This window comes from Gouania willdenowi, chromosome 13 (genome assembly GCF_900634775.1).
Source record: "Gouania willdenowi chromosome 13, fGouWil2.1, whole genome shotgun sequence".
NCBI lineage: Eukaryota > Metazoa > Chordata > Actinopteri > Blenniiformes > Gobiesocidae > Gouania > Gouania willdenowi.
The window spans coordinates 2,864,129-2,935,108 of record NC_041056.1 but is presented as its reverse complement, the minus strand read 5'-3'; the positions used below and the strand labels follow the sequence as shown (position 1 = coordinate 2,935,108).

General features: G+C 42.0%; 5 protein-coding genes and 1 pseudogene across 6 annotated transcripts in view; 5 read left to right on the top strand and 1 right to left on the bottom strand.

The window, feature by feature from the left end:
• The window catches only part of exoc3l2b (exocyst complex component 3-like 2b), a 17,946-nt gene extending 16,977 nt beyond the window's left edge, over positions 1–969 (top strand). For both annotated transcript variants that reach the window (XM_028465128.1, XM_028465127.1), the window contains exon 15: positions 86–969. In XM_028465128.1, coding sequence (XP_028320929.1) covers positions 86–374 — 289 coding nt within the window. In that variant the 3' untranslated portion in view covers positions 375–969. The remainder of the gene's footprint in view (positions 1–85) is intronic.
• A 291-nt stretch (positions 970–1,260) lies between these two features.
• col4a4 (collagen, type IV, alpha 4) lies at positions 1,261–23,178 on the bottom strand. The gene is made up of 47 exons (XM_028465039.1): positions 23,068–23,178; positions 21,073–21,195; positions 20,666–20,708; positions 19,396–19,467; positions 17,671–17,805; positions 17,449–17,493; positions 17,233–17,349; positions 16,774–16,842; positions 16,317–16,352; positions 15,210–15,272; positions 15,052–15,087; positions 14,840–14,881; positions 14,677–14,757; positions 14,004–14,048; positions 13,823–13,885; positions 13,681–13,725; positions 13,554–13,607; positions 13,421–13,481; positions 13,244–13,348; positions 12,436–12,591; positions 12,276–12,365; positions 11,765–11,925; positions 11,619–11,691; positions 10,933–11,039; positions 10,669–10,852; positions 10,483–10,551; positions 10,296–10,403; positions 10,152–10,220; positions 9,819–9,968; positions 9,551–9,712; positions 9,312–9,479; positions 9,105–9,248; positions 8,928–9,035; positions 8,681–8,859; positions 8,491–8,554; positions 8,340–8,414; positions 8,135–8,242; positions 7,806–7,913; positions 4,161–4,232; positions 3,958–4,086; positions 3,779–3,886; positions 3,556–3,711; positions 3,167–3,415; positions 2,835–2,951; positions 2,581–2,769; positions 2,220–2,503; positions 1,261–2,137 (listed from the first exon to the last, which is right to left on the bottom strand). The coding sequence occupies exons 2-47, from the start codon at positions 21,111–21,113 to the stop codon at positions 1,901–1,903; spliced, it is 4,977 nt and encodes a 1,658-aa protein (XP_028320840.1). The 5' UTR covers positions 21,114–21,195; positions 23,068–23,178; the 3' UTR covers positions 1,261–1,900.
• A 4,903-nt stretch (positions 23,179–28,081) lies between these two features.
• On the top strand, positions 28,082–54,794 carry col4a3 (collagen, type IV, alpha 3). The gene is made up of 52 exons (XM_028464812.1): positions 28,082–28,213; positions 30,341–30,397; positions 32,800–32,889; positions 32,952–32,996; positions 33,596–33,640; positions 33,728–33,790; positions 34,012–34,065; positions 34,139–34,165; positions 34,501–34,575; positions 34,728–34,790; positions 34,945–34,980; positions 36,696–36,743; positions 36,837–36,911; positions 37,706–37,750; positions 37,827–37,889; positions 37,982–38,026; positions 39,645–39,698; positions 39,773–39,814; positions 40,105–40,186; positions 40,373–40,408; positions 40,504–40,668; positions 40,914–41,006; positions 41,082–41,177; positions 41,559–41,629; positions 41,881–42,069; positions 42,206–42,374; positions 42,636–42,728; positions 42,854–42,958; positions 43,031–43,125; positions 43,479–43,629; positions 43,864–43,977; positions 44,103–44,270; positions 44,348–44,437; positions 44,523–44,657; positions 44,872–44,970; positions 45,055–45,144; positions 45,354–45,493; positions 45,564–45,690; positions 46,133–46,213; positions 46,281–46,382; positions 49,322–49,369; positions 49,443–49,628; positions 49,692–49,822; positions 51,584–51,656; positions 51,724–51,795; positions 52,056–52,181; positions 52,356–52,454; positions 52,727–52,939; positions 53,035–53,209; positions 53,362–53,476; positions 53,551–53,723; positions 53,961–54,794. The coding sequence occupies exons 1-52, from the start codon at positions 28,145–28,147 to the stop codon at positions 54,040–54,042; spliced, it is 4,980 nt and encodes a 1,659-aa protein (XP_028320613.1). The 5' UTR covers positions 28,082–28,144; the 3' UTR covers positions 54,043–54,794.
• Positions 33,031–33,150, top strand: LOC114475102 (uncharacterized; annotated as a pseudogene).
• A 2,448-nt stretch (positions 54,795–57,242) lies between the features above and the next one.
• Positions 57,243–59,891, top strand: sst1.2 (somatostatin 1, tandem duplicate 2). Its single transcript, XM_028465302.1, has 3 exons — positions 57,243–57,549; positions 57,884–58,092; positions 59,788–59,891. Exons 1-2 carry the CDS (start codon positions 57,355–57,357, stop codon positions 58,085–58,087), a joined length of 399 nt encoding a protein of 132 aa, XP_028321103.1. The 5' UTR covers positions 57,243–57,354; the 3' UTR covers positions 58,088–58,092; positions 59,788–59,891.
• Positions 59,892–63,949: 4,058 nt separating this feature from the next.
• Positions 63,950–66,344, top strand: sst1.1 (somatostatin 1, tandem duplicate 1). The gene is made up of 2 exons (XM_028465197.1): positions 63,950–64,145; positions 66,068–66,344. The coding sequence occupies exons 1-2, from the start codon at positions 63,999–64,001 to the stop codon at positions 66,278–66,280; spliced, it is 360 nt and encodes a 119-aa protein (XP_028320998.1). The 5' UTR covers positions 63,950–63,998; the 3' UTR covers positions 66,281–66,344.
• The last annotated feature ends 4,636 nt before the right edge of the window (positions 66,345–70,980 follow it).

The window sequence follows — 70,980 nt, the reverse complement described above, 5'->3', positions numbered from 1 at the left end:
GTAGCTGCACACGCTGAGCAGGGTCAAAGTGTAAAGGGGCGGGGCTACATTCAGTGCTCAGTATGATTGGTCCTGTGTCCTACAGGAAGAAACACGTCTCTGCGCTCCTCAACATGCGGGGCATGCGACGCCAGGCGGAGCGTCAGGAGATCCTCAACGTGGTGGAGGACATTGAGAGCGGCGATGGCATCCCGGCTCCAACTCGGGACCGCGCACTGTTTTCAGACGTCCCCGTGGTGTCCGAGGTCCACTGTTTGAACCTCGGTCTGAGCCGCGTGTCTCTCGCCGCCTCCGCCTGCTTCTCCTCGCTTCGAGCGCCGCGACGAAAGAAAACACGGAGAGCGAGAGGCGAGCTCGCCGAGGACGTTCTGTGATCATCACAGTATCCGTTACTATAGGAACTAAAATGACTTCACAGGTATTCTGTCACATTTCATGAGATAAAGTCAGAGTTTCAGATTAACGTAAAATTATACTTTTTTTTGGTTGAAATCTGAGAAAATAAGTCTGAATTCAAAGGATTAAGTCTGATTTATGAGATTAAAGTAACCCTTCTGACAGGTGACGTCACTATTCAAACCAAAATCCTCAGATTAGGTCAGAATTTTCACAATAAAAGTCATATTTCTAAGAATAAAGCTGAAAGTATTAAGGAGAAAAGTATTTAATCTAAATTTATGAGAGAAACTTAAACATCTGGGATTAAAAGTCTAAATTTTTGACTTATTTTCTCAGATTAAAGAGATTAAAGTGAAATGTGTGAGATAACTCTGGACTAAATCTGAGTTCTTCTTAAAGTTTGTTGGTTTTCTGATTCTGACTTTGTGTAAAAACTGAACTTTAACATGAACTGGTTCACCTTCCTGTCTAAACCAGTTTAAACTTTAGGTTCAAACAGAGTTTTAATTGTTGCACAAAGAGAAAATCAAAGGTACTGTTTCTTTCTTTCAAAATAAAAGCTGAAATCTTTCTCTGCGTTTTCTTTAGCATAACGTGATGTGTTCGAGGACCTTTTTCTGATGTTGTGTGAGGCTCTTTCTTCTGCAGATGCTCTGTTTCACCTTCAAAATAAAACGTGACAATCTGTTCCTAGAGTCAGATTATTTTATAATTATGTTATTAAATAAAGTCAGAATTTTAGAAAATACTGAAAACTTGTTTTATCAAATAAAAGCACATTAGATGAAGGTTCTATGCAGTTTATTAAAGGTCTTTCAGAGTAAATTGTTAGTGAGTGATTATAATACACGCTGACTCCACCCACAGCTGGTCTGACTTTTATTTTGATGGGTTTGTAGGCGGGGCTTTCCAAAAAAAGCAGCAATGTTAATTCACAAAAACTAAAAACCAACTAAATAAATACCTTTACAGAGAAATATTGACTATTTACACATCAGTGGGAATCCAGAACCAGGACTAGAACCAAGACCAGAAACCTCCTCAAAGTCAGAGTTCTGGTTTAAATTCTTTAAACGAACTGGAAGTATTTATTTATTTTTTATTTTACAAAAACATTATAAACAAGGTTTAATAAAAACATTTGTTTTAAGAAAAAAATCACTTTGGAAATATTTTCACAGCTTAACAAAATATTTCTACAAATACAGACCTCTGAGATTAAAGTCAGGATTAAAACAGATTGGGATTTAAAGTTAAAAAACAAAACAAAAAAACAGACAAAATTAAAGCCAGAATGATCGAAACGAGTCAGGATTTGTGATCAAAGTCAGGATTTGATAATTCAGTTTTTTTTGTTTTTTTTTAAGTTAAAGTCTGGATTATTTAAGTCAAGATTTAGATGAAGGAAGTCGATCCTTAATAAGAAAGTTTTTGAATCTGAGATATTTTTGTCGACAAACAGCCAATCACAGCGGGTGTTGAGTCCGAGGACCGGGGTCTGTCACTCCCTCATGCACACGCTGCAGCGGCCCACATTGTCTGCCCCCTGGTCTAGCTTTAGCGTGGCGGCGCCGTGGGCCCCGCCCGCTGTCAGCCAGAAGCTGTAGATGTTGGAGAAGTAGTGGCAGCTGCCGCGCGCACCCTGACACTCCATGAAGGGCTGAGCGCGGAAACGCAGCAGGCAGCTCCCTGACGACGTCAGTGATTGGCCACCGCCCTCGTCCCCGGTGCCGGTGTGCTGGGTTGGTCACAAAGAAACATTGGCTACCTATAAAGTGACATCATCATAAAAAGGTTAGTGGGTGAACTCTGGTTCTCACCATGAGGAAGGAGAACCCGGTCCACAGACTCTTCCAGCGGGGTGGGCATGCCGGGTGTCCGGAGCCTTGGCTGTGCAGAGCGATGGCGCTCGACCTGGCCTCACACACAACGCACCGGCTGATGTGTTCTATTATTGTGGGACCAAGAACCGGCACCGTGGGAACCGGTGCATCCGTGGAGAGCCAATAGGACTTGTCGTTGCGTCCGGCGTACGAGCAGCTTTTGGAGTTACAGGAAGAGAACGGCATTGTGGAGAAGACCCGCAGGCAGGAACCGGCCTGACCTGGAATGGAGCAGAACCAACCTGTCAGCAGAACCCTTTAAGGTCCACACAGTCGGACTCCGGGAGGCGGTACTCACCGAGGTCCTGAGTATGAGCTTTCTCCTGACCCTCCAGGTACAGCAGACTGAACCCCTCCCACAGAAGTCTCATGTTGCTCGGGCAGGACGGGATCCTCGAGGACTGGCTGTGCATCACCAGCAAGAAACCAGGGTTCCTGCACTGAGTCGGTCCTGGAGGTCCAACGTCACCGACGGGACCGCGGTCGCCTGGACACAAAAGCCTCAGCTTTACAATCGTCGCTCGTTTTGGACTTCAGCGCGCAGGAACCCACCTTTCATCCCGGTGTCTCCTCTCTGTCCTGGTAATCCCGGTTCTCCTTGCTCTCCATCTGGACCTGAGGGTCCCGTTAGGCCGATGGCTCCGGGCGGTCCGGGGTTGCCTTTCTGACCTGAAACACAGAAGTGAAACCAACAGGATGTTCCCTTTAGTGGTTTGGTTTAAAACTAAGGGGCCGCTCTGATGTCCGTGTGTGGGCGGTGCCATCTAGTGGCTAAATTGTGAAATGACCCCTGAGGGACCTACAGTACTTACAGTAGGAAAGTGTTTGTAACTGCATTGCATCACATCTCTGGATATATTCATTTAGAAAACCACACTTCTCACCTCGAGGTCCGGTCATACCAGGTTCTCCTGGAGTACCAGGTTCTCCATTGATCCCTTTGCAGCCCGCTGACCCCTGTAGTCCCAGAGGAAGGGGAGCATACGCAGGACACGGAGAGACGCGCCCCATCTCCCCTTTAGGACCGGTCAGTCCGGTACGTCCTTTGGGTCCTTGGAGTCCGTCCGGTCCAGGCTGACCTGGAGGACCTCGATCACCAGGAAGCCCCATCAGACCAGGTTTACCATGAAGACCTGGAACCACCCACAGTGACATGTTACTCACAGGACTGGAGAGATCCAGGACCAACTGTTGAGTTCCCCAAATTTTTGGTTAATTTTTAATTTATCTGGATTATCTTGGTCGGTGGTGGCATAATGGTTAAGGACCTGACCTGTCTCTCCAGGGTTTCCAGGGTAGCCTCTCAGTCCTCTGAGCCCTTCTGGACCAATCATCCCCTTTGGTCCCGGACAGCCTTGGTCCCCGTTGTCTCCGATGTCTCCACAAATAGGAGGGTTTAGACCTGGCTCTCCGGTCACTCCAGCACATCCTGAAACAGAGACTCCACTTCAGAGCATGTCCAGTGTTGGAGGTGTGAGATCCTGCCACACACTCACCTGGCTCTCCTTCCAGGCCGGTATTACCAGGATCTCCAGGAGGCCCGGGAATTGGGTTTTCACATTCTGGTCCGGGATCCCCTGCAGGTCCAGGGTAACCCGGTGGGCCTGAAGCAGCAGAGACACTGAATGACCATCCAGACACTAAAGTATTTCACATCACCGCTGTTCTCACAAACCTTTGGATCCTGAAACACCGGGGGGTCCTTTGGGTCCAGGCTGGGATAAACCATGGGGTCCTGAAGGACCAGGAGGACCTTTATCACCTGGTAGACCTTTACAGCCCGGAGGACCCGGCAGAGCCAAGCCTGAGCAGACAAACACTGGATCTTAATCCCTATCCTGAGTCGGTTCAAGGTAAGTCACCGTTCATGTGGTTCACCTCGAGTTCCCACATCTCCTTTCACTCCCTTCAGTCCGTCCAGTCCATGAAGTCCAAGAGGCCCAGGAGGTCCTGCAGTAACACAGGGCGAATACAACTACACACATTGTAGAAGGAGGAATAGAATAAAACCACTGAGCTCTCAGCTGCTACAAGTACAGGTACAGCTACTTGTACTGGTAAAGGTCTTGGTTCTTGTATTGGTACTGCTACTTATATCAGAACCATTTTTATGAAGTAGTCAGTGGTCAATCCATGCTTCACTAAAATCCTCCTGGATTACGGACACGCATCATAGCCTTGGTGTAGGAGGACACAGGTTTGGACTTTTTTGGAGACGTCTCCAAAGTTTGTGTTAGTGTTATGCTGCGTTCACACCGGACGCGGCACAGAATGTTTGCGCAACCAGATTACATACAAAGTCAATGGGATAGACGCTGTAAGAGGCAAATTCTTCTCCTGTCGGTCGGTGCAGTTTGATTCACGCGACAAGAGCGTTAACCGCGGCATGAACACGGAGGGCAAAGTTAAATTACAAGGATGTCTTGACAACAGACAACAGATTGGTCTGTGTTCCATTCTGAAAATTTGGATGAGTATTGTGATACAGTCACTGGGTACATAGAATTTTGTATTGATAGGAATAGGAATGGGATCCACACAAGGTTCCTGCTGCTTAACAGAAGGTTTTCCTTGCCGCCATGATGAATTCATGTTGGGTGTGGGATACATATGTATGTGTATATATGTATATATGCATGTGTGTATCCATAAGATGAAGAGTACGTCCTTAAGACTGCTCTACTGTAAAGTGTCTTGAGATACCATTGGTTATGATTTGGCGCTATACAAATAAAAGATTGATTGATTGGTTGATTGATTGATTGACTGCTGTGTCCCAAAGAAAGTTATAAAACGGCATGCTAGTTAAAAGCCGTGGTATAATGCGAACGTGAATAAGAAAATTCAACAGCGGGCTGAGGAAATAAATCTGGTAACGCTGCAGCTTATAAACTGTCCAGATATTCACTGGAATGGTCCATTAAAGCAGCTAAATGAGCCGAGCCTATGGAGCCAAGATAGGGGGACATTTTATGGAGGGAGACCCTCGACGTATGTGGCAGGGGTTAAACTCCATCACGACTTGGAAACCTAAAAGAGGATCCATTATAAATTTTGCCCCATCTCTGCCAAATTAACTTAATGAGTTTTATTGTCGCTTTGAAACTGTAAATGTTGAACCTGTTGCTTTTCCTGCTTGTAATGAGCAGTGTGGCTTCACCATCCTGATTTCCAGAGGGTCCTCTCCAGAACTAAAGCTAGGAAAGCTCCTGGACCGGACCCCGTGTCCTTAAACTGTGCTCTGAGCTACTTGCCCCTGTTCTGACAGATCTTTTCAGCATGTCACTCAAGAAGTGCATTGTTCCACTTAGCTTCAAAAGATCAATTATAATTCCAGTCCCCATGAAGACACCTGTAACTATAGGCCAGTGGCCCTCATATCTGTCTTGATAAAAACCTTTGAGCGATTGGTGCTGGATTATATCAGAGAACATATCCCTGTGTCTGTGGACCCACTCCATATTGCATACAGGAAAATCAGAAGTGTTGAGGACGCCATTTCCTTTGCTTTGTCTACAAACATCTTGATAATAAGAAATCATACGCTGGAATGCTATTCATAGACTACAGTTCAGCTTTTAACTCAATGGTCCCAACAAAGCTTATTCATAAACTCAAATACTTTGGACTTGATGATGCTATTTGTAAATGGATTTTTAATTTTTTAACTTGTTATTGACTTTTGTCATTGAATTAGAGCTCTAATATCAGTAATATTGCTAAGAAAGACTTCACCCAAAATGCTAAGATTTTTTTAAACTTCTACTATTGCGTAATTGAGAGTGCTTTAACCACTTGTATTACTGTGTGGTTTCATAATCTCACTCTGAAAGAAAAAAAATGCTTTAAACAAAGTGGTTGGCTCAGCCAGCAGGACCATTGGCTCCTGGAGGCCACACATAAAGCCAGACTCTTAAATTGAGCTATAAAAATAGTGAATGATGCCTCAGGCCACCCTGCCAAGTCTATCTTTGAAATGCTTCCTTCAGGGAAAAGGTATCGCTCTATCAAATGTTCTACATGCTCACCATTTGAGAAGTTTTTTTCCCACAAGCTGTGATGACTAAACGAGGCATTTTCATTTTGTATGGACTTTTTATTGTACAGAATTGACCCACTAGTATTTTATGTGGTTTTATGTGACTCTTTATTGTACAGTATTTGACATTATAGTATTTTTAGTGGCATTGACTGATTGATTGATTTGTGGTTGTTTGTTTTTTTATTGTGAATTGTCTTTTTAAATGTTGACTGCACTTTGAGCTCCTTGTTCATTTTTTTCCAATGTGGTTTTCATACTGCAAATGGCTAATAAACTGAACTGAACTAAACGTTCCCGATTTTCCATGACATTCGTCATTCGCCTGAGTTGAAAATATTGACCTCTAGCAAATGTTTCAGGTTACACGCAGTTGAGACAGACAATCAGTCGTTTTTTGACAATGACCTCAGGACGTCAACACGGACACCGTTCTTTCACCCATTTCAGCATGGAGGAGAAAATAATGGTGGCGGTGTGTGACCACACGGAGCTCTAAAACACAGCCAGTTTTTTTTTTTTACCTTTACCAGACCAGGAGGAATTTGTTGCAGCTCCTGAAGAAAGAGTTGGATGTGTCGCTGGTTAACCTGGTGAATCAGGCACGCCGGCGTCAACCATTTTGACGGCACTCCAGCTTCCACAGAAAGTAAAGAGCATCGATTTTATTGATGTCATCTATAGTTGCTAGTTAAAAGAAAGGGAGTCTGGTTGGCGGCGCTTTTATATTAGCTTCAGACGCATATTGAGCGAATAAGGGGAAAACTTTTTTCAATCCTGCGGAAGCTTTCACGCAATTTTAAAAGGTTTTAATTAATTTAGCCTAGAGTTTAGATTCTTGCAATATGTGTCTTTGTTTACATGTGTTCTGAGTGTTGATTGGCTGGGATGCTGGGGAAAGGGTGGGCGTTACAACGACCTCCATTAAAGCCTGTAAAACTGTAATAACGGCTCGAGTCACGTCATTACAACACCTTTTAGGCTGCAATGAGTGTGCGCATCCCCTGCCCCCCCCTCCCATCTCGCTGTGCGAGGCACCGCGCTATTAATCTACTGGCTGCAATACTTTCAATAAAATAATAATTTACGTCAGGTTTGCCTCGGGCTCGGGCCTACAATTTAAGTTCATGGGTCAGGTCGGGCTTTATGTCCACGGGCCCAGGTCGGGTCGGGCTGGATTTTTTGGGCCCGAACTAAACTCTAATCTAGCACCTTCCTTTCCAACAGGGGGCAGCGATGTAGCACTTGGTTTACTGTTTTTCTTCAGATTGGGGATAAAACGCAAGTTAAAGACAACGTTAGACGTGTTGGACAGTGAAGAGGTAGATGGGATGCTACAGCAACTTCTGTTTTCATGAAACTGTTGCTGAAATGTGACGGTTCCAAGGTCTGGCATCTGGTCATTGGGTGATGATGAAGACGAATCAAACTGTTTGGACATATCTGATGATATTTGGTCTTTGAACACAGGGTGCTGGACAAACCTTGGAGCCCGGTTGAGCCTTGAGATCCTGGAGGTCCATCAGCACCGGCTTTACCAGGGAGTCCAGGAAGGCCAGGCTGTCCTCTGGGTCCTGGAGGACCAATCACACCTGGGGGACACAAGCAGGATCGGGTTATACTCTTTAAAGGTCTACGCCTGCTCTCGGCATGAGACGCTTTCAATCAGTCAGTATAGCTTTCTCCCAGGAACTGTGAGAGAGGGTCATTGACGGAAAATCACCCTGAAAGAACCTTCACAGCCGTATTTGTTGTGGAGGAACAGTAGATGGTTCCAGGGTAAGTTATTGGTGCTGGAGGAATGTTTCTGTACCTGTATCGCCTGGTTCTCCGGAGATGCCCGGGTCCCCTTTGCAACCTTTATGTCCTGGAACGCCAAGATAACCAGGAACTCCAGGATCTCCTCGAAGTCCAGAAGGTCCTGAAAGACAGAAAATAATTAGATTAGAACCAGATTCATGTCTGAAATCTTTAATATTTAGACATTCTTTACTTCCCAACCAGAACCGAATCATCACCTGAAGGTCCAAAGTTTCCAGAAAGGCCTCTGTTTCCTGGTGGGCCAGGACAACCTGTAGAGTCCCCTTTAGCGCCTGAAACACAAAGACTTATGTATTCTGCTGACGGACGGAGGGTTGGACATGTCAGGGTGAAGAGGAAACCTTGTACCTTTAGGGCCCGAACATCCCGGGTTTCCAGGCAGTCCAGGATAACCTGGGAGTCCTTTGTCCCCCTATAAGGAGAGAGACCAGATCTGTGTCACTGACTGTGAGACTAGGATTAGAAATTAGTCCTCATTTTATTTGTCTGAGCATCTGAGGACATCTAATTACACACTGTACTGTCCTCTGTCTCATACCAGATTTCCAGTTATTCCCGGGAAGCCAATGAGTCCTGGACGCCCCCCTAGTCCAAGTAGTCCAGGAGGTCCTGGTCGACCGTAAGAGCCAGGAGGTCCTGGAGGTCCAGGGATTCCTGAGGGTCCACTGAATCCTGGTAGACCAGGCTTGCCTGTAGCACCTTGCACACCTTTAGTGCCTGCAAAGAAGCATGGTTTAATGTGGACCAGTCACATCTCACAGAGAAACAGAGGATCCTGCTCTGACCTCGTGGACCAGGAAACCCAATGAGGCCAGTCGGTCCCAGTTGTCCCCCCTGTCCTTTGATAGGGATTAAGTTGATTGTTCCTGGCGGTCCTGGAGCTCCTTTACAGCCTGCAGGAACACGGAGAGGATCAGGCACCCGAGGGGGGCTGACTCCACAGTAATTTTACTGAGTCCTACCTTTCTGCCCCTTTGGCCCTACACATCCTTGGGCTCCATCCAACCCATCTGTTCCTCTTTCTCCAGTCTTTCCCAGTGCTCCGGGTGCCCCTGTTGGTCCTTTGGTCCCTGGTAGTCCTTCCTGGCCCTTGATCCCCATAAGCCCTAAAACAACATTCTGTTTAACTGAGTTCAAACTAAAAACTTTGGTCCGAGGACACTACTTACCTTTCTGTCCATTTGGTCCCGCCACACCTGAGTCTCCGACTGGACCTGGAGGGCCCTGAGGCCCAGGGTACCCAGGATAACCTGAAGAACCTGGTTTACCAGTCTCACCTTGGACTCCAAAACCTGGAGGACCCCCTGGCCCAGGGTCACCTTTCTGTCCTAGAAAACCTGAGGGAAACAGGGCAGGGTCGGACGAGGACTTTGAGAGTCACGTCAAAACCTTTAGGGACAACTGTTACCTGGAGGTCCGATGTCTCCCTTGGGACCTGGGAGACCCCTCAAACCAGGTAGTCCCACATCACATTGGTGGAGTGCTGCCCCTGGAAGTCCGTTGATTCCTGGGTCTCCATCATCTCCTTTGTGGCCTTTGGCTCCAGAAACCCCAGGGACTCCTTGGATTCCTGGAGATGAGAGAGTCATGTAAGTTGGGATTGGGTATTTGGTTCCAAAACTTATGAACTGATGGAGGCGTTCATGATCAACCTCAATTGTTTGTTTGAGTATCACCTGGTCGTCCATCGATGCCAGGGGAACCAGGCACTCCTTTTGGTCCTTGTGCACCTGGCAGTCCTGGAAAGCCGATGGGTCCAGATGGCCCAACTCTTGAGTCCCCAGCTGGACCCTTGAGTCCAGAAGGACCTGGGGACCCTGGAGAGCCTTTGACAAACACAGAAGCGGTCATTCAGTAAAGCTGCTGAAGATTAAGATCCAATCCTGAGTCTTTCCTGTATCTGAACATCCCAGAGGCCTGCAAAGACCCCTCCAACATGGACCAGAACAACAACCAAACCAAAATAATGAAGAAAGGTGGAGGCAGAGGTTTACAGAATGGTAGACTACCTGGCTCTCCACTGTAACTAAGGCCGTCTGGTCCTTCTTCTCCAGTCTCTCCTACTGAACCTTGGGATCCTGGAGAGGGGTGGGGTGGGGGGATTAGTGCTAATATAAAAGACAGGTGAAGGACAGGAACAGGTTTATGAATACCTTGTCTTCCAGGAACACCAGGAAGTCCATCCTGGCCTTTGTCTCCTTTCGGTCCATCTGGACCTGTGCGACCACGAAAACCAGGAGGACCAGGAAGACCTGAGAAACCTGAGAGGGCAGACAGGTAAGATGAAGTGGAACCGGTGAGAGACGAGATTTACTTGGATAAGATTAGGTGAGAGGTTACCTATTGTTCCAGGATCTCCCTTTTGTCCCAGAGCTCCATGGTTTTGGGACACGCAGGGCAGAGTGTCACCTGGTGGTGAAAAGTGAAACTGCTGAAATGTTTCAGTGTTGGTTGATTTTTGCACAGGGTCAGTGTCATGGGTAAGAGGTCAGAGGTCAGGATCAATAACATGGAGAGATGTTTCACCTTTGGCTCCTTTCTGTCCTGGAAAACCTGGAAACCCAATTAGACCTGGATCTCCAGGAGGCCCTCGTTCTCCAATGACTCCCACCACTCCTGGTCCAGGATCACCTGCGGGTCCTGTTAGTCCTTTAGGTCCCATCGCTCCAGGAGGGCCGACTTCTCCTTGTTCCCCAGACAAACTCTCTCCCTGAACACAGCAGTGCCCCCAATAGGCCGTCAGTGGAGCCCAATGTTAGTAGTTCTACTTCCAAGACTGTGTTCTCCTACCGCAGGACCGGGGTTTCCAGGGACTCCCGAGGGTCCATCTAGTCCACTTCTCCCTGGGAACCCAGGTCTACCTGGAGCACCTTGCGGACCTCTGCTTCCCTTCAAACCTGCACAGCACGCACTGTTCAAATGAACCGAAACCCTCTCAGAGAGTCGTGGGCATCCAGGAGCAGGAGCCAAAGATCAGGACTATCAGTGAGGGGCGGAGCCTGAAGCTTGACGAGCTACTGCATAGTTAAGTAACATTTCAGAACCATAGGAGGCAGCACAACCAGCTCATGTAATAAAGACTACAAACTAAAGCAGCTTGTTTGTCTGTAACTTCATGTTCATTAAAGTCTGACTTTTTTTAATCTCTGATCTTTATCTTAGTTTTAAAGTTAATATTCTGACGTGCAATAAACATGTTAATGAGCATAGTAACTCCACCCCATTCATTAATTCAATTCAATTCAACTTTATTTGTATAGCACAATTTACAACAAAGTAATCTCAATGTGCTTATCAAAATATAAAATTCATAATAAGAAAGAAAAAAACCAACAAGATCCACATGCGCACAATAACTCCACCCTCTCCTGTTAACAAGAAAAGTAGCCCCACAGCAAACCATTAACGTGAGCGGAGCCTAATCTGTTGAAGCCAGAAAAGTCCAGATTAAAAGTCATGTGACCAAAGGGACTGACCTTTGACCTCCACCACCGTGAAATCTCCTTTTTGCCCTTTGAACCCAGAGACGCCCTGAAATCCAACCAGACCCTACAAACAAACAAACAAACAAACAAAGAGTCAGCTGAGACTTCTGGGTTCAATTTCTGACTTTCTGACTGACCTCGGGGCCCCTCAGTCCTCGCTCCCCAGGTGAACCTAGCTCTCCTCTCATGCCTTGGGGTCCTGGGGATCCTCTGAACCCAGGCGGCCCAGCATTCCCCTGAAGTCCCGGGGGGCCACTGAGGAGACGGAGCGGACCACAAGAGCATTCGCCATGATCTCCTGAGACAGCAGAGATGGGTGGAGTTAGAATACATACCACCTCAACTCTGACAATAAACCTTTCATACCACCTTCATTCAATACCTCAAACTTTCGGTCACAACAATGGCCCTTTAATACCACTAATGTACTGTGACATACTACCTTTAGTTAAAAACTTTAAATATAGTAACAAATTAAATCCCTTAAATTCCACGTTAAATCAAACAATGACATTTTTCCACTACCTTAAATCTTTCATCTTCGATGTAACCATTCAGTAAAATAATGAATACCACCTTAACTCTCACAAAGATATTTTCATACCAACTTAAATACCCTCTAAACCCTCTAAAGTGTTGTTACCTAACCTTTGAACCCCGGGAAGCCCTGTACTCCTGGCGGTCCCTGTGAACCAGGCTCTCCATTCTCTCCCTGTACTCCAGGCAGACAGTATCGACCTGTTAGAAAAGTTTCAAAGGTCAGAACCATGAAACTGGATTCATGTTAACTCCACATTAAGGTTGGTACCTGGGACACCTGGCTCTCCTTTCGGTCCTTGTGGTCCAGGCTGTCCAGGTTTTCCAGGTTCTCCAGGAAATGGACCGTTTTTAAACCTCTCACCAGGATCTCCTCTTTCCCCTTTGGGTCCCGGGATCCCTCTCTCACCCACGAGACCCGGTGGTCCTGAAGTAACAAAGAACAGGCATACCACCTTAAAATACCGCTTTAAATGATCCCTGATTTTTTGATGCAACAACTCTCTCATACCGCCTTAAATGTGACTTCCTTTCTGTGCTCATTAATGTATTCCTAATCATGACAACAATAACCTAATACCACCTTAAATCTTTCCACATCACCTTCAATCTAACTTGAACAATTCCATTCCACCTTATATATTAAAAAAAAAGAAACACTTTTATACTACCTTGAAACTACCAATTCATACCACCTTAAATATGTCATTCACTGAAAGGACATTTAAAAAACATTAATACCTCCTTAAAGCTACGAATTAATCTTTGATACCACCTTAAATCTGTCACCTTCAATAATATTTAATCAAGACAAATGTACAAATACCACCTTAAGTTTAACCACAATGCTACCACATTTAACATATAAAGACATTATTTATTATACCACCTCATATCTACTTAAGACACAATTGTTCCACTTTAAGACTGACAATGACTGTTTCTTGCTACCCTAAATATGACACCAAAAATATATTATAAAATATTTCTTAGTACTGTATATAAATACAACCTTAAATTGTCTAACTTGGTCTAGTTCCACCTTAAATCTGCTGCTGTTTTCTCATCGGCTCACTGACCTGGCGTAGACCTTCCTAGAGCTCCTGACGTTCCTGGTGTTCCCATTACACCTTGTTCTCCGATTGGTCCTGTGGGTCCCGATTCTCCAGGTTCTCCGTCTTCACCTGAAGGAGGAAGTGATGATGTCACAACCAGCAGGTGAAGACGCTATGAGCCCCTTGGTCAGTGAGTGTCACCTGTGTGTCTGATGTCAGCTTGCTGAGGAAAGCCTTTAGAACCAGGATCTCCCACAAAGCCCTACAGGACATCATCATCATCATCATCAATCATCATCATCATCATCATCATCAATCATCATCAATCACTGACCTTTGGACCTTCTTGTCCAATCAGACCTGGTAATCCGGGGCTTCCTTGCATCCCCTGAAGGAACAGAATGTTAGAACATCAGTAAACACTGGGAGAACTCAGAGGAAGGTTGGAAGTTCACACTCACGCTTGAACCTTTTCCTCCGGTTGGACCAGGTTTACCTGAGGAACCCTGGAATTCAAACAAAACAAACTGAGCTGACTGAGATCTACTGTGTGCTGATGAAGGAGATGTTTAGGAACCAATGAGGAACCAATGAGGAACCTACCCGATGTCCAGGCAAACCTACGATGCCCTTCTCTCCTTTGATCCCAGGGAAAGCATCCAGACCCTGAAACACCAAAAACTGATGTTGGTCGTTTAGAACACAAATCAAGGTTCCTGATGTTCTGAACACGCTCACATTCATGTGTTCACACACATCAGGAGAACCTGAGGTTTGAACTTACGGGCAGTCCCTGAACTCCACAGGCTCCCTTCACTCCTGGGACTCCCTGAAGAATCCAACAGAACCAACATTAGAAAATGAAAGAGGACATATTACGCAATTTTTCACCCATCTTCATTTGTTCTAAGAACCCCAAAAATATAATATTTTAGGTTTATTTTCCCAAACTCGCCTTTTTTCCAGAGTTTTACACTTTCTGAGCAATTCTAAAATGGGGCCGTTTTGTGGCCTACTTATGCATATTCATGAGTGGGCGTGTCTATAGACGCGAGAGGGTATTTTCTATAGACGCTAGAGGGTGTGTCTATAGACGCTAGAGGGTATTTTCTTTCGCGAATTCATTTGTGATGTCACAAATGTGTAAAACTTGAAATGAGCAATTTTCTCTGTGTTGTAAGACTTACACCGACCACAAACAAACAATTGGATGGATTTATTTCACATTTTGTGTGCCGTGTAGACACTCAAGTTACCTCATTTGTGTTCAAAAAGACTGCAAAAGTGGATTTTTTATAAAAACCACTGGACCTCAGCAACAGAGCCAGGTGAAAATAATCCTGCTCTTGAAAGTGAGAGTGAGAATCTTGTGCTCCAAAGAGAACCTTGTAGAACCAACAGAAGGTTCAGAGGTGGAGCTCTAATACAGCGGAGTACTGCTGCGCTCTGAGACCCACCTGCTCCCCCTTCAGGTAAAGGTCCTCTGGAGGGTCGACGTACTCAAATGGTCCTGGAGGTCCCTGCAGACCCTGCTCCCCCTGTGGACACACACAGTACGGCACTGAACCGTTACTATGGAGACCACACTGTCACACACATTGTGTGTGCGTATGCACGTACCTCGTCTCCTTTCTGCCCGGATAATGATCTTCCTTTCTGTCCCTGAAACACACACACACACACGAACACACACACACACACACACACACACACACACACACACACACACACACACACACACACACACACACACACACACACACACACACAGAGTTGATGATGATGATGGGGGGTGATCCTCTGACCTTCAGATGAATCATCTTTGAACTTACAGGAGAACCTCTGGGACCAGGAACTCCAGGAAGACCCTGGAAACACAAACAACATCAGTGAGGAACCTTTGAAGAACCTTCCATGACGTTGTAATTTGCTGTAAATAAATCCTTAGGAAGTCGCTGAGGTTCAGGTTTAATGATGTTCTAAAACTCACATTCAACCCGTCCAGACCAGCCGGACCTGAAGCTCCTCTTGGCCCCAGGACTCCTTGTTCACCCTGAAACCCAAAACAACATAAAGAACACAGAACAATAAACACACAAACTGGAGCTTGTAAACAACAACAAGAAGGAAACAACATATAGGAAGGATAAAGTGAATTAATTAACCCGACTTTACAGAACCTAAACTAAACCTACTTATCTTAACCCATTTTAACACAACCTAGTCGAACTTATATCAGAATCAGAATCAGAATCAACTTTATTGGCCAGGGGTGAATGAATACACACGAGGAATTTCTTTTGGTGACCTGTGCTCTCTCAGGTAGTGTAACATTAAATAATAACAATCAACTAGAATAAAGAAAAATAAATAAAATAAAGAAAAATAAATGAAAAAAGAAGTATAAACATAAATATAAGAGTAGTTAGACTAATATGTGCAAACTAAATAAAAATAACAAGATAATAATAATAATAATAATAATAATAATAATAATAATAATAATAATAATAATAATAATAATAATGAAATAAAATAAAAATACAATAATAATAATAATAAGATAATAGTGCAGTAGTGCATTGATGAGTAGTGCAAATAGGTGAACATTTAAATGAAAAAATTATGTCCATGAACATTTCGCAGTGACAGGTTGTTCCAGGGTTGTTATGTTTAGTTCCATGGTTATTTCACAGAACCAGGTCTGACACTATATTATATCAGACTAATTTAACTTAACCTAACTCTTACCTTAACACAACTAAACCAAACTTGACTCAAGTATACTTAACTTAACCAATGATAATTTAACCTAACCCAACTAACTAAACTCAAATGTGTTTATTATAATTTAATTCCCTAATTTAAATTAACCTAATTCAAATCAAACTAACCTAACCCAACCTATTTCCACTATTAAATTGCCAGACTAACTTGAGTTAGACTGGCTTAGTTTAAACTTATCCAAACCAAACCAAACCTAAGCTAACCTGTTTTTGTTGATATATATAATATATATACTGTACATATAAATATTGATCCTGTTGTTATTGATCCATTATTATATTTAATTTAATCCAGATGTTTGTTTACTTGCCTGCAGTCCAGGTAGTCCTCGCTGTCCCACGTCTCCCTGTTGGATACAGAGGTGCATGTTTACTCTTTGATTACAGTTTGTTTACAGTTTGTTTACTGTAGCCTTATTCTACAAAGCTGAATTTCCTCATATCACGCTAACTTCAGAATTAACTCCATGTGTTTTGTGCTACGACTGGTTTAAATTAGTTACTGATGCTAAACGGCTAACCTGGTCCAGAGCAAGTTAAGCCCCGCCTCCTGACCAATCAGTTCTCTTGGAGAAATGGTGGATTGTGAGGATGAAGTGAGGTGCACAGCGGTGAGTGCAGACCTTCATTCATAGGTGTATACATGCACTGTGTTAGCGTTAAGTGAAGCTAACGTACAGTGATCCGTATGACAGAATCTAGTTTCGTTGTACAAGTTAACTCCATGTGTACTGTTTAAGGTAATAAATGACAATAATAATAACTCACGGGAACTCCAGGAAACTGAATAAAGAAAAATGCTGGTGCTCCAGGAAGTCCCTTCATTCCCAATGAGCCCTGCAGAGTTCAACTGAGATCAACAACAACAACAACAAAAACAACAACAACTGCAGTACTGCTGCTTCAAATAATAATAAACATGCAACGAAATCTTCAAAATTGTTCCCAAAAGTGACAAAACATTAAACATTAAAATACAGTTTCCTGATTTAATCGTGAATCCTACACTTTTTAGTTTTATTTGTTTTTTTGTCATTGTTTGTTTTCTGTTTTCATGGGTTTTTGTTTTTTGCGTCGTCACGTTAACTCTGAACTGGATTTAATTTGAGCTTCTAACTTTGTATTTTTTGACCATGTGAGGATGTTTTAAACTTAAAAGCTGAAGCTCTAAAAACGTTCATCTTTCTCTTTTAATGCTTTAATGCTTTTTTTTATTGCGGTTCTGACCGGTTCTCCGTCGGGTCCTTGCTCTCCTGGTAGTCCGCCCTCTCCTCGCTCTCCTCTGGTTCCGTTACATCCGTCCTCTCCTGGAGCACCTGGACCTCCAGGGTGTCCCGGGAGTCCCTGACAGTTGAAAGGGTAACATAAGGTGAGGTACTGACATCACTACCTACCAATCAGAAGAGCCGGCCAGTGTGTGTGTCTGTGGGGGGGGCTTCTTACCGACACACCCACTAAACCTGGAAACCCGGAAACGCCGATGATTCCCTGAAGACAGAGACAGAAACATGTGAGGGTTAGCTTAGCATGTAGCGGCGCTGACTGAGTGGGGTCAAAGGTTAAGGGGTGGGGCTATGTTATCAGGTCACCTTAAATGCCCAATCATGCGTTCAGATTTTTGTGCACCTCTAAAACAAACCAATCAAGATCCATTAGTCAACTCACCGGTTCCCCCTTCAGCCCAGGAGCCCCCGTTGACCCCTCGTATCCTCTCAGACCTTTCTCTCCAGGAGGCCCCTGAGAGCCAGGGAAGCCTGGCGGGCCCGCTGGACCCTGCCCCCCAGGAGAACCTGGAGAACCCTGCAGAGCCAAAAATAAAACCAGGATTGATGTCAGTCCCAGAAAAAGTTTAAGATATTTATTTATTTATTGTTCGAACATTAAAACAGAAATCAAGAGCTGAAATAGTGTGTGTGTGTGTGTGTGTGTGTGTGTGTGTGTGTGTGTGTGTGTGTGTGTGTGTGTGTGTGTGTGTGTGTGTGTGTGTGTGTGTGTGTGTGTGTGTGTGTGTGCGCGTGCGTGCGTGCGTGCGTGTGTGTGTGCGTGTGTGTGTGTGTGTGTGTGTGAGGATTGTGGGAAAGCTTCTGTCTCACTGACTCTCACAGACGAACGGTTTCAGAGAAAAGAGACGAAAAACAAAAGATCGGAACTGTCAGAGAACATCACACACACAATTACACACGCACACACACACACACACACACACACACACACACACACACACACACACACACACACACACACACACACACACACACACACACACATATACAAATACTTCCTGGTCCTGGACCTGGTAGTCTTACAGCTGCTCCTCATACTTGGATCTTCTGTCCAGTCTCTCCGAAGCCTCCACCTCCAGCAGGAGGAAGTTGTGTGTTCCTGGACCTGATCCCAGTAGTCCTCCTGGTTCCTCCTGTTCCCACTGGTTCTTTACCAAAGCTGATGGTCCTGGTACCGAGGAACACCTCCAGTGATCCTGCTTTCTGTCCAGGACCAGGAACTTGATCTGGTGTGCCTCCACTTCTACCTTGGGAGTGGTGGCCTAGTGGTTAAGGACAACAGGTTTGTAATTGGAGGGTCGCCGGTTCAAGTGTCACCCCCAACACTGTGGGATGTTGAGCAAGTCCCTTAACCCCAACTGCTCCCTGGGCACTGGGGCTGCCTACTGCTCCTCAGGGATGGGTTAAATGCATAGAACAAATGTCTAATATGTGTAAAAACATATATGACAATAAATAAAGGCGAAAGCCCTGATTCTTCTTCTCCATCTGCTCCACGTCTTGATGGTACTGCTCAGTGCTCCTACTGGACCACCTGCTTCCTAGTCCTGGTCTTTGGGTTGAGTTCTTGGATTGTCCTTGGTACTTCCTGTCCAGTTGCCACCACCCTCATCCACTTCCTGCTGCTCATGACTCCACTTCCTGCAGAGAAGACCAGAGAGGAGCATTTCCTCCTCCTCACAGAGCAGCAGTCCTCAGAGGAGATCCAGAACCAAAGAGATCCTGGTAGTCCTGACTGATCTCCTGCTCTCACTGGTCCCAGATTTTTCCTGATGTCTACAAGCCTCACAGTGAGGAGGTCAGATCCTCCATCAATGATCCCATAGGAGACAGCGATACTGATGTTGTTCCAGAGGTGACACCCAAAAAAAGAGGAGCTTAAAAAAGGAGGAGCTTAAAGAAGGAGGACCATGGACACGTTCATCGTCTTCATTAGTGATAGATAATCATGTGTACATACACACACACACACACAAATACACAATAATACACACATCCAGATATGCAATGTTACACCTAAATATGATACACACACGTGTGTGTGTGTGTGTGTGTGTGTGTGTGTGTGTGTGTGTGTGTGTGTGTGTGTGTGTGTGCGTGTGCTCACTCTTGCTCCTTTAGCAGGTAAACACTGACACCTTGAACAGTCCCTCCCTCCACACGGCTCCTCCTGATTGGCCTGAAAAACCAAAAAACTCAGCATCACTTCATTACTCCAGTGACGACAAGTGAATATTGTAAATAGTATGAATAGTATGTGAGTGCAGCACTGTGAGGGCTGATCACTTCTTCTACAGTTGTACATTTACAGCACTTATAGACAGCTCCACTAGTACTTACAGTTTAAATGATCAATTTACAGAGTTACTAAAGAATGAGTTCACTCACAATATACTTTAAGGTTTATGCAAGGATTATTCCACTTTCATTTGGTCCCAGTAAGTCGAGGAAGTGTACAGCCCTCCCTGTGCAGCCTCAGCTCTACACACAGTGACCACGTAGCGTGAAACTCATCACTGATTGGATGAGACACGGTGTCACTAGAAGTTGCTTGAAAAGTTCAAAATATTCATCGTTGAGCGACTCAGGACAAAGTCGCTGGAATTGCGTGAGTCGCGTTGTTTGATGTTGTCTCATTTACATTGATTTAGAAGTCGCGTTGGGTGTGAACGCACCTTTAGTCTGTGTGTCTGTTGTTGTGTATCTTAGTCAAACTTCTTTGCTTTAATTTTAATCTGGTGTAATGTTTATAAACAACAACAACAATCAGAGTAACAATAGTAACAAGCAGCCAATCAGAGAGCAGATCTGTTGGGTGTTGTGTCTCATTGGTCCTGTCCTCTGAAGCTGGATCAGCTGATATGTGTGGGTTAGCTTCATCTAGCCAAACATTCTCTGTACTATGAAGCAGGATATAAACACGACCTCTAACCCAGGTGGTTTCAGCCTGGCTACGTGTGCGCTCCTGTGACAAGGGGCGGAGTTAGCAGCGTCAGACCAATCACAATCACAGAGAAACCGTACAGAGCAGCCAACGTTAGCAGCTGATGAAAGATACGGCCTGCATAGTAATGCTAACCAGGTTAGCCGTTCAGCATCAGTTACCATAGTGATACAGGACACACTGAATAAATCCTGAAGTTATCGCGATAAGAATAAATCCATCTTCATGGAACAGACTCTTTGTGTTCATGTTGTGTCTCGTGTTGTGTAGAGGAATGTAAACAAGATGGAATAGATGGAGAGTTTTTATCAGATGTAACACAAACACTTTCCTTTAACGTTGAGTACCCTGACCCTACTCTTCATCATCATCATCATCATCATTATTTTATAAACAAGTCATCTTTTGGTTATAATCAATCTGTGAAACTCACCCCGAGAATTCCAAGGGGTGCTGAGAGTGCCATCAGTAAACACCTGTAGGAAACACAAGGCAAGGCAAATTTATTTATATAGCGCATTTCATACACAAGGCAACTCAATGTGCTTTACATGATAAAACATTCAATTGTTTAAAATCAATAAGAACATTTAAAATCATCAGTAAAATCAGTAAAATCAATTAAAATCATCATTACATCAACAACATGACAAAAAGTCTCTCTCTCAATCATATGCAGTAGAGAAAAAAAGTGCCTTTAACTTTGATTTAAAAATGTGAATAACACACTACGTATGTGTGTGTGTGTGTGTGTGTGTGTGTGTGTGTGTGTGTGCGTGTGTGTGTGTGTGTGTCTAAAATTATATCTGTACGTATGAAGTTTGATTTGATTTCACAAACCAGAGTGAGGTGTGGCGGAAGAGCGCAGAGCCAATCTTCATCCTCCTGAAGCTCCGCCTACACCGAGGTAACGACGTCACGATAGCGTTTGTCAGACTCCGCCTCCCATCAGATCCTCGCCACCTTTAACCGACGCGTTAAAACAATTGACATTAAATAATTCAAAAATCTTCTTTCTGTTTTTAAATCAATCATTATTTAAATAAAAAAATTATAATTAAGAAGTTTAAATTTGTACAATTAGGATTTAATTCCTTGCATCTGAAAATAAAATCCAATGAAGGAGATTAAAGTAAATGTATTTAAATGTTTTACTGGAACTGGTTCAACATCACTTCTCATTGGGTCTTTTAATTTCATGTCCCGCCCCTCAGAACTAGCCACTGATTGGACACATTTAGCTCAGATTAAATTATGTTCTTAGGGGAACAGGTTTAGTTCCTGTCTCTGTGGGTGTGTCTCTGCGTGTGTTTGGTGGGACGTGTTACATTGTGTCACACTTTGTTACATTGTGTTACACTATGTTACATCATTATGTTACACTGTGTAACACAATGTATCATGTCCCGCCAATATTGTGTTATATTGTGTTACACAGTATTACATTGTGTTACACCATTGTGTTACACCATTATGTTACACCATTGTGTTACACCATTATGTTACACCATTGTGTTACACCATTGTGTTACACCATTGTGTTACACAATTGTGTTACACCATTGTGTTACACCATTGTGTTACACCATTACGTTACACCATTGTGTTACACCATTGTGTTACACAATGGTGTTACACCATTATGTTACACCATTGTGTTACACCATTGTGTTACACCATTGTGTTAAGCCATTGTGTTACACCAATATGCTATACCATTGTGTTACACCATTGTGTTACACTGTGTTACATCATTGTGTTACACTGTTACATGATTGTGTTACACCATTGTGTTACACAGTTGTGCTACACAGTTGTGTTACACCATTGTGTTACACTGTTGTGTTACACAGTTGTGCAACACCATTGTGTTACACTGTTACATCATTGTGTTACACAGTGTTACATTGTGTCACACCATTGTGTTACACCTCTGGGTCTCAGGAACATGGATTCATTCTCACAATTGAAAGACGACCTCAAAACCCACTTATTCACAACAGCATTTCCCACCTGACCATCCTGCCCTGTCTCTGTGTTTTTAGCTTAACTTTTACTTTTGGTTTTATTATGCACTGTAAAGTGACCTTGGGGGACCTGAAAGGCTCTCATTTTTCAAATAAAATGTATTATTATTATTATTATTATTATTATTATTATTGTGTTACACTTTGTTACACCATTGTGTTACACCATTGTGTTACATCTTTGTGTTACACAGTGTTACACTGTGTTACATTGTGTATCTCTGTGTTGGGATGTTTTAAAACATTCATATTGTGTCACTATGTTTTACAGTTGTGGAGCAGCTGTTTGTGTTCATCCAAAGGCTGTTTAATGTGAAACAGATGACGTCACTCAGCAGGTAAACACACACACACACACACACACACACACACACTGGATGATTTTTAATGAAAAACTTCCCGTTTAAACACAATAAACATTGTTGATAAATAAATAAATAAATAAATAAATAAATAAATAAATAAATATAATCCTTTACTCCATACGTCACAAACACGTGACCCATGATAACGGCTCTGCATACATTCCACCTATTCATTAAACAATAAGTAATCATATTTAAAGTTATATTTTTTTATACATAACGTATATACTGTATATACATATAAATGATGTAATGACAATGATCTTCACTTTCTTTAACCATCATCATCATCATTATTATTATAATTATTATTATTATTATTATTATAAACTAATGCCGGAGCTCAGAAAAGTTTCAAATTCATTCCAGTTACACAATATTAACTCTATAATAAAGTTTACACACGCACACACTCGCGCGTGCGCATAGGTGATCTCTCCTACCTGTTCGGTTCCACGCGCTCCTCGGTACCGGTATCGAGCCGTCGGTGAAGCTGCGGCCGCGCGCGGTGCGCACACACACACACCCGCTGTCAACGCAACGGGAGCGCGCACTCCCACATCTTCCGCCTGTCTGTCAAAATAAAAGCACCGAACAGCCTTTGGTGCTCAGTGCGCGTGCGCCTTACCGCAATAACAGCTCAAGTATTTATAATAGTTGAGATTCAAAATTTGGGAAAAAATGTAATTTACTCTGATTTAAGTGGAAATAAAATAATAGTTTGTCTAGTTTTCATATTTAAGATATTTTATTTATTTTGTTTCTTACTCAACAATTGTATTTCTACAATTCTACAATTTAATTTATCAGATGCTTTTGTTTAAAGTGCTGTCCAACACGATCAGTTATTTAATGATTAACCTCCCACAGTGATGGACCAGGCTGGATTAGAACCAATGGCCCTCTGGGATCAATAAAGGTCTGTTCTGTCTGTAAAGCACGTGTCAAACTCAGGGTCCGGGGACCAAATCCAGCCCTTTAGAGCATCCACTGTGGCCCAAAGGACGGAAACATGAATCATTGTTTATATGACCAATTGATTCAGTCCCTCTAAATCACATGTGACAAACTCATGGCCCACGGGCCAATTCCGGCCCTTTGGAGCATCCAATTTGGGCCGCTGCAGAAAGTAAAGATGACATAGAAAACATGAATCAGTGTGTAAATGTAACTCAATAATATTTGCAGGTGCTCACAGTTTTCCTGGTGCTTTTAACACATGTTTCAGTCATTTTTAAAGTTAAACTGTTGAAAAAACTCAAAATTCCTACAAAATTCTTAAATTTTCTTAAAATGATTACCAAATATTTCCCTTAATTATATGCAAATTGGTCACAAAATCAAGTAAATTGAAAGTGTAGATCCTGTTGGGACTTATTGATTGGATATAGTTGGTTTCTTACATTATTAGTAATTTATGAAATGCAAACTTGGGCACAATCATGTTGAAACTACTGGCTTTCCAGCATTAAATCTGTGGCCCACGTGCAATGAAACTGTTGTAAATATGAGGTGTTGTGTAATAAAGGTCAGGAGCTCCTGACACACGGCGACCTTCAGCGTGACCTTCAGATAACAAACAGAAGTGTTTGGAGATGCTCTCCTTCCTGTTTGACTGTGAACGCATCCTGTTTTTAATCTCAGTGGCGCTACAATCGCTAACCTCTGATAGCATTGATCGCTAACCTCTAGCTGTGTTTCCTTCACTTTTGGAAATGTGTAAAATCTAAATAGTTCAATAAAAACTGTTTATGGAAACACCTGAATTTAGAAAAAAACACTCAAATATCAGCAAATAGTTTTTGTTCTTCCATGACAAGGTTTTTCAGACATTTTCATATTAAAAGTATGACACATGACCACGTCTCTCGTAAACATGACGCGGTACGTGTGGACAGAAGAGGAGACCCAGGACATTTCATAGCATTAGACTTAATAATTATTAGTGCCACATTAAACGTGAAAAAACAAAGCAATGCAGAGTGTTTTAAGGAGGTTTGGAGCGTTCATCTTCCTGCAGAGAAGTCTCACATAATGAGATTTCACCAGAGTTACCAGGCTCCTCCCCCAAAACAACCTCCAAAGGAAACACGTTCAAACACACTTTAGACTTTGTAGAAACTTTAGAAATATCACTTTGATTTGAGAAAAACTGTCGTGAAAACACAGCTAGAGATAGCATTGATCGCTACGGAAATCATCAAACAGTGTGTGTGTGTGTGTGTGTGTGTTTACACATGCATTTGCACATGTTGTTTACACATAAAGCTTCTTTGTGCTTTTATTTATTTTTTTGCAATTACATATTTTTTCTTTATTTTCCTATTTCAACGTCCAAACCAACAAATAATAACAATCACACGTGTGGATAAAATTAAAATAAGTTTAAAATAAAATAAAACAAACCAAATCAGTGGATGGTTTGCCACAGTTTGTCAATAGTGTAGTTTTTATGTACAGTACATAAGTCCATACCAAATTGATGTCAGAAGTCCATGAATGGTTCCCAAACCCTCTTCATTTTCAGGATGTATGTGTGGTTGTTCCAGTGTCAAAGTTTCATTTAGAATGTTTTTAAACAGTTTTTTTTTTCTTTTTCATTTGTTAACAATCATTATTCTATATTATAAACTCTTTACACAACCTGCAAAACTCTCAGTCCACGTGGACTTAACTGTGAAGTATTTTTCACTGCTTTCACACTAAATGCATTCCGTGACCACAGTCACCACGACCTCATTTCTCAGTCACTAGTTATTATTATTAATTATTACAATTAGTTCCTTTCCTGCAAACACTAAACTTTTACAACACATTTTTCAAATGCTAACACACATTGTTCAAAACACAATCAAAACAGAATGATGGTGAACACGTGGATCTGCTGCAGTCACACTGAAATCTATAGAGAGTTTTCATGGCGCGTCATAAACCCGGAAGTCGCCATTTTGGCGATATTGCATTGGCAAAACAAACCGCATGCACACAAGCAAATCCAGAATTTCGAGAGGAAACTGTGAATTATTGCCCTGTTTTTGGCTGTACCAATCAGTCAGACCGTGAAAAACATTTGGACTTTTATAGACGGCCAAAAGTTACAACAAATCCGGGAGAAGAATGTCTGAAGTTATCAGAGGAAAAGAGGCGCTTGTGGTTAGCGAAGCTAAACCAGGATCTATGAGGTAAAAATCTGGACAACATTCAAATTTGTTCGGCCCATTTCTTGTCAGGTAAGTGAAGTGTTGATAGCAGCGGCTCTTAAATAATTTTCTAGTGTGATGATGACAATATAGTTCATATCAAGCTACTGCATGTGGCATTATTGACTTAATATAATCACATTTAATAGCCTGCTACAATAGCAACATAGTTGTTAAAATGTAGAGCTAAAATGTAGAGCTGTATTTCTCATTGTGTTCCAGGTCAAAGGTCTGAACTTTTACCTTTACTTACTTTCACAACACATCTGTTGTTGATGACTTGATCCACACAACATCTGGTTATAGAACTCCAAACTTTTATTAGGTATAAGGTCTTCTGCTGCATATGTGCTTGGTGAAATCCAGGTAGTTGATGATATCAGGATACATAATAGACGGAAGATTCTCCGGGTCATCATTGATCCAAGACTAGGAGTGTGACAATATCTCGATACGACGATATATCGCGATATTTTTCCGTATGATCGATTATCGATATGCTCTCGCAAAGTATCGAATTTTTTTTTTTTATTTCAAAACCTTTTCTGCTTTTTCACTAAAATGTGCAGGTACGTCTTCACAGAAAATGTTGTCACTGTTTGTTGAAGGAAACAATATATTGTTTACTGGAATATTACACTATACTGGTGTCACTGGTAAAAAAGACCCTATTTAATGTTTACATAAATCACTATTAGAGATACTTATTTGTTTACATTGGTATGTTGACACTTATTTACAGAAATGTTGCACTAAAATAGTGTCACTGTTTATAGCAAACTTTTTCAATTTATTGTCTTTCAGATGTAAAATAAAAATTGTATTTTTTCTCTGTCATAGATTATTTAGATTGATTTCTGACCAATATATCGATAATCGCAGTATCGTCACATCATGAGATAATCGTTATTGTGAGCTTTGTATCGCGTATCGTATCGTGAGGTACCCAGAGGTTCCCACCCCTATCCAAGACGAGGGAGCCAACTCGTATGGATCTGCACCACCAATAAAGCATAACTTTTTTAAAATATCATGCCCTTCCCTGTATGCCTTTGCACCTTTAACGCATTTTGAGGAGCTTTTCTGTGGTTTATCCATCACAATAATTCACATTTTCCTCTCGAAATTCAGGATTTGCTTGTGTGCGTGTGGTTTGTTTTGCTGCTGCTTATCGCCAAGATGGTGACTTCCGTGTTGATGATGCTGTGATGATTCTCAGACCCAATCAGTGTCTGCTCTGTGCGTTCGTCACATTTTCAGACCAGGGCGGATTTTTTTGGAACCTCAACGAAGGAGGTACTAAAAAAAAGCAGCACCGTGTACCAAGCAGGAGGTAGAGTAGAGCCGATACCGCCAGTGGCTGCTTTAAGGTGCAGCGTTCAACAGTTGCATCAATTTTGAGAATTTTCCAGCAAAACAACAGTTAAGGCAGACATGCACCCCACAATTACTGTATTGAGCCAGCCCTTTGTGACCCCAATGGCCCCATTTGGGACAACAGATGGAAATTAGCCACTGGCTACAATCTGTTTACATTGATGTATTTTTTTTTATTCATGTATGTCCATTAATATGCGCTGTCCTAATCAAATAAATAAAAAATTAAATAAAGATTTCACAAAATAAAGTAATATATGTTTTTACATCAGATGAACGTTTGGGAAATACATTGATTATAGTAATTTGTGTTTTATATAACTGTACTGTATATTTAGGATGCATAAGAATTCTGAGATTTTTTTGTTTAAAGTAAACTTTATATTTTTTGTAAGGCCCTGAAGTACCGAAGTACAAAAGCACAAATGTTCTTGATTACTGTAAATTGCTGCACGCTTGATTCAGTCTTGTTTCTATACTGTATATTACAGCATATACAATCATTTAGAACCATCAAAGTGCAAAGATCTTTTTTTTATAATATAATATTGATTTATTTGACAAAAAACATTCAAACTTAAAGATCAGAGGTATTAAATGTAATGCTCTTTGTTGTTAGTATTGTGTAGTTGACTGTGTGTTTCCACAGAGACACTATGTGTGAGATTAACTGTTGATCTGAGATAATGAAGATATGTAGACTGTGTTAGAGTTTAGAACATGTGACTTCAGTTTCCACCAATGCTTGTTAACAACAGAAAAAAAAGTGTGAAGGACGGACGTCGGTGGTGATTTTTGTGCTTTTATTTTGAAGGCGTGTCCCGGTGCTCCGCTGCTCTCTACTGTGAGTTTGATTCTGTCTCTCTCTCCATCCTTCACAGCGGGACTAGAACACAGCACGGAAACACCCGAGCAGATCCGAACCGAACCGAGTCGGTTCTCCATGGAGACTCGGAGTCTGCTGCTGGTTCTGCTGCTGAGCTGCCCCGCCCCCCCGGGACACGCCGATAAGGTGAGCCACACCTGGATTGATTGATTGATTGATTGATGGATGGATTTGAACTTGTGTGTGTTCTAAAACTTTAGAGACTGAATTTATTTTAGTTTAAGAAACAACTAAAGCTTTGAAGTAACAAAATAAAAGTGAGTAAAAAATTTTTAATTTAAAAAATAAATTGTTATTAAACTGATTTTTGTGTCACTGTGTGTGTGTGTGTGTGTGTGTGTGTGTGTGTGTGTGTGTGTGTGTGTGTGTGTGTGTGTGTGGGGTGTGTGTGTGTGTGTGTGTGGGGGGGGGGGGGCAGTGATTGTTACCATGGTGACAGACTGGGAGGTTCCTGTTGTTTCAGGTTCAGGGTTGTGTTATTTTTGTGTGTCAGTTTGAATCAGTGTGCGATCAGAGGTCAGAGTTGCCTTTAAAAAAAGCATTTTTTTGATTTTATAAAACAATTAAGACTGTCAAAATAAAAGTACATTTCCTGTGCTGAATATTGCAATCGTTTATTATTTTAATTTTCTTTATTTTCCAACTTGTGGATGAAAACTTGTGTTTGTGTTGCTGCAACGTTGTAATCAAGGGTCAAAGTTGTTCCCATTGGTCCTTAAACAGGAAGTGCTGATCTTTCTAATCACGTTTCAAATGCTACGACGGGAACTTTTTAAATCCTCAAGGTAAACGTAAACAAAAGCTGAACGTCTGCGTCAGGAAGAAAAAAAACAAGCCAAAGTAAAGTTCATGGATCAATAAAACATCGAGAACAAGTTATTGATTGTGTTTGTTATAATGTGTTACAAATACAGATTAGTAAGGATTAGTGACTAAAGATACAAAAATATTATTTTAATCAGTAATTTTTGATCAATTACTAGACATTTCAGGCGACCCCACATGGGGTTACGACCCCAAGGTTGAAAAACACTGGTCTAAAGATTTAAAACATGAATCTCACTTTGTAACATTCACAGTATTTTTATTGGAAACCACACGGTTGTTCATCACATCAGAGCCACACATGTTAATGTTTTAATGTGACCTCTGACCCTAACAGGTGTGTGTGTGTGTGTGTGTGTGTGTGTGTGTGTGTGTGTGTGTGTGTGTGTGTGTGTGTGTGTGTGTGTGTGTGTGTGTGTGTGTGTGTGTGTGTGTGTGTGTGTGTGTGTGTGTGTGTGTGTGTGTGCGTGCGCGCGCGCGTGCGTGCGTGCGTGTGTTGTAATAACATCAGATCCAGACAAAAGGCTGAAACAGACAAGTTAAAACAACAGACAGAAGCCTGTCTGTGACACACACACACACACACACACACACACACACACTGGGGATCGTTTGTTTTCCTTGTCACTGATTTTTCCCAGCGATCTGAAAAAACAGGAGATGCTTTTATGTGACAACCAAAACTCATCCTTTCAAAATAAAACGACCACCACCTATAACTCGTTAACAATTTTTTATTTATTTTGAAACAATTCCAAGAATTTATTTTTGTGGTTGTATTGTGTATATTATTTATTTTTTGTTCTACTTTGTCTGCACATGCTGTCGATGGTTAACACTACATGTAGTTCAATCTTTTTAAGACAGCAATGCATGTTTTGTTATTGCAATTAAATACATTATTATTATTTTTCTTAAATTATGACCATGACCAGCCCTCCCTAAGGAAGGGTAAGAAAGACTTTATTAAAAGGAGGATATAAAAAGAGAGGGCAGTGTTACACCTAGGTAAGGGGGGAAGGGAACAGGGAAGAGGGAGTCAGGGTAGGAAATGTATTATTGTGAGACGTTCTTCATTGCACTCTTTGTGTTACATGTTGTGTATTGTGCTATTGTGTATGATTTTGGTCGTGTGTGTGTGTCTATATTCCTGGAGGACGGTAGTCCGGTGTTTGTGTGTGTGTGTGAACACTAACAGAGTGATATGAACTTCAGACGTGTGGCGATACGGTCTGTGAAACACGTACCCATGATGCACTGCAGCAGACGAGTCAAGGCAGGGAGGAGATAAGCATCGTTTGCGGCTCTGTTTGAGTTTCTCACACACACACACACACACACACACACACACACACACACAGGAAGGAGGACACATTGACCTGATCCTGATCTTGGTCTAAAGTCTGTGCTCCTTCTCTGTTCCCACAGGTCTGCGTCTGTACAGGAAAGTCCCTGTGTCACTGTGAGGGGGTCAAAGGTCAAAAGGTAACAGTCCTTCGAGGTTCTGTGATCAGATCAATCTAGGTTAGATTAAATGTTTGGAGATAACTTAGATATAGAGGATTGTTCTCTTGAGATCAGTGGTTGTCAACCTGTTCAGGCCACAACCCCCATAATAAAGGTCCCATAGAGCAGGGACCCCCACTGTAGCTGAAGGTGGTTGAACACAGACATTAACATTGAAGAACAGTCATGTGGAGACAGGACCATCTATAAGGGGGAATAAAGGAGAGATTTTTGGGGTCCATCCATAAAGTCAGTAAAATGATGGTCCATTGTTCTATGAATCTGTGATAACCACATTTATTTATTCATCTGAATAATATCCACTGGGAATGTATTCATTATTATTATTATTATTATTTTTATAGTCATCTTAAAGATAGAAATCCTTGTTTTAATCCCAAATAAAATGGGTTCAAAATGACAAAACAAATAGTGGAAAATGTGGTGAAATGGGATTTTAAAAACCACTGAAATTGGTTAAAAGTTGCACATGTTGGGTAATGAAAGTGAAAAGGTTATTGTTTGAATATTTGCTGCTACCACAAAGATCTGCACCCATTTAAACTGGCAAATAATGGACATGACAAATTATGAGCGGTTAATTTGTCAAAAATTATCATGAAATCTGGTGAAAAGTGACAATAATAGGTCAACATATTTGACATTAGGTGGAAAAGTGGTGGAAATGGTTTATAAGTGCTGAAAATGTCTTGAAAGGAAAAAAAATGTGAAGAAAAGACATTGAAATGTGATGTAGAAGTGTCAGAAATGGGATTAATGTAGCAAAAATGCATTAAAAGGAGTAAAATATGGCAATAAAAAGTGATAAAAATATGTGAAAATATGGTGAGTTTGGTGTAGTTACAGACAAGGGGTAAAAATAAGCAAAAATGGGCTCAAATTGGTCAGAAAATATTCTTATTTCCTTGAAAGCATCTGGTGACCTCCTCCCAGTGTCTCGTGACCCCAAATGGGGTCCTGACCCCAAGCTTGAGAACCCCTGCTCAAGACCACATGTTGGTGGTTTTGGTCTAAGAAGAAGAAGTCTTGGTCTCTGATTCTGTGGTTGTGAGTCCAACTCTACCTCCACCTGTGGGTGGTCTGCTCTGCGTCAGGCTTCATTTTCCCTGAACGAAGTCGTCACAGACGAGAAGATGAAAAGTGAAAGATAAGAGTCAGAAAAGAATGGAAAACCACAGGAGAGACGGGATCACTGAGGCTGAGAGACTGAAGACCAGGACCAGAGTCACTGGGAGACTTTAGGCCTCACAATTGTGTTGTTCCTGTGTTTTAGACCAGGGGTTCTCAACTTTGGGTTCACAAGACGAGACACTGGGAGGAATTCACCAGATTCCTTCAAGAAACAGAATATTTTCTGAACAATTTGAGCCCATTTTTGCTTATTTTTACTCCTTTTCTGTAACTACACCAAACTCACCATTGTTTAACATATTTTATCACTTTTTCTTGCCATATTTTTACTCCTTTTAATGTATTTTTGCTACATTACTCCCATTTCTGACACTTCTACATCACATTTCAATGTCTTTTCTGCATATTTTTTTTTTCTTTCAAGAAATGTTCAGCACTTCTAAACGCTTTCCACCACTTTTCCACTAATGTCACATATATTGACCCATTATTGTCACTTTTAACCTCTAACCCTAACCTTATTTTAGCTCATTTAACCACATTCACCATTTGTCATTCCCATTATTTGCCAGTTTAAACTAATTGTTCCAACATTGACACTTTGAACCCTTTTTACCACTTTTTCTGTCTCTTTTTATCCACTCTAATTTGCAACTTTTAATCAATTTCAGGTGTTTTTAAAATCCCATTTCACCACCTTTTCCACCATTTTTGGTCATTTTGAACCCATTTTATTTGTGATTAAAACAAGGATTTCTATCTTTAAGATGACTATAATAATAATAATAATAATTAATACATTTCCAGTGGATATTATTCAAATAAATAAATGTGGTTATCACAGATTCATAGAACAATGGACCATCATTTTACTGACTTCATGGATGGACCCCAAAAATCTCTCCCCTTTATTCCCCCTTATAGATGGTCCTGTCTCCACATGACTGTTCTTCAATGTTCATGTCTGTGTTCAACCACCTTCAGTTACAGTGGGGGTCCCTGCTCTATGGGACCTTTATTTTGGGGGTCACAGCCTGAACAGGTTGAGAACCACCGCTCTAGAGCTCTACACACTAGTGCAGACTCAGGTCTAAGTTTAGGTGCAGGTTTAATCTAATTGTGGATGTTGAGATTATTTCTTAATTAAATCACTGTGAAGATAAACACAGGCTGGTGGTCTTCCCCTGGTGGACACTGTGTGAACTGAACCCAGTTGGCCCCTCCCACAGGGTGAAGCTGGTTACCATGGATACATTGGACTACCTGGATTGGTTGGTTACCCTGGAAACGAAGGTCATCAAGGCCCACCTGGAGTAAAGGTAAACTAACTCACCTGTCTGTGTCTGTTTGTGCTTCTACTGACATGATTGTTTATTCTCAGGGTGACCCAGGAGCTGCTGGAGGTTCAGGACTGAAAGGCTCACGGGTAAGAAAATGATGAGGATGATGCACTGGTGCGACTCTGTTGGTAAACACCAGCCTGTCATTGCCCGATCCCGTTAGATCTCGGAAGCTAAGCAGGTCTGGGCCTGGTTAGTAGTTGGATGGGAGACCACTGAGAATTCCAGGTGCCACAGTGGGGTGGCAGTCACCCCAGTGGTATCAGTCATTGTGCCCTTGGGCAAGGCACTTCACCTACATTGCCTAGTATGAATGTAGTGTGTGAGTGAGTGTTGGTGGTGGTCGGAGGGGCCGATGGCGCACTATGGCAGCCTCGCTTCTGTCAGTCTGCCCCAGGGCAGCTGTGGCTACAATAGTAGTTTACCACCACTAAGTGTGGAGTGATAGAATAATGCCTTAATTCTGTAAAGCGACTTTGAGTGTCTATGATAAAGCGCTATATAAAACTGATGCATTATTACTATTATTATTATTAAACTTGGCACCAGAGGAGCTGCATGGTGTGGGATCCTTGGGAGGGGGGAGGGGGGGGGGGCGTCCCTGATGGGGACCGAGGGCCCAAAATGGAAATGTAATGGATGATGATGATGATGATGATGATGGTTCTTCTTCTCTGATCTTCAGGGTTCTCCAGGTAAACCAGGTTTTCCAGGTCCTCCAGGTCTACCTGTGAGTCTCACTCAGATGATGTCATTTCTTTATTCGTCACAGTTTTTAACTTGTGACCTTTGAACTTGTGTTGGTTTTTTCCTTCAGGGACTTCCTGGACTGGAGGGACTGCTTGGAATACCTGGAATCCCAGGATGCAATGGGACTAAGGTAGTGATGAAGAAAAGGAACCAGCTGACCAATTATCAGCGCTCATGTTCACATGCTGTGTAGCTACCAAGCTAACGTCTTACTTTTTTCATATCGCAGAACTTTGTGAACGCATCGGTTTTTCTTAAACTATGATTAATTAAATCAAAAACTTCTCCACCAATAATTCCAACACATGATGTGTGTAATACAGTTGTGTAGAAAGTGTCTGTGTGTTTTAGGGCGACGTCGGGTTCCCGGGTCACCCTGGACCTTCAGGACCAGCCGGACATCCTGTAAGTCTTAGTCCGTCACTGGGTTTAACTCTTAGACTGTGTCTGAGGGTCTCACTGGGTTTGTGTGTTTCAGGGCAGAGACGGACTCAGAGGACCCCAGGTTAGCAACACGCACGCACGCACGCACGCACACACACACACACACACACACACACACGGATGAAAGGATATGTAGGGTAAAGCTAAACTAATCTTACTTAAACTTAAACAAGGCTAGGATAAAATTAGCTAAGCTAAGATAGGCTAAATGAAGGTAAGCTGAGTTTAGTTATGATTAGTTAAGTTAAGATAAAATACACCTTTATACATCCCACAGTGGGAATAAGTATTGTGAGGCTAAAATAATCTCAGCTAATAAATGCTAAGCTAATGATATCAATAATTGGATAATGTTCAAGTCCATCTGTTGCTGCTATGACTGATCTTGTGTTTCAGGGAGAGACGTTGGTGTTTCCTCTCACTGCGGAGCTGAAAGGAGCTCCAGGACCTCCAGGACCACCTGGAGAAAAGGTTAAAAAACTAATAAAATTGTTTGATAATTATTATTTTTTTCATTGATGCATTTATTTGTATTTAGCTTCAATTTTGACAAAAATTACATTTGTGGATATTTTTTAAAATTGCATCAAAACAAAACTGTTCTTTTTTGTGACGTGTTTTAGGGAAGGGACGGGACGATAGGAAATCCTGGTCTGATTGGACCACCAGGACCTCCAGGACTTCCCGTGAGCTTCAAAATAAAAGAGAGAGAACCAGCCAATCAGCAGCTGACGTGTGTGTGTGTGTGTGTGTGTGTGTGTGTGTGTGTGTGTGTGTGTGTGTGTGTGTGTGTGTGTGTGTGTGTGTGTGTGTGTGTGTGTGTGTGTGTGTGTGTTTCAGGGCACTCCTGGTCTCCAGGGTCGACAGGGTGAGAAGGTGAGTTCTCAGAAACATCAAACTTCTTGAAAAAACAGTTGCCAGCCAACTTCACTCTCACCTATCCCACAATAACCTGCATGAACAGTTCCAGTCCGGTTTCCACCCCCTCCATAGCACAGAGACAACACTCACAAACATCACCAATGACCTCCTCATGGCAGCTGATTCTGGACTCCTCATCATCCTCATTGACCTGAATGCAGCATTGGACACCATCTCTCACACCACCCTATTGAACAGATTAGCTTCCATTGGCATTACCCACACCCCCCTTAACTGGTTTAAATCCTACCTCTGGGGCCGCACTCAGTTCATCCAGCTCAAATCCTTTAAATCAAACCAAAGTTAAATTCTGGTTAAATCATAATCTCCTAAAACTAAACAGTGACAAAACAGAGGTTCTCCTCATTGGTACAAAAATCAACACTCTCCAAATCCAATAGTTTCTCCATCCAAATCAACAACTCCTCCCCCTCCCCACAGGTTTAGAGTCTGGGTGTCATCCTCGACAGACGTACAAATCCCACATCAATAATATCACTCGATGTTACCACCCCCTCTAGGATGTCATATCAAGGCTTGAGGGGCTGCAACATAAATAGGATACCACACAGAAAGCAAGGCTTATCAAAAGTATTTATTAACAAAATCTAAAAAGTAACAACAGAACAAATTAAAAGGGACTGGAGACCCTGGCCAAACTGAACAAAAGTAGGGAGGACACTAGGCCAACACTATACGGGGCCGTCGTCCCAGCGTCCACCCTCTAAACTACAAAAACACTAAACTACAGGAACACGAAAACAGGACTACCAGAAATCTCCAGTCCAAACTAAAATAACAAACTATCAAAGATCTCCAGTGGGGAGCTGAAGAACTCTCCCCACACGTCTGCTGCTGGTCAGTTGTTGTGCCTCCCTCTTTCTGGTCCTCTCAGCCCTTTATAAGCTCCTCCTCCCTCTCCACCTGATTCCTGATGTGAGTCAGGTGTGTTAGTAGAGAGGAGGAAGGGCTGAGAGGCCATGAGGCACCAGCCGTAACAATCGCCTCCTCCCCTCCCTCACCCCTCACGCTGCTGCTATCCTTGTCAACAGTCTTGTCACTTCCTGACATGATTACTGCAATTCCCTTTTCTTTGGTCTCCCCAGAGAATCTCTCCATAAACTTCAGTTCAGACTTTAGTTCAGAACTCAGCTGCCCACATCATCACCAAAACCCCCTCTATCTCCCACATCACTCCTGTTCTCCACCAGCTCCAGTGGCTCAATTCTGCATTCATTTCAATATCCTTCTGGTAACGTTTAAGGCCATCCACCACATTGCCCCCCTTACCTGACTGATCTCATCCACGTCTACACTCCATCTTGCTCAATCAGATCCTCTTCCTCCATTCATCTGTCCACTCCCCCAGTCCGCCTTGCCACCATGGCTGTGGAACTCTCCACCTCTGGATCTCAAAAACATGGACTAATTCTCACTAATCACTTATTTAAAACAGCATTTCCCACCTGATCCAACCCCCCCCCCCCCCCCCCCCCCCGCTCTTTGTTTTAGCTTCAGTTTTACTGTTGCTTTTATGTTGATAGTGCTTTAGTTTAATCTTTTCAAATAAAATGTATTATTAATATTATTATCGTCCAATCACTGACACTCCGTTAGACTTTTGACCAATCACAGTCTTTGTTTACTCACTGATGTGGATCCTGTTTCAGGGTCAGGAAGGTCCAAGTCCAGTGATTCCTGGTCCTCAAGGACAAAAGGTGATCTCATCATTATCTTCATCATTGACCTCACTTTCACCACACTCATCCTCTTCCTCTCGCTCTCTCTCTCTCTCTCTCTGTGTGTTTCAGGGCGACCGAGGTCCTCAGGGGATCCCGGGTCAGAAAGGGATCAAACTTTATGCTGAAGGACCCAAAGAGCTCAAGGTCAGTGTGTTTTCACAGGTCACGTGACCTGATCACCCGATTCACAAACTAAAATAACTAGTTTCTTACTGACCACTCAACACGTCAGTTAACCAGTTAACTACCGATTAGCTAACCGCACAGTGTTAGCTACTCCAACCAAAACAATCCTGATTTCTTTACAAATCCACTTATTATTGTATTAGTGTTGTTGTTGTTGTTGTTTTTGTCGTTGTTGTTGTTGCATAGCATTAGGCAACTTGGCATAGTGTAGAATAGCATAATTCATCATTGCATAATGTAGCATTGCATAATGCAATATAGCATAGCACCGTATTAAACTGAATTTCCCCTCGGGAATAATAAAGTATAATCAATCAATCAATCAGTCAAGCATAGCATAGCATAGCATAGCATAGCATAGCATAGCATAGCATAGCATAGCATAGCATAGCATAACATAGCACAGCACAGCACAGCACAGCACAGCACAGCACAGCACAGCACAGCATAGCATAGCATAGCATAGCATAGCATAGCATAGCATAGTGCAACCTAAAATGACAAAACAAAATTTGGCATAGCATAGAAAGCACAACACAACACTTATTAGCATAGTGTAACTCAACATAGCATAGCAAGAAATAGCATAGCATCGCATCGCAAAATGCAACACCACTTATAGCAAAAGACTGTTTATACGCAAACGCAACAATAACTGAAAGTATCTGATGGTGAAATCAGATCAATAGATGTGAAAGGTTGTGTTCGTACAAGTTTAGGTCAAAGGTTTGTTTGTTCCTCGTGTTCTTTAGGGAGAACCTGGAGAACCAGGACTAAAGGGCAGTCGAGGCATCCCCGTGAGTCCAAACATCCTTGTTGTCATGGCAACACCATCTGTGTCCGACTGACGTATGCGTTTGTTTTCTCCTCCAGGGCGTGCCGGGCACAATGGGCGTGAAGGGAGCAAAGGGGGAGCCTGGCGACCCCGGGTCAGCGGTGAGAGAGAACCTGGAAACCCTCAGAGATCAAACTATAAAAGTTTGACCCAGAGAACCTCTGATTCTTCTTTGACTTGTGTTCATTTTCAGGGAAAACCAGGAAAGGAAGGATTCCCAGGAGAACTGGGAGAGCCGGTAAATACCAGCACTACACAACGAGAGCCCAGTTTGATCTGAACTAGTCCAAGCAGTGAAACCATCCCATAACAAAAACTGTAAACACAGTTTGGAAGTTCAGAACCAGTGTGAATATTATTTTTAACCAGTACAAGTTACCATTAAATAAGTTTAGAAACAGAGCAAAAACATGCCCTGGAACCAGAACCAAGTCCAGTCTAAACTATTTTAAACTAAACTGGTCCAAAAACCATAGAAAGCATCTTAAACCAAGTCTGAAAAGCAGAAAAATAATCATCCAACCAGTCCAAACTAAAGTGGGAAAAAAAGGTGAACTTATTGGTAAAAATGTTACAATCAGAAGAGACAAAAAACCAGTAAAAACCAGTCCAAAGATATCCATCCTGAAGTCAAACCAAATACCTTTATACAAACCTGTGGGAGAGCATCAAATCACCATGGTAACCAAACTGGTTAGCACATTAAAACTGGTGAACCAGTTTAACTCCAAACAGGCCTAAAAAGGTCTGCAGACCATCTCCAAACCAGTTTAAGGTCTGTAACTAAACAAAAACAAATACACAAAAAAAACAACAAAAACACACAAAATGCTATCATACATATACACGTACAAAAAGTCTCCAGATACACAAAACTAGAATGAAATTATGCATAACGGATCCAAAAACGACAAAGAAAGATATATTTTTTATTACAAAAACATACAAAACGGCAACAAAATTAAACAAAATGACAAAAAAAATAAACAATGACAAATCACAGAACAAAAAAATACACAAAGTTACTCAAAAAAACAAAAAAGCACACAAAACCTGATCAAACCAGCTCAGGATTAATTCCAGGTTTAACCTGAGAGTCTGGCTCAGTTAATCCAGGATCAAACTGGACCGTCGGTATAAGCAGCGGATTGGTTTACGAGTCATTTAAAAATAATACAATCCTAATTCAACAAAGATTGACCAATGGAAAACAAAGACTTCTGTTCTACATTTTATCACCAACAGGTGTGTCAAACTCATTTTACTTCAGGGGCCAAATACAGACCAGTTTGGTCTCATGTGGGCCACAGAGTAATTTCAACATTAATGTGCCCTGTCTTGCACTTCTAGGTATAAGTTACACATAAAATATAAAAGAAACTGACAATATCAAGCGTTAAGTGACCTTAAACTTAATTTCACTTACATTTCCTTGATATTATGAACAATTGTTATTTTATTTAGTAGAATAATTTGAGGAAGTTTGCAAGATTTCACCAATTTGAGTTTAAAAATGACTGCCATCATGTGATATAAGCGTGAGAAATGTATACATTTGTATACATGTGTATTTGGAGGGGCTGAGATATCTACAACTGAATTATTTTCTAATTTAGACAGTGACACATGCATTACTGTCATATTTACTTTTTCCTGCGGGGACGAATTAGATGCACTAAAGAGCTGGATTTGGCCCCCGGGCCTTGACTTTGACACTTGTGATCTACGGCTTTAATGCAGTATATTAAAATCCATCAACACCTCCTGTGGAAGTAATGACGTGAATACAGTTTGTAGATTTAATAGTGAGTGTAAATCGGATGATGATGATGATGATGAAGGTGTTTCCTCCACAGGGCGACATCGGGCCCCGTGGGTTTCCTGGTCCTCCAGGGATCAAGGGCAGCAGAGTGAGTTCTGAGAGTTGGATTCGTCCACGTTTTCCTCCTTCAGCTCCTCATGCACTGTGTGTCTGTGTGTGCAGGGAGAGAAGGGCGATCAAGGAGCTGTGGGGCCATCAGGAGAGGTGAGACCCCACCACAATAAAAGTTCCTAATTAAAGTCACTGTTTGCAAAAACTAAAGCAAGATATGGCTTGAAAATAAAGCAGATTTTTACTAAATGTTACAATAGTTTAGTTCAATTCATTTAAAAGAACCTCCAAAGTTTTATAATAAATATAAAAAATAAATGAATTATATATATTTAAATACAAATTTTAATACGATTAGAAACAAATTAAAATTATTTTCTAAAATGTCAATGTTGGTCTGTAATTTTAAGTTGAAATAAAGCGCTTTACTTTGTTTGGCTTAGATTATCTTCACACACATATATCTGAAGGGACAACGTGGTGTTCCAGGTCCTCCAGGACCCCAAGGACCTACTGGAGCGCAAGGTATTACAGCCTGAATGTAAGGAATACGCAGCAAATGACGGCAAAACTAATAATGTCAAATGTCTGATAAAGTAGCCCCGCCCCTTTACCCTTTGACCGTACTCAGCCAGTGCAGCTACGCGCTAAGCTAACAACATGTGGCATGACAATGCTCTTGGTTCTGTTTAACCTTAAGCTCTTTTTTAGGAATAGTCGGGTTCCCTGGACTTCAGGGAGAACCAGGTAGGCCCCGCCCACTTTCCACCTGTGCTCACTGCTGATTGGCTCAATGGCATTTGATTTTGTGTGTGTGTGTGTGTGTTCTCTGTCTTGTCCAGCTGTGGCTTATCCTGGTCCTCCAGGTTTTCAGGGACCGCCTGGATTTTCGGGACCCAAAGGGGAACCTGGAGAGCCTGGTCCATTTATTGTCGGATCTCAGGGTGAGACTGGAGTTTCTGGAAGACGTGGATCTACTGGAGAACCTGGAGAACCAGGAACACCAGGTGAGAAGATCTGAACTATAGGAGTACAGATAGTTACTCGTGAAACATAATGATACTCTCCACCAATTAGGGAGTCCCATTTCCATCTCCGAGTTGTATTTTTACTGAATGAGTTGTCTTTTTTTTCTTTGCGTTGTGCTGTGCTACTACTTCTCTTTGGTTGTTTTGTGTTGTGTTGTTGTTGGTCAGGCCTCTCTGTGTAACTTTAGAAGCATCAACGAGTGTTTAAAACTTTGTGTCGGCAGATTTGTTAGTGGGTGGAGTTGGTTTTCCTGGAGTGAAGGGACTCAGAGGCTTAATAGGGCCTCCGGGATCCCAAGGGGGCGACGGAGAACCAGGTCAGTGCGTGTTTGAGACCCCCCTCCTCCTCCCCCCCACACACACATTGACTGACTTTGTCTGTTTATTGACAGGAGAGAAGGGCAGTGTGTGTTTGGTTTGTAACTTTGTTGGTGGCTCTCCTGGACCTCCAGGTTTACCCGGAGTGCCAGGTGAACTGGGACGGACAGGTAAGATCTTTGACCACAAGATTAGTCAGGATACAGGACGCTATTTTAAATTAAGACAGGATAAGTCAAATTATCTGGATAAAAAATTATGTTATATTAAGTTAGGAAAACTTTAGTTAAGTTAGGTGAACTGTAGGTTTAAGAAAATTGAGTTCAGTTGAGATAAGTGAGGATGAGATAAGTTTGATTAACACAAGTTTAGACAAGCTAAGTTAGGTTAAGTTTAGTTAAGATATTTTCATTTATGTAGTGATAAGTTAAGATAAAAGAGTTTAGATCAGTCAACTTGAGGTGAGTCAAGTTAAGGTTCTAACTATGGTGAAGCTTTTAATACCTGATGGTGATTCAGGTTAAATTAAAACCACTTCTTCTGGTGTTTAGGCCAAACAGGTTTACCAGGACTCAACGGCTGCAAAGGCTTCAAAGGGATCCGTGGTGAGCCGGGTCCTCAGGTGAGTTCAACTTAACATTAATAGAGTCCACAAAACAGGAAATTTGGTTCAATTATTACAAAAAAAGATGTAAATAAGGAGCCAAAGACATGTCTCTCTCATATATAAACTGCTTTGAAATGCACGCTTTAACAGTCGGACGGTTTCTCATCTCATCTGAAATTTAAAGAACCAGGACGAAGTAGAGGTCAACCAGGTGACCTTTGGTCCATTTCCTTATATTCTGCTTGCGCGTATGGTTTGGGTTTTAGGGTATGCTCGGTCCTCCTGGAGTCCCTGGACCCCGAGGATCTGCTGGTGATCCGGGAATCATGCAGCGAGTTGGGCAGAAAGGGCAGGAGGGTTCTCCAGGGGAGGCAGGACCCCAGGGACCAGATGGGATGCATGGAGTTCCTGGTTTTCCAGGTCTGAAGGGCATTCGAGGACCAAAGGGAAACCCGGTGAGTAGGACCATTGAGTAGAACTTAAAAAGGTAGCCCTGCCCCTTAACCCTTTGACCCTGCTCAGGCGTTGAAGTTGAGAATGATCCAATCTGGATCTAAGGCTCTCAGAATCTGACTTGAAAGGATCTTTCAGGGCCTATTTGGACCCAGAGGAGAGCGAGGTCTGCCTGGTGAGCCTGGTTTTAGGGGTCTCACAGGACAAACTGGACCTGCTGGTCCTCTTGGTGTCGGCGCTCCTGGACCATCAGGACCCAAAGGTGCCTTGGGCCTCCTGGGAGATCCGGGAGAACTGGGAACGCCAGGTGAGAGAGATAGGTTCGGACCTGGAGGGGTTTTAGTGACTAATTTTCTGTTTTTGACTTGGTTTTAATTTGAATTTAGTTTGGATTAATCAAATTCAAAATAAATTCTATTAGATGTCTTTTGGTTTTGTTTCCATTTTCATTTGATTTTACTTGGACCTCATTCTGACTTGATTGTAATTCGATTTCTAGCGTGTTTAGAAAGTCTTTGTTGGCTGTTCATCTGGGTTATTTACTAAAACTTGTTTTCTTCATTTTCAGGAGAAAAAGGTTCTTCGGGAAGAATTGTAACCTCTGTAGGAGACCCAGGTCTAAAGGGAGAAAAGGGTGTCTTAGGAAACCGCGGACCTGAAGGTGAGCGTAGGAGGCATCAGGATTTGAATTTTAAAAATTCAAATTCAAATTCAAATTAAAGCCACACAGTTATTGTAAGTTGTGATGATGTGATAACTCAGCTCTGTTTTTTTACCTGCTCTCAGGTGTGGTGGGGCCAACAGGAAGTCCAGGATTTGTAGGTCTAAAAGGAGAAAAGGGAGATAAAGGCTTTTCTGTGCAGGGGCCGCCTGGTTTCACTGGGGACAAAGGTCAGCGTGGGAGTCATTGGGAGAGATGGTTTTTCACTCTGATGTTTATTAAACCAGCTTTTCTGCTTTTAGGGTCTAAGGGTGTTCGAGGAGCTCCTGGTTTACCTAGTTTGGGCATCAAGGGGCGGGACGGGCCATCAGGAGCCCCAGGGATGCCTGGAGAAAAGGTAACACTGCAGAGACTTAGACATACCTGGCAGTCAGGGAAAGTAAAAGGTAAAAGTCCCCCTCGCGGAATAAAAAGTTAAAGTACCGCAACTTTCTCTTTCTGTCCAAAAAACGTTTTTATCTAAAACCCAAAAAGAGTTGCTCTTATAACAGGACCAATGGTATGGAAGGAATCAGACTACAAATATTAAAGTGACAGGACTACAAATATGGTGAGGGGACTACATATGTTGTCATCTAAAGCTGCAACTTTTAGGTTCTGCTTTGGGACACACCAATGAACCTGAGTCTGAACCTGAGGTCATCCAACCGACCCAAGAGCCAACTGATCTGGTTTCACTTTGTAATGCAGGGTGACAGCGGGTCAGGGTTTCCGGGTCGGCAGGGTCAGCTTGGCCCTCAGGGAGAGGACGGAGCTGTGGGACCCCAAGGAGAACCTGGACCTCCGGGACCAGATGGAACTCCAGGTCTTCCCGGACAGGACGGGTTGACAGGGCCCAAAGGTGATTTAATGAAAGTTAGATGATGTCATAAAGTACTGGTAAGCAATGAGGCTCTTAAGAGAGGTGAAAGGTTCAACCTGAGACCTGTTTAAGGGTGAGGAGAGGAACAAGTAAAAAAACTGACTAAGTTTTAGTGAGATTTGCCTTCATTGTGATGTAAAAAAGTTTTTTCCAAACCTGTTGGTAAAAAGGATTTCACAAACCAGGACCGTAGCTAAAGTACGTGTGTCTCAGGTGTCAGGGGTTTGGATGGAGCACCAGGTCCATCAGGACTCCCTGGACTATGTTCACCTGGGGCTGATGGACCAGAAGGAGCACGAGGAGCGCCAGGATTACTCGGATTCACAGGTAGATCTAAACCAAGAACAGACTACAAATATGGAGACTCAGGCTGTAGGATGAGCATGACTGTCACGTTGTCATGGTAAAAGTCCTGGTGCTGTCAGTGTCCTCAGCTGCTTCCTGTCTTTCAGGTGTCCGTGGTCCAAAGGGTCTTCAGGGCGATGCAGGTCTTCCAGGCCAAGGAATCCCAGGATCTCCAGGACCTGCAGGGAGTCCAGGGTTCAATGGAAGGCCTGGCCCACCAGGAGAGTCTGGGCCAAAGGGCCTACAAGGACTGGATGGAGAGCCGGGTAGACCAGGTGAAGGGGCGGAGCCTCACACAGATGCTAAAGCCCTGGTTCACCAATTGAAAATAACATGTTTGTTTGAGCATTAGGGTCCAGAGGAGAACCGGGTTTTCAGGGGCCACCTGGGAGTCCAGGAATCCATGGAGAGCCAGGAGATGTTGGAACAACAGGACCCAAAGGTTTGACTACCAGGGACCTGTCAGTGACCTGTCAGTGATCTGTCAGTGATCTGTCAGTGACCCGATCTGTATCTGTTTGTCTCAGGTTTGACGGGGACCAATGGTGTTCCTGGTCTTCAGGGTTCTCCTGGTCCACAGGGAGACCGAGGACTACCAGGACCACCAGGGGTTCAGAGGGACATCCCCGTCCTTGGAGAACTAGGAGAACCTGGTTTCCCTGGTACTGTAAACCCTGTGAAAGCAGACTGGTTCTGAACCGGTTCTAAACTGGTTCCTGACTATTTCCTGTTAGTACTTTGGACTTGTGGCTCTGGACTTATGGACTGGTTTCTTTGGTTTCAATTGGTCATTTATCATCCTCTGGTTGCCTAACAACTGCATACATCTGAAAGTCAGGTAAACAACCTCCCCATGTGACTCTCATTTCCTTGCAGGAACCACCGGGCTCACAGGCCTGAAAGGAGAGCTGGGCCCCCCTGGACGTCCTGGTCCAGATGGCAGAGATGCAGCACCGGGACTTTCTGGACCACGAGGTGACCTCCGCTGTTTTCTGTTACAGTTGTGACAGATGTTGATCTAAACTCTGACCTTAATCCTGATCTTCACCGGACTTAAAGGTGAACCCGGAGACCCTGGAAGGAATGGAGGTCTGGGTCCTGCTGGTCCACCTGGACTCCCTGGTAACATGGGAGACCTCGGTCACCCAGGTAACAGAAACACATCTGAGGAGCTTTACCACAGAGTCAGAACACACCATGGGTACCAGTCTGACGACGGCAACTTTATTCCATTTTAATGACAGGAACAGATCTATTCTTTATATATCTGTGACAAAGGACAGGAACAGACACTGTCAGTAATCAGTGATTTTTCGGTTCTCAGTAGCAGTTCAGTGAGACTAACGTTCTCTGTTCAGGCTGTAAAGGAGAAAAAGGCAGTGCAGGAGTGAGTGGGACACCAGGACCAAAGGGAGAGCCTGGTCCCGGAGGATCTTTTGGTATCAAAGGAGATGCTGGACCGCCTGGACCAGGAACATCAGGTCATCCAGGACCGAAGGTAGGACTTAACTAGTTTGATGGTTCTTATAGTTCAGATAGATCTGAAACTGTTCTTCGGGTCCTCTCAGGGAGAACCGGGAGCTTCAGGGCCAGCAGGGACTAAAGGACACCCAGGACTGCGTGGAGAGCCAGGTCCACCAGGACCTTGTGGACACTGTGGACCAAAAGGAGAAGCAGGAGGTTCCGGCTGCAGAGGTTTGAATGGACCTAGGAAACATCTGTTTTTACTTGAATTTTCCTCCAACCAGAGCTATACAGCTATGGACCAGTGCCGTATCAGAACTAGTGTAGAGAGTTTATACTTTGCTTTAGACTAGTATTTGACTGGTTTTGGACCTGTCTTGAATTGCCTTCAGTTTTAATAGTTTTTTATTAGATTTTGGACTAGTTTTAAACAGTTTTTGAACAAATTTTGAATGATCTGATTTTTGACTGGATTAGTACTGGTACTGAACTGGTTTTAGATATATACATTGATGTTGTAGTTTGTGCTTAATTGTTGCTTGTCTTTTTGTCTTCATAGCTTGACTTTATGTTGTTAGTGTTTTTTGTGCTGACATATATATCTTCTTTATATCGTCTTATATCGTCTGATATAAGGCGATATAAAGAAGATATATGTGCTTTCTGATTCCAGGCTCCCCAGGTGCTGCTGGTGAGAGAGGTGGTGATGGACCTGCGGGGCGCAGCGGCCCCTCTGGCCCGCCCGGACTCACAGGTACTAAGAACACGTTTACTGGTATGAGCGTCACCTGTACAACTTCTCACAGAAGTCTTCACTGTAGGAAACAAGGGTGCTCCTGGAGATCCTGGTCCAGGTGGTTCCAGAGGAAGCCAGGGACAGGATGGAATACCAGGGCCTCCCGGAGAGAAAGGAGCGATGGGAGGTAAGAGAACATACATAGTTCACGCTATCAGAAAGGTTTAAAAAAAACTAATTTTAAGAGGAAAGAAAGGAAACAAACCAAAGAAAGTTGCTGTGATTGTATCCTTTAATAGATACAGTCATATTGTTTCTTATTGTGTTTGTGTGACTCGTGTCCCTCCATATCGTAAACGTTTGAATTTGCTTGAATGACGTTGTTGCTTGACGTCGTATTGTGTCTTGAGGAATCATTCTTATTGTGCATTATTATATCTGATATCCGTATGATATCATATTGTTCCTGATTGGTTCTTGTCATATTGTTCCGTGTTGTATCGTGTCGTATCGCATTATTTTTTCTTGTATCTTCTCGTATCATATCGTGTTGGGTCGCATCTTGTAGTAACGTGATATGCCTTGACGTATTGTGTTATATCTTCTCATATTGTGTTGTATTGTAATCACATCATTTGTTCTACTAGTACAGTGCCCGTCGGAAGTATGTATTCATATAGTGTATTTTTTGTATAAATATTTAGTTTTGTGTATTTTGAGTAATTTTTATATTTTTGTTGTTGTTTGGTGTATTTTTCTGTAATATATGTTTTTTGGAGTCATTTTGTGTGTTTTTGGAGCCTTTTTGTGTGTTTTTGGAGCCTTTTTGTATACTTTTGTGCATTTCTGTTGTAGTTTTGTGTACTTTTTGTACAAATATTGTTTAGTTTTTTGTTTTTTTTTACTCATTTAGTATATTTTTTTTATAAATACCTTATGTGTGGTGAAGGCGTGTTTTGAAGTGTGTGTGTGTCACTAGCAGAACAAATCAGAACTGGGCCGGGGGCGGGCAAATGACCGGACCCTTTAAATCCAAATAATAAAGTTCATGATAACAGCGGGGCTTAGAAGCTTCAGCACCACAGAGAACGACGATGTCATTTTGAAGTCCATCACTCAGGCATGAAGTACAACAAAAACAAGAGAACAACAAAAAATAATGAAAACATTTGGTTACATGGTCAGTAATAATAATAAAACAACACAAATTCAAAGCAGTTCAGCACCACGGATAGCGACCACATCATTCTGACACCCACTTTAACCATTTCAACTCAGAGCCTGTATTAGTAGATATAAAGTTTAGTAAAACTAACACAGTGACCCACATGTTCACAAACACTATTTAATATGAAGTACTATAGACCTACTCACCACTATTTGAAGGACATACGACGAGCCTGACGCTCTATGAACTCATCCACGATGCTCTGTATGTCCGTTTCCGTTGTTCTCTGATTCTCTATGGACAACATGGTGAGTCCACTCAGTCTCTCCTGTCCCACTGTGCTCCTCAACTGCTTTTTAATGAGTTTTAACTTGGAGAATGAGCGGGTCAACCTATTGACCCATTTTAATGTGGACAAACATGAGACACGTGACTGACGTGCACGTGTATACTCGGTGCAGAAACCATGTTTACATAATGTGATGCTAGAAAAATTGGGAAATGACAATGAATGAACCGCTGTTAAGGCTCATAAATAGTTGGTAGTATGTATCAAGTTTGTCATCTGAGGACGTTGCCACTTATTTAAGGAAACTCACTTTAAATACAGGTGAACGATTGTGGGATCCATGCAGCATTCCTGAAAACGAGCGATCATCAGATGTGTGCTCCTGGCCCGATGTTCAATGGCCATTTATTTTCTGATAGAAAAACCCAGTGTATAAACGAAAGAAAACCGGCTCCCTTAAGTCCTACCTCCTATCCGAGTTGGGGGCGTGCCGCCCTCCCAGCCCCCCCTGGAGCCCCGCCCCTCGTGTGTGTGTGTGTGGGACTTTTTACCTGGTTGCCGTGTGGGACTCTCTCCATCTCCTCTATGGGTTCTCTCTCACACACACGCATGCGCATCAGCCGCGCGCATGCAAATACTCATCAGTTAACACGGACACCAGTGTGTCATTAACCTGCGGGACCTGAACATGTGTGCAGGATCTATGGTAGCCAGCCAATAGCTCTAGGAGTCGGTGTAGTAGTTGCAACTTCCTCGACGTCACAGATAGTTGAAATGAGTGTGTAGAGAAAAAAAAAAACGGACCTGCAGGAACTATTTGAAACTTCCGGGAACTCTTCAGTTGTCGCAACTCTCTCTCTAAACGGCTCTGTGTGCGTTTAGCATGTGCATCCAAGGTGCACATTTAGTTATATAGCACGTGGTGAAAATATCAGCATTTATAATGCCGTACCCGCTGAGAAATTTTTTGCCGTTAGCTTTCAACACAGCCGCGGCCATTGCCCGTCAATAACTTCCTGGTCCCGTCATAACTTCCGGGTCTCGTCCATCTGGTCTAAACAGCGAACAGTCAAACAAACATGAAAATAAATGTTTTGAAACATAATCACCAAATAAGGAACTGTCAAAAAGTATGTTTCCTCAAAAGAGAAGTCCACAGGAGCTCAAAACTTCCTCTCTCTCACACGTTTGCCTGCACGCAGGTCTAGTGCAACTCCAGGTTTTCAGCAAGCGATTGGCTCTGGCCGCACACATGACTCTAGCTCGCCACTGTGATTGGCTCTGGAGCCAAGTTGTGCAATGAAAGATGATATACAGTATATGGTGTGCTAGCGCCCCCTCACACTGATGTCAAAAGCTGAATAGGTTTCTGGGTGAACATGAACGTGCTGTCCGGGCCAAATAGAATTAAGGTTGGCTGGGGGAGGGGGTCAGGTGGGAAGAACAGCAGGATTCCAGCCGTTTGGGGACATGGGCGTGCTGCCAATGGGTGCTGCAACCACGCCTCCATGCAGCTGCGGATGGGAGGTGGGGAAAGATGGCCGACGAGGTATTGTGTCGTATCGTATAATTTTGTACCATATTGTGTTGTATCTTGTCATATCTTGTCACACCTCTTGGTCTGTACTCTTGTTATTGATCTCCTGCTCACTTCCTGTTCCTTCTTCAGCTCCAGGAGTTGGACCTCGAGGACCAGAGGGGGAGAAAGGTCCATCAGGTGAGGCTCAGATCTGCTTCAGTCCAAGCTGAAGAACAAGAAGAAGTCTAGCAGTCCTCTGGTGTGCCCTCAGGTCTTGCAGGAGAACCCGGACCTTTGGGGTCCTGTGGAGTACCCGGACCATGTGGTTCTTCAGGAGAGCCGGGGTTGCCTGGTCCTCCTGGAGTTTCAGGCTCTCCTGGATGTTCAGGGAAGAGGGGAGTTTGCATTGAAGGCCTAAAGGGAGATAAAGGATCTCCAGGAGGACAAGGACCCAAAGGTAATCGGGTTCATCAGATTCAGATTGTTTGTTCAGGAATAAATAATGTATGTGGTTCTACAGGACTTCCTGGTTCTCAGGGACCTCCTGGAGCTTCGGGTACAGGTTTCAAAGGAGAGAAAGGATCTAAAGGAGCAGCAGGAACAGCTGGACTTACAGGTTCTCCTGGGGATCCCGGACCACAAGGAAGACAGGTGATAGATAGATAGATAGATATACTTTTTATTGATTTGATAACACAAGCTAAAGGAAACAATAATTTAATCTGGAAGCACATTAATACTATTAAAACATCTCGTAAATGTTATGAAATCAAAATAAACAATGTTTTAACGCAAGAAGAATTAAAAGTAGCTAGTGCTTTTAATAGTTTTTTCAAAGATTCTGTTAATGGGGGTGTGACATATTTTTAGACCTGGAAAAACCATCCGCCGTTGTAAACCATGACATCCTTTTATCCAAATTGTCTGCCCACAATATTTCTGAAGAGACATTACAATGGTTTAAATCATAGAGAATAGGAAGCACTGCAATAATAATAATAATAAATAATAATAGATCAAATTTGTATATTACTTTTTTGGACACTCAAAGACGCTCTACATGGGGAATAAGACAAAACAAAACAAGAATTAAGAGCACTATGTCTTTTTATACAGCTCAGTTGGGGTGCCACAAGGCCCCATTTTGGGCCCTCTCTTGTTCAGTGTTAATATAAATGATCTTCCATCTATTTGTCCTGAAGTTCACGAACAAATGTATGCTGATGACGCTGTGATATATGTTCATGCCAAATCAAGTCAGAAAGCAGCAGCTGTGCTCCAGGGAGCGATGGAATAAATCTCAGATTGGATGGTGCAATCATGCTTGACACTAAATTTTAGCCAAATTGCCAGCATGTTTTTTTAAATAATGGATACTTCTCACTCTGTGGCGCAAATTATTGTAAAAGGAACAGGAATTCGAGACGCAGAGGCTGTTAAGTGTTCAGGCGTGGTGTTGGACAGAGCACTGTTGATTAAAACGCATGTTTCAAAACTGATAAAAACTGTAAAATTTAATTTATCACAGTTCAGATATATTCGCCTTTAAATGAGCACAGATGCAGCCAAGCTTTATATGTATGCGATGATATTTTCACATCTTACATATTGCATCACTGTGTTACAGCCGTTTCAAATCTTGTACAAACAGGCACTCAATCCATTAGGTAAAAACCCTGTTTCATAACGTAACATTGTGAAGAAGTATAAACCATTAACGTTTGAAAATTTCACTTTGTTTTTGAATGTCAGTTTAGAGTATCAAATTCTTCATGATTTGGCCCCAAAGCCCCTGAGAATGTTTGTGAAATCTTGTGTAGATGCAGGACTTAGAACAAAGCGAGCCTCCTCCAGAGGAGACTGTTATGTGAACTTTATTTCCTCTACCTTTGGACAGAATTGCTTCTCTGTGAAAGCTGCATGGATGTGGAACTCGTTGCCATTAACTGTTGGAGAGTAGCACCTTGCAACAGTTTAAACTTAACCTAAAGAAGTGGTTGAAAGATGGTTAGACTTGTGATCATTAGCAAAAAAAACTGGTTAATCAGGATATTATTAAAAATGGAAAAAGGTGATTTTTTAAAAAACTGTAAATAATTGTAATTGCAATTGTAAATACTCTAAATATTGCATTGCATCTTTGTTGAGGTGATAATTTTGCCAGTGCTTTATCTGTTTTTTATATTGTGAATGGACTCTTAAGTAAGTCCACTGTATAAACCTGATGTCACTTTGCCTCTGCCCAGGGACTACAGATGAAAATTAGCTTGTAGCTGCTCCTGGTCTGTGCAACACATTTGTTGTGCAATGTCCCTGTCAAATAAATACATAAATACAATATAAATTAGATAGATAGATAGATTGATAGATAGATAGATAATACTATATATAGATGATTGGGTGTTGTTTCAGGGTGAGGACGGTCCCCCCGGCCCTGATGGACCCAAAGGCATGATGGGAGATAATGGAGTTCGTGGACCTGCTGGTAGGAGGGCAGTTTGCAGGTTCTCTCTGATCCTGTCTGTCTCAGTGTTTAACTGAAGGGGTTTCAGGTGTGAAAGGTGAAGATGGAGTTCTTGGTTTCCTTGGCCTTCAAGGACTTCCAGGACCTACAGGACCAAGAGGTAACACACACACACACACACACACACACACACGCACGCACGCGCGCGCGCGCGCACGCACGCACGCACGCACGCACGCACGCACGCACACACACACACACACACACACACACACACACACACACACACACACACACACACACACACACACACACACACACACACACACACACACACACACACACACACACACACACACACACACACACACACACACACACACACACACACACTCACTCACTCACTGCTGTCCCCTGTAGGACTCAGAGGTCCTGATGCGTCCAGATTGATCGTGATGGAAAATGGAGATAAGGGCACTGCTGGAGACCAGGGACTGAAAGGAGAAAAGGGTGAATCAGGGCGGACAGGGACAGCCGGAGCACCAGGTGAGGAAAATATGAACAATAAGTAACGGAACTGAAGTTAACTGTATATCTTGGTAAAGAACATCCTGGTTTCTGTGGACTGACTGATGCTAATAATAATAATCCACACTCAGATTCTTGTTTGGGTTAAAAACTGAGAAGATGATGAAGGTTTACAGTGTGTGGTTCCTTCAGGTTTGAAAGGCAGCATCGGGGACGTCGGGAAGAACGGACCGTGTGGACCGCCTGGATCGAAGGGCGACCGAGGAGAGCGAGGCTGCACCGGACAAAAAGGTGCCGTGAGCTGGAAGCTAACAGCAGTAGCCGAGGTTATTAGTTAGCTTCAATGTAAACCTGCGGCGTACAGGCTAAAACTAGCCTGCCATGGTCCAACTGGTTCAAACTACCAGTCAGGGGCCATATATTTCAGTGGAGAGTGACCCGACTTAATCCACCTCTGAATAACACTTCTAAGATGTCATAATTACATGTTTTCAATAGGGTGAAGGTTAACGCAGTAAACCAGTTGAAAACAGAATAGAATAAAAACCTCCTTGTGTCTTCAGGAGCTGAGGGTTTTCGGGGTCCGGTCGGGGTCAAAGGTCTTCGAGGCGTTCCCGGCTTGTACGGACAAGGCACGGAGAAAAACGGCTTCCTGTTCACGAGACACAGTCAGTCTCTGTCCGTCCCCGAGTGTCCGTCCGGCTCGGTGCTGATCTACAGCGGATACTCCCTGCTGTTCATCAACGGGAATAACCGCGCCCATGGCCAGGACCTCGGTATGCCGCCACGCCGCCGCCCCGCCATTACAGCTCATTACACTGTGTGTTACATTGTGTTACTTGGAGTTACATTTGTGTGTGTATGCTCTCAGGGACGTTGGGTAGTTGTCTGCCTCGGTTCTCCACCATGCCTTTCCTATTTTGTAACACCGACAGCACGTGTCGCTACGCCTCACGGAACGACTACTCCTATTGGCTGTCGACCACTCAGCCGACTGAGAGTCTGCCAGTCATCTCCGAAGAGATGCTGAGGAGCCACATTAGCCGGTAACACACACACTAACACACACACACTCAGGTAAAATCTAAACAGTACACCAAGGCAGGGGTTCCACTGTGTTCCAGTTGGGTTACGGTTGTATTATAGTGTGTTATGTTTGGGTCACATTGTGATATAGTTGCGTTACGTTGTGCTACAGCTGTTCGGTGTGCGAGGCTCGAGCCAACGTGATCTCTGTTCACAGTCAGACTTGCCTTGTCCCAGAGTGTCCGATTGGTTGGGACTCGCTGTGGTCAGGGTTCTCCTTCATCATGGTAAACAAGCCAGTAAAAACAAACCAGTAAACAAGCCTGGCTCTGACCTCTGACCTCTAACCCCTGCGCTGCAGGAGACGGGGGTGGGGGCCGAGGGCTCGGGTCAGCCCCTCTCCTCTCCGGGCTCGTGTCTGGAAAACTTCCGGAACATTCCGTTCATCGAGTGTCACGGTCGAGGAAGCTGCAACTACTACACCGACTCCTACAGCTATTGGCTGGCTGCCATAGACCCCGCCCACATGTTCAGGTACCGCAGGTTAATGACACACTGATGTCCATGTTAACTGATGACCAGCTAACAATCAGTCACCAGTTAACACGATCACCAGCTGGTTTAAAACATCAGCAGTGACTCAGAGTGAATCTGTCAGTTACTGCAAACTAGTCAGTACTCAACACGTGTGTGTGTGTGTGTGTGTGTGTGTGTGTGTGTGTGTGTGTGTGTGTGTGTGTGTGTGTGTGTGTGTGTGTGTGTGTGTTACAGTAAACCAGAGCCTCGCACTGAAAAAGGCATTTTTCCCGTGGATCTTATCAGCCGCTGCAGAGTCTGTATGAAACAACTGTGAGACCAAGAGTTACTGACACTAATGTTCCTACTGAGAGCAGTAACACACACACACTCTCACACACACACACACACACACACACACACACACACACACACACACACACACACACACACACACTGACCCTGTGGATATCACACAGACAGAAACCACAGACCCTACTGACCTCCCTCTCCTCTCTTTAAAGACTTCAATACCCATGATGGTTAGCTGTGGTTGCCATGGTGAAGTCTTAGTGTTTGAAAGGGGATGTGAGTTTAAATGAATGTCTGTCTGTGAGCTTTACAGTGTTTTTGTCTGTAGATGATTTGTAAATAATGTGTGTAGTTCCTGGTCATGTCCTCCAGGGGGCAGCAGAGCAGGGGTTAATCCCACCTAGCGACTTTATTCATTTAAAGCTTTATTTAAAGAAGAACAAAATATAAACATCTGTTTGATAAGATATTAGTGAGTGACTTACTTCAGTGAAGTGAGTGTAGAGAAAGTAATCAGTTATCATGTCCAACATTAGGACCACCCACTGGAAGGTCACATGACATGACTCATTCCACACATCCCTTTTTAAATGTTTATTAGAAACACGTTTTATAATAAAACCCATAAATGTTGAGGTCTGATCATCTGATTGGACGGTCCTGCAGAAGTGCACTGTGGGAAATGTAGGACCTTTATTTTTAATCTGTTGTAAAAATGTTTGTGTTACATTTGTATCAAGTCTGGGTTACTGTAATAAAACCTGCTTTAAAAACCCACTGTGTGTGTGTGTGTGTGTGTGTGTGTGTGTGTGTGTGTGTGTGTGTGTGTGTGTGTGTGTGTGTGTGTGTGTGTGTGTGTGTGTGCGCGTGTGCGTGTGTAACTTTGTCATGTGTCAAATGTGTGACTCTGTGGAAACATCACGTCACTACACTTTTGTGTGTGTGTGTGTTAATGTGTGTGTGTTCGTGCCTTTGCCTCCTTGGAGATGGCTGCATGCTGTTATGTGTTACCGTGGAAACCATCTGTCACTAATGGCATTCTCATTAGCGTCTGTTAAAGCAGACGTAGATAAATGGAAGGTCGTGTTGTATCGCCCCATGGTGGTCAGTGAAGATGTGAGCACAGCTACAGGGAAATGTGGTTCAACACGTGGTTACTGTACGTTTGATGGACATCTGTATGGTACAGTGAGGACAGGGATTGGTCACTACATGTTTGATCCCAGTGATATATTTTCACTACACCACACATTCACAGTGAAAACACCAACAATCACAGTAAAAACTTCTATGCATTCGTCTAAAGGAAGGGTTCTCAACATGGAGTCAGGACACCATTTGGGGTCGAAGAGTATTTTTTCTTAACAATTTGAGCCTCTTTTCATCATATTTCATGATTACATTTTGCCAATTTAACCACATTCACCATTTTTTCATGCCCATTATTTGCCAGTTTAAACTAATTGTTCCAATATTGACACTTTGAACCCTTTTTAACTCTTTTTTTGTCTGTTTTTGCCCACTCTGATTTACAACTTTTAATCAATTTCTGTGGTTTTTAAAATCCCATTTCACCAGCTTTTCCACCATTTTCGGTAACTTTGAACCCATTTTATTTGTGATTAAAACAAGGATTTCCATCTTTAAGATGATATGTAATGATAGTAGGGCTGTAGTCAACCAAGGAAATGGTTGATCGACCAAGGCTATGGCACATGTAGCGATTAGTCCACCAAAAAAAATGAAAAAACAGAGAATGAATGATCAGATGCAAAGGAGGACGAGATACACATATTTTCTTTTGGCTTTTTGTGGTGCAGATTTGCTTTTAAACACAAACCATTAATGATATGAACCTTATTCAAGCTTTGACCACAACCCGACAAAGCAAAAGTGAAACCTACAGGTCAGGCAGACATTTTTTATATCCGTGACGTGAAACCGACAATTAAAACCCATTTTTTCCTCATACAAAGGACATATTTACGTTTGATTTAGTGGTAAACCTGCTTTTATTAATAACAATGTCAACATCAGATCAGCGCACGTCAAACAAAGGTGCGCAGTGCGCCCCGCTGTGCCAGAGACAGCAGTGGATCTATTTACATAATCCATATCATTATAAGGATAATCCATGTTCTTATGCAGAAAAAGGATTGATTCAATAGTGGATGTTTGTTTCCAAGCCTGTCTTCATTTGTCCCGTCTCTGCTCTGAGGTCAGTGCGCTGACACAGCTGTTGCTTTACATAGAATCATGTTTAGGCATTAAATAAATTATATTTGATATTTAATCCTTATCACCTACTGTATATAAGTGCATTGTATTTTTGATTTGAATTTTTTTAACGGTATTGAAACTGATACCATTGCTGGTCGACCAATGAAAATCTTGGTCAACCACGACCGCGTCGACTTAACGACCAACGTTGGCAGCCCTGAATGATAATAAACGTTCCTGGATAACAGTGGATATTATTCAGATGAATAAATAAATGTGGTTATCACAGATTCATAGAACAATGGACCATCATTTTACTGACTTTATGGATGGACCCCAAAAATCTCCCCTTTATTCCCCCTTATAGATGGTCCTGTCTCCACATGACTGTTCTTCAATGTTCATGTCTGTGTTCAACCACCTTCAGCTACAGTGGGGGTCTCTGCTCTATGGGACCTTTATTTTGGGGGTCGCTAAAGGCCTGAACAGGTTGACAACCACTGATCTAAACGACTCCACAAATGATCTCTCATTTGTTGATCTGATGTCTCTATCCGATTACAAATGATCATGTCCAGTAACTTTAAATCAGTTCTGATCAAATGTATTGATTAGTTACATTTCTACTGTTTCACAGTTAGTCGACTCTTTGAAGATGATGATGATGATGAAATAACCAGAACAAACCATTAAACAGAACACCACTGTTAGCCTTAGCACGCTCTATCGGACTGTGTGTTTGTGTGTGTGTGTGTGTTTCCAGGCAGCAAAGCCTCTCTAAGTGTGTGTGTGTTTGCTCTGAATAAACGTTGAGTGGAAGCCTCTTTGTTTAATGGAGAAATCAGTGAGCGCTAATGAAGCTGCTAATCTCTGTACACACACACACACACACACAATGACACACACACCTGCCTGTTTATGACTTTATTGTTGCCAATCATCTTTAAAGCTGTCAGAGTTCCTTTGTCTCCTTGCAGCAGCCTGTCAATCAATCACCACAGGTCACCTGACCCAGGGAGGCGGAGCCTGTGCTTTATAAGACCTGCACTCACAGGACATCGACCAGAACCAGAACCAGCCCTCAGATCCTGTCCAGACTCCTCGGCTCTCTACAGGAATGCAGCGCACACGTTCTCCCACGCTCCTGGTTCTGCTCATGTTGGTTCTGTGTAGTCACAGTGGTTCCTCTCAGCCCGACAGAGACCAGGACCTGGACCAGGACCTGAACCAGAACCTCAACCTGGACCTCAACAGGGAACTGCGTCAACACCGGTTGCTGCAAAGAGCTCGGAGCGCCGCTCTGCTTTCACAGGTAGAACTGAGTCAGTGAGTCAGTTTGAGATGAACTCAGAGTCTGAGTGAATGAGTCAGTGTTAATGAGTCAGGGTTAATGAGTCAGTGTTAATGAGTCAGGGTTAATGAGTCAGGGTTAGTGAGTCAGGGTTAATGAGTCTGTGTTAATGAGTCTGAGTTAATGAGTCAGAATTAGTGAGTCAGGGTTAATGAGTCTAAGTTAATGAGTCAGGTTTCATGAGTCAGAGTTAATAAGTCACTGTATAAGTTACTAAATAAGTTTAAGTCACTGTAGCTGCTCTAATAACTGCTTCCTGTTCCTGCTCCTGCTCGTGCTCCTGATGCTGATCCAGGACTGGTCTAAGCAGGCCGTGGAGGACCTCCTAGCTCAGATGTCTCTTCCAGAAACCCGGCGTGATGCTGAGCCTGTTTCCACGGTGACTGGAGGAAAGACAAACCTGGAGCGTTCTGTGGATCCGAACCAGAACAACGTCCCACCACGAGAACGTAAAGCAGGCTGCAAGAACTTCTACTGGAAGGGCTTCACTTCCTGCTAGAGCATGTATGACTTTAAACATTACATCTATATATATATATATGTATATGACCTATATAGAGATGTCATTAGCATATGACAGGATACGGGAAGTGTGATGTTTACATTTAGCTGCTACATTATTATTATTATTATTATTAGTAATATTGTTATTTATTATTATTATCAATAATGACAGCATCGTCCCAGTGTTGCTCACAGGCTTCTGTAGATTCCCTCCCAGTCACATAGGTGCAGTGATCACATGTTAGCGCCACAGACTGATGGGTCAGTTATAAACTCCGCCCCCTCTCTCAGTCGCTGATCTTCCTACAAATTAATAACCCTTTCCACACTTTGGGAAACCTCATTCTTGTCCAGATGTTGCGTGTGAGGTCAAAGGTCAGGAGATGTAAACTCTAAAAACTCTAAAAACACTGGAAACATTAAACACTGGAAGTCAAGTGTTGTAGCTGAAATAATCTAACCTTTGACCTGAATCAGAACAAAACTCATGCCTCGTCTGCATTAAACTAAACGTTGTGAGTTCTCTGATGTTCATACAACGAAGAAGTAAAGTCAGGAAAAGTTGAATGAAATAAAGGAAAACGTATGAATGAAATGATCCAGTAAAGGAGGAAACGGAGGAATTGACAGAGCTATGATAGTGGGTGATTACGTGGGTTTTTACCGTAGCTTTTTTTACCGTAGCTTTTTTTTACAGTCTCTGAAATGTTGCTTATCTCATCAATAATAACAATAGACCCATGCCACATGACCTCACAAGTCACGTGATGTACGGCCCTCCGTCATGATGGAAGAACAAGCCACCGTAGAAAACGTTTTAGCGAAGCAGAAAGTCCACAGCGATGGTCAACTTTTGCGCTGTTCTAACAAGGCTGAGCCTGGAGTACACAAGTCTTTCTCCAGGAAATGAAATTAAACTAAACTAAATTGTTTTATTTGCATTGATTTAAGTTTGCATATCTATTTTTAACGTTGTAGGGGTCATTCCCGCCGATCAGACCCAGTTTCTCCTTCTACTGACTTCTTTCAGCTTCTCGTAGAGTCAACATAATCCGTGACCTCCGACATATTGAGGCCAAACGGAGACGACCTTCGACAACTGTTTAACACATGGGCTGCTTTCAATAAGACAAAAAAATAACTATTATTCAAGTAAAAACACCCAATGTGCCGTTACGTCAGTCCCAGGGTCTATAATACATTTTCTTTATAAGCGTTTTCAAGAACTCAAAGACACTTTACAGTTGTTAAAACAATTTCACACAGGTCAAAACAAGAAACAATAACAATAAAGGTAAATACAGAAAATACATAACAATCCTAAGTTAAAAGCTTGTGGAAGCTTTGATAATGATTCTCACATCGGTTTTACAAAGTGCTCAGATCGGTCCTTCGAGTCTGAATATGTGTAATATTAAAAACAGAAACACTATTAAAACACTAAATATCTCTGGACTAAAATGAAACACATTGTTAGGTTGGTAATATAATAACAGACCGACTGAGCTTATTGACTTTGTACACATCTGACCTTTGACCCCCCCTGGTCGCACACGCTCAGTTCCAGAGTATGAAATGCTTCTAGGACAGCAGTTAGCTCCCAGTTAGCCTCCATTAGAGTATAACAGCAGTAGCGCCCCCTGCTGGAGCCCCCATTATTACATCACACTACAATTTCCTGTTCTCTATTCACAGCTGGACCTCCAACCAATCCTGGACTTCCTCTGGATGGACCAATCAGCAGCTGTGTAGCCGAATAATTAATGACATCATCAAATAAAGAAGAAAAAAAAATCAAAGTTTGAGGCGCCGCCCCTTCATTCAGAGGACACTCAGTTAGCCAATCAGTAGCTGGAGTGGGTTACCATGACAACTCAGGAGAAAGAACAGACATACATATTAATTAGGAATTAACAATCACTGGTTATTATAACTGTAAATAATTATCAAGCCTTAATATTATGTCATTATGTCTTAATCCTTAATTAACAAGACCACACCCCCTTCCCAGAACCCACCTACTGATTGGTACAGCTCACAGAGACACACAATAACACCCAAACACACAAAGATACACAAAAACACACATTTATTTACACAAGAACACACAAAAATAAACAAGAACACACAAAGATACACAAAAACACACAAAGAAACACAACAACACACAAATAAACACAACAAACAAAGATACACAAAAACACACAAAGATACACAAAAACACACAAAGAAACACAAGAACACACAAATAAACACAACTAACAAAGATACACAAAAACACACAAAGAAACACAAGAACACACAAAGAAACACAAGAACACACAAAGATACACAAAAACACACAAAGAAACACAAGGACACACAAAGAAACACAAGAACACACAAAGATACACAAAAACACACAAAGATACACGAAAACACACAAAGAAACACAAGAACACACAAAGAAACACAAAAACACACAAAGACACACAAAAACACACAAAGAAACACAACAACACACAAATAAACACAACACACAAAGATACACAAAAACACACAAAGAAACACAACAACACACAAAGATACACAAAAACACACAAAGAAACACAAGAATACACAAAGATACACAAGAACACACAAAGATACACAAAAACACATAAAGAAACAAAATAATACACAAAGATACACAAGAACACACAAAGATACACAAAGATAAACTAGAACACACAAATATTTACACCAGAACACACAAGAACACACAAAGACACACAAGAACAGACAAAAATACACTAGAACACACAAAGATACAAAGAAACACAAGAACACACAAAGACACACAAGAACACACAAAGATACACAAAGATAAACTAGAACACACAGACATACAAGAACACACAAAGATTTACACAAGAACACACAAAAATACACTAGAACACACAAAAATACAATAAAAATACACAAGTACACACAAAGATAGATAAAAACACACAAAGATACAAAAAACCACAAAGATACACAATAACACGCAAAGATATAGAAAAACACAAAGATACATGGGGAAACACAAAAACACACAAGAACACACAAAATACAGAAACACACACACAAAGCTACACAAAATACAAAGATACACAAGTACACACAAAGACACAGAAGAACACACAAAGATACACACAGTTTGTGTATCTTTGTGTGTCCTTTACGTCTTTGTAACAGATTGAGGGACGTCTCCTCTGTCCTCTGATCTCCCACAATGCCGTGGGTCGGCGGCGGGCAGAGTCACATGGTCACTGACCTTCTAATGAGATTCGTTTGACGCTCATCGCTTAGTCAGGCCTGACCAGCTACAGACTCCTACTGAGAGTTTGATTAGTCGTCCTGTGGAGAGACGAGTCAGCACCACGGGACACACGCGCACACACACACACACACACACTGCCTATAAAGAAGCATTTTCATATTTGCATATAAATGAGGAAAAAAAACAAAAAACACAAGCAACTACAAAACACACACAACAGACACACAACACAAGGTTTTGTGTAATTGTTTTTTTTTTTTTTACTTTTGGTTTGTTGTGTTGTTGTCATCTTGTGTGTGTTACCTGGAGTTTTGTGTAGTAAATGTCTGTAAATTGTGTGTTTTTGGTGTGGGTTTGTTTTTGTGTACCTTCTTTGGTTGTGTTGCGTGTGTATCATGTTGTGTCTCCATTTCTCATGTGTGCGTCAGTTTCACAGACACTGATTTGAAGAGACGTCGAGCGACAGAAACGCGACATCTGTCCAAACGTAAACCGACAGTCGTTACCGCGGCGACAGCATCCGACAGCCATGTCACCACGTCATCCTCCGTCGTAACGGGGCGTGGCGACGCTTGTCTTTGTGGTTGTTTTGTGTAAAACTGCAGTTTTGTGTGATTTATGATTGTGTAGTACGTTTGTGTAGTTATTGTGTAGTTTTTTTCACACATCCTTTGGTCGTTTCCATGGTTGTGGGTTTGTGTGTGTCACAGTTGTGTTGCTCTCCTTCTGTGTGTGTGTGTGTGTGTGTGTGTGTGTGTGTGTGTGTGTGTGTGTGTGTGTGGTTCGTGTTGGCGGTAAAGCGTTTTCCATCAGTGAGGCTGATGACCTCGGCGGGGAATCTCCGTCGCACAAACGAGCGTCAGTGGGGAAACTGTGCGACAACAAATTAACACAATGAACCTAATGTCAACAAATAAACACATTAAATAAACACATTAAACAAAAGATCACAGCCCCACGCGCAACAAGCAGTGAGAGCAACACACACACACACACACACTCCCACTGCTTCTGTTCTCATAAACACAGTTATTATTATTATTAGTGATGCTAACGTCACCACCACTTGCTAACACGCTAACGCTCTACTAACACGCTTCATTGGCTCATAACGGAACATTTATTCATCTTTATAATCGCTCCCACCAGTCATTCACACAGAGTATGAACCCATTATCACAGCTCTGCTCCTTTTCCTGCTAAGACAGAGCCGCTACATGCTAAACTAGCCAAACGTGTGGGATGGTTGCTACGTTAAGCTACCCCAAACACATTGGGAGACTGGTAACTACGAGGGAAGCTAACTAAACATATTGGACTTGTTGCTACATGCTAAGCTAACCAAACTTGTGTGATTGTTTGTTACGTGTTAAGCTAACCCAAACATGTTAGACTGTTTGCAACAAGCTAAGCTAACCCATACATGTTTGACTGGTGGCTACATGCTTAACTAACTAAATATGTTGGCGTAGTTGTTACATGCTCAGCTAACCAAACAAGTGGAACTGGTGGCTACATGCTAAGCTAACCAAACATGTTGGACTGGTTGCTACGTGAAGCTACCCCAAACACATGCGGGGACTGGTAGCTACGAGGGAAGCTAATTAAACATATTTGACTTGTTGCTACATGCTAAGCTAACCAAACTTGTGTGATTGTTTGTTACGTGTTAAGCTAACCCAAACATTTTAGCTTGGTTGCTACAAGCTAAGCTAACCCAAACATTTTTGACTGGTGGCTACATGCTTAACTAACTAAATATGTTGGCATAGTTGTTACATGCTCAGCTAACCAAACAAGTGGAACTGGTGGCTACATGCTAAGCTAACCAAACTTGTTGGACTGGTTGATACATGCTAAGCTAACCAAACTTGTGGGACTGCTTGCTAGAAGCTAAGCTAACCAAACATGTGGGACTGGTTGCTATGTGCTAAGCTACCCCAAACATGTAATAATAGTAAACTTCCTGGATAATAGTGGATATTATTCAGATGAATAAATAAATGATTCATTGAACAATGGACCATCATTTTGATGACTTCATGGATGGACCCCAAAAATCTCTCCCCTTTATTCCTCCTTATAGATGGTCCTGTCTCCACATGACTGTTCTTCAATGTTCATGTCTGTGTTCAACCACCATCAGCTACAGTAGGGGGTCCCTGCTCTATGGGACCTTTATTTTGGGGGTCGCGGCCTGACAAGGCTGCGAACCACTGGTTTAACGCACAGGGCCATAGCCCAACCAGAGTCTGCATTAAAAAGATAGAAATTAAGCAAAGATTTTAAGCCGTAACAGTCTGGATCCCTGTGTGTGTGTGTGTGTGTGTGTGTGTGTGCGTGTGTGTGTGTGTGTGTGATTATGTGAGGACTTCTGTTTTCCACTCAGGTGTTCCATCTCTCTGTGTCCTCCTCCCCATCCCTCACACTCCGTCTGCCAGATGTTGTGAGTTTTATTAGAAATGGAAAACAATCAGTGTGTGTTTCACGGGTCATTTACCCCCTCCCCTCTCCCTCCCTGTGACATCATCAGGGCTCTATAAAGCTCTGGTTCTGGGACGGAACCACCAGTTGCAGACTCACTCCCACCACTGACGAACGGACCCACGGTCACGTGACTAAGATGAAGATGGTCTCACCCTGTGCTCTCCTGCTCCTCCTCTTCATCAGCAGCTCCTTCCACTGCTGCTGCTGCTTCCCCCAGAGAGACAGACAGACTACTGACAGACAACTGACAGCCCAGAGAGAGAAGCTACTGCTGCACAAACAGGTGAGAACAGATAGACAAACTACAGACAGACTACTGACATATACAGACAGACAGATGTGACAAATAACGAAGTACAAATACTTTGTTACTGTACACTGTACATTTTAAAAATGAGCTCATTACCTTTAAGACCTTAGAAGATGACGTCACGACATAAAAAGTCTCAAACCATCAACCGTTTCTGCTGCTTGTGACGCTTTTCATCAGAACAACTCATTTTCTAAGTAAATATATAATGTCAATGTTAAATGTTAAATCTAAATCTCAATGTTAAATCTAAATCTAAATGTTAAATCTAAATGTCACGGGGTGACACTAAATACTTAGCTAATACGCAAATTAACTCAGAAGTACCCAGCTAAAAGCTCATACTGGTAAATTTGCATATTAGCTAATATTTAGTTTCACCCGTGTCATGATTTAACATTATATTTTTACGAGAAAAAAGCACGACATTTTTCTCAAGCATTGCTGCAAATCTGGTTAAAATTAACATTAAATTTTAAATTTTTTTTTTTTTTAAAATCACATTTTTTAAATGTGTTTTTTTTTTTTTTTAGCATGTGCAACTTTACAATCGGCAACACATCATTTTCAGACCAAGAAGAAACGCGTCTTTATTCCATAAACCTGGAGAACATGATTCTATTCAGTCTAAATAAAAAATGTCGGTAGTTTGAGGTTTTTTCTGTTCGGCAGGTCCCTTAGTTTTATGGTTAATATTTTTATAAAAATATTAAACTCAAAGCTGCTCTGGGTTTAGTTGAGCTTTTACATGTTTTTCCCCTTGAAACATTTTATTTACAAATGTTATTTATAATGAGTGCTAAATTCTCCAGGTGTTCAAAGGTAACATATTTAATTAATTTCCATGTACCAGTTTTCTACAAGTTCTTAAAAAAATAAAACGTATGGAAGATTTGTTGAACTTTTTAGTTTTTTACTTTTACTCAAGTAAGGGAGCAACTTCAATACTTTTACTTTTACCATAGTATTTTTTTTATTCAAGTATCTATACTTTTACTTGAGTACTGAAGACTACTGACAGATACAGACAGTGACAGACACAAACAGATTTTCAGCGTAGACCTAAACTTCGTTGATGATGACTTCTTGCTCTTGTTTTGAAGGAGTTGCACATATTGACTTTCAGAATAAAGCCAAGGCTCTGATTAAAGTCACATGTTGAAGTCGTTCCAGGAGAATATTTGTTCTGTTCTGGATTCAAACATCAAAGTTTCTGCTCTTTTTTTATGACTTCCTTTCAAATTAAAACCACTCATTAAAAACAGACTTCCTGTCTCACGAACAAACGTTGGTAAACAACGAGAGAAGAAGTTTAGAGTGAGCGAGCACATGCAGCTCATTAAACATCCACACAGTGACTCAGTGGTGTTCTAAAGCAGCTGGTCATCGTGTTAACTGGTGACTGATTTTGTGTTAGCTGGTCACCAGTTAATACAGACACCAGTTTGAGCAGAACAGCAGTGAAGCTGGACCTGCTGATGGAGTTTTACCAACTCTCCTGTTTACTGGTTTATATACTGGTTTATAATGGTTCATACTGGTTCATACTGGTTTATACTGGTTTAAATTAGTTTATACTGGTCATACAGGTTTATACTGGTCATACTGGTTTTTACTGGTTTTTACTGGTTTATACTGGTTTATAATGGTTTATACTGGTTTATAATGGTTTATATTAGTTTATACTAGTCATACATTTTATACTGGTTTGTATTGCTTTATACTTGTTTATAATGGTCATACATTTTATACTGGTTTGTATTGCTTTATACTGGTCATACTTGTTCGCTTTTATGTTGATTTTCTTACTGAACTTTTCACATGTTATTAGTGAGTATTTTGTGAGGCAGTGTGTTTAACGTAATGTGGGCGTGTCCTTGTGTGTGTGTCCTCAGGATGTGTCTCGCTCTCTGGCTGATCTGCTGCTGTCTGACCTGCTGACCATGGAGAACCAGGTTCTCCAGGAGGAGAACTTCCCCCTCAGTGACGACCCAGACGACCTGCACGCTGAGCTCCAGCGCTCTGCGGGGAATGAACCTCTGCTGGCCCCCAGGGAGAGGAAGGCTGGCTGCAAGAACTTCTTCTGGAAGACCTTCACCTCCTGCTGAGAGACCACTCTCATCAACATGTTTCTAACTGAGCTTCAAATAAAGTCCCACTGCTTTTACATCACACCGTCTCAGGCTTTTATTCTGAAGGGACACCTCCAACAATGGGGATTGTTTTACTTGTTTGTTTGTCAGGTTTTACCTTTGTAATCAAATCATTAAAAGAAAAGAAGTAACTGTTTTTTTGTTGTTTTTTTTTTTGCATATTTCAGGCTTTTATACTAAAGTGGATTTTTTTTTTTAATTATTTTGAAGTTTTTAGTAAAAAAGATAAAAAGGTTAAATCTGCACATCTACATATTTTCTTCTCTAACGTCCTCACTTGCTATACATATTTTATTATTTCACAAATTAAATTATTTACAAAAACAATAAACCTCTTTTCTTACCATTATCTTATTTTGAAGGAACATATTTCTGTTAGATATATACGTGTTGATTATTCCATTCTTGGTTTGTTTAATCAGTGTTTATCTTTATGTGGAAACAAAATCACAAACAAACGTAAAGCAACGAAGCATCGTGAGTGTTTGATTTCATGATTTTTTTTTTTTAATGCTTATTAATGAAATGGTTTCCATGGTTACGTAGGAGCTGTATGTTGGCGTGTGGCATTTAATATGAGGTTATAATATTTTAATATGTTCAACAACATTTAATAACAGGTAATAACTTTTGATAACATTTAATAACATTTCATAACAGGTGATGATGTTTAACATTACGTTACAATATAATTAATAACAGGGCAGAAACACGAGCTCACATACAGAACGTGTGTTTGCTTACATTCAAACGCATTGAATGTAAGCGTTAGAAACACCGTACGGATGTCTGTGTGAGAAACCCAAAGCTGTGGGGAAATCAAGAAGAACAGCAGATGACGAAAAGAAAAAATGGAGAAATAGAAAAAGAAAAAGAAGATCAAGGAAACGTTTCCTCTCCATCCGTCCTCACATGTTCCTCACATGTTCCTCACATGTTCCTCACTCTATGTATGAACAATAAAAACATAAGCTCCTCCCACTAACAAAATTAATCTGTTTACGAACTTTATGTTTTTGGTTTTCCTTTCTCTATTCACTTCGCCTTCTTTAGCACTTTGTCGGGTTTGTGGGGCTGACTCCTCCATCCTCCCTCCTACGTGTGTGCGTGTGTGTGCGTGCGTGTGTGTGCGTGTGTGTGTGTTCCAGCTGTTGCAGTCAGATTAGCGCCTTCTTTCACTCTTTTGCTCTTTGTTTAGAAAAGCTTTCAGGAATTAAAGCCAAATGAGAGCTGCTGAGTGACAGCACACACACACACACACACACACACACACACACACACACACACACACACACACACACACACACACACACACACACACACACACACACCTGGTGAGTCACATTCTCGTTACGAAGCATTAATTAACATTCGATTGAAACTCTAAGTGTTTGCTATCGTCCTGTTTTGGTCACAGAGAAACCTGACAGTTGTTGTGAGTGTGGGAACATTTGTTACTTTTCAGGATTAACATTTGTTTAAATGCCGTCCTTCGCTGTGCAGGTGTTTGATGATGTCATCAGCCTCTCAGGCTCGTTAGGATTTGTTAAAAACAGCTGCAGACACACAGTCAGCCAATCAAACAGCAGCATTTAAACAACGTCTTTAACTGGTTTTTAACTAATGATAAAAGCACACACACACACACACACACACACACACACACACACACACACACACACACACACACAGTAGTATCAGGGGTCGGAGGTCAGACTGGGACATGACGCTGGTTGCCGTGGTAATGTTATCGGAGGCCCTCAGGTTGATGTTGAACTGTTGTTTGTGCGTAAGGAGGAAACACCAAAGAATAAAACACACACACACTTCCATCACATGAACACACATTCACGTCAGCAGCAACACAACAACACACTCGTCGTCAGTGTTTCGTAGACGACAGTTTTTCTTGTGTCGAAAACGAGACAAAAACTAAATGTAAAAAATTAACGTGAATGAAAACGACATCAAAATGTATTTAATACTTTTTTTAACAAAACTTTGATGTTCACATGGGATGAAATGCATTTCTGTTTGTTTTTTTTTACAGGAAGAACCGAGACAATTAATGATAAACATCTTACGCTGGAGCGGGAAGAAGAACGCAACGCCTGCAGGTTTTTCTTTCTTTACTTTAAAATCTTCTAATTGTGTGACTGGTTTGATCATATGATCATGGCTGGGATTTTCAGTTCAAATGCTGTCAAATGGTTACAATGGTTCACAGAAAAATACTGCTCCAGGACTATTTAATGACTCTTAATGACTCTTACATGTTTACATAATACATGAAAATAACAAAGTAAAGGTCATTTTTATTCATTTGTTTGTTCATTTATTCTCTTTTATTTATATATATATATATATATATATATATACTATGTGTATATATATATATATATACTGTGTATATATATATATATATATACTGTATATAACAGGGGTCTGCAACCTGTGGCTCTGGAGCCTAATGTGGCTCTTTGACTCTTATGCAATGGCTCCCCATAGCTTTAAAAAGAAAACTAGTGAAATAAATAGTTTTTTATTTTATTTTATTTTTTTACAGAGGCTATTAATGATTACTGACAAATAAAATCAAGATATCACAATTTGTTAACCTAAAATAAATCACGTTGTGCAATGACTCAGCCACCTTCTTACTTCACCTTCTGCAACATCTACAGATCATCAACTTTCCTGCACCTATGGCTAACCTTAAGTTTTAAATCCCTGGTAAGATGATTGAACCAACAAAAACACTATTCTGGAAGAAAATAGAGACTTTAATTGTGTGGGAACAGATTCATTTAATCGCCAATGTGCCAGTTAAATATGCATGCTTTATGTGTGGCAAGAAATGAGCAATTAGCATGTGTTGATCACATGATCATGTGTTATCAAATTCAAGTTACTTTTTGTAGCCTTTCAAACACATTAACTAAAAAAAGAATCTTCTTTTTGTGACATTGTGTCCATGTAAAATGAGAGGCGTAAGAATGTGAAGATGCAAGATACCGTTTTATTTCTCGATGTCAATTTGTTTTATTTTATTTGAAACTGTTTTTAAATTGCCATTTACATGATCAATAAAAATCAAGTCAAATAAATCAAGCATTCTTTAATCCAGGTGAGATGAGGCAAAATGGCTCCTTTGAGAGTAAAGGTTGCAGACCCCTGGTATATAAGATTAAATAGGAGCGTCTCGGTGCGGTAGAGGTGTCCGGCCTGCAGTGGGCGCTGCAGGATGTGACGTCACCGCGTTTGTTGGCGGGCCGTAGAAGAAGAACCGGCTAGTTGAACTTGTGTGTTATTATGACTGTGGTTTAGGTCCGTTTTAAGGTGTGTTAAAGTGTGTGTCTGTACTGTCAGTCTCTCTCAGGTCTGAACATCCGTCTGTTGCTGTTTATTAAAAACACGCTGAACTCAGAGCGGAAATATGGATTTATTCAACGACCTGGAACCGAGACAGAGACAGAGACAGAGCTGTAGTGGGTTTGTTACACACTATACACACACACACACACGATATACACAATATATACACACTGAACAGAGACAGAGCTGCGGTGAGACAATGTTTGTTACACACTATACACAATAAACACTAGTGATGGTGCGATGAAGCCTCATTAAAGAGTAACTAAACCCCAAACCCACTTTTTTCTGCTGAATACATGTCTATTTGGGTATTAAGTAGTGCTGTTTGTTAATCTTAGTAGCACTCTTCACATTTAGTATTAATAATAGTTGTAAAATGTCAGAGTTACTAGCCTCTATGGTTTGAAGGCTACTATTACAATAGCATTTTGCTATTGGTTGACTCCGCCTCCCCACCTGTTGCCATGGCGATGTGTGCAGGTTCGTCCTCCTGGCCTGTGACGGTTTGTTCAAAGTTTTCACCGTAGACGAAGCTGTGATTGTTTACATTACGTTTATATTTATATTAGTTCATCTTTGTTTTTTCTTAAACTCAAACGTAGATTAAATCGAAGAAAATCGAGAAAAAATCCAAACTGATTATTTTCTGTTTACTTTTTTTTTTTTTTTTTTATAATTCAAGTAATGAAATGTGTAACACTGCCTCCTCTAGGGAGACTGTGGTACTGCACATCTCCATCAGTACAACTTAGACCATGGGTCACCAACTTGGTGCTCATGGGCCCCAGATAGCCCTCATAAACCATGTGAGGGGCCCTCAGGAGCTTTATCTAAAATCTGATTTATTTTCCAGAATTCAAACTCTCAAAGATAAATACATATGACAGATGTAATTAGTACTTAATAAAGTTAAACACTAGGGATGTAACGATTAATCGTAAGGCAGTTAAAAATCGATTCATAGGTATCACGGTTCACATCGATACACTGAGCAGCAGAGGGCGATATATATTTATCCTCTTGTCCAGAAGCGGAGGCGGGGGGTGGAATCTGCTACTACTTTCTTTCTGGCCGCCTTCTACTCTTAAACATGTTCATAAATGATTTCTTACCCCTTTAGCAGTGAAAGAATATCTGTAATATTACGTGAATACCTGTAAAAGTCACGTTTTTCTATTAGCTCAGTCTGCTAGTGCGTAGCATCTCTTCTTCACTGCTAGATTAGCTGCATGCCAACCGACCACTAGGTTACCAGCGCCCTCTGCTGGTTCAAACAA

Coding starts and splice junctions, on each gene's coding strand:
- sst1.2 (XM_028465302.1), top strand. CDS start 57,355: ATGCAGCGCACACGTTCTCCCACGCTCCTGGTTCTGCTCATGTTGGTT. Junction 57,550..57,883: donor GCGCCGCTCTGCTTTCACAG/GTAGAACTGAGT, acceptor ATGCTGATCCAG/GACTGGTCTAAGCAGGCCGT.
- sst1.1 (XM_028465197.1), top strand. CDS start 63,999: ATGAAGATGGTCTCACCCTGTGCTCTCCTGCTCCTCCTCTTCATCAGC. Junction 64,146..66,067: donor AGCTACTGCTGCACAAACAG/GTGAGAACAGAT, acceptor GTGTGTCCTCAG/GATGTGTCTCGCTCTCTGGC.
- col4a3 (XM_028464812.1), top strand. CDS start 28,145: ATGGAGACTCGGAGTCTGCTGCTGGTTCTGCTGCTGAGCTGCCCCGCC. Junction 28,214..30,340: donor CCCCGGGACACGCCGATAAG/GTGAGCCACACC, acceptor CTGTTCCCACAG/GTCTGCGTCTGTACAGGAAA. Junction 43,126..43,478: donor CAGGGATGCCTGGAGAAAAG/GTAACACTGCAG, acceptor TTTGTAATGCAG/GGTGACAGCGGGTCAGGGTT.
- col4a4 (XM_028465039.1), bottom strand. CDS start 21,113: ATGAAGATTGGCTCTGCGCTCTTCCGCCACACCTCACTCTG. Junction 4,087..4,160: donor AGGAGATGTGGGAACTCGAG/GTGAACCACATG, acceptor TTGTCTGCTCAG/GCTTGGCTCTGCCGGGTCCT. Junction 2,952..3,166: donor TGGTATGACCGGACCTCGAG/GTGAGAAGTGTG, acceptor TCTGTGTTTCAG/GTCAGAAAGGCAACCCCGGA.